This window comes from Miscanthus floridulus, chromosome 8 (assembly GCF_019320115.1).
Source record: "Miscanthus floridulus cultivar M001 chromosome 8, ASM1932011v1, whole genome shotgun sequence".
NCBI lineage: Eukaryota > Viridiplantae > Streptophyta > Magnoliopsida > Poales > Poaceae > Miscanthus > Miscanthus floridulus.
Window position 1 is genome coordinate 6,539,014 of NC_089587.1, and position 69,628 is coordinate 6,608,641.

The following is a 69,628-nucleotide window of genomic DNA, read 5'->3' on the forward strand; positions in this document are numbered from 1 at the left end:
AATCGTAGTGTGCCATTAACGCCATTATAATTCTTAAAGAATCGTTGCATTCTCATTATAATCTATTCCTTCTCTTTGTGTAAATCATTTCACCACAAGTGGTGCCTTTATAGCTTTCATATTCCCTTTGGAGTCACATTTGTCTTGCAGACCCATTACAGCTCTACTGTTTTGGCTCCATTGGGAATTTCTACTAAGTCCTAAACATCGTTGGTATTTATCGATTTCATTTCATCTTTCCTTTGCTTCTTGCCATTTAGACGAGTGAATGCCTCTCATGGCTTTTTCAAATGAGGTAGAATTACCCTTCATTTGAATTTCTTTCTTAATATTGACTCCTTAGTCACCAGAAATATCTGATTTTCTTATTCTTTGAGACCTTTTGGGGCCTCGTGGCACTTCTTTCATATGGGGCTATTGTTACTCTTCATTGCCAAAAGGCAATTGTTCTATAGCCTCCTGTATCACAAGATCCTTATTTACTTATTCATCTTCTTTAAGAGCTAACATCAGGTGTTGTATATGTCATACAACATCAACATGTATTAAGCAATTTGTTGCTCTAAAACACTGTAGTGGATATGTATTCCCACTTCTATTCAAGCCTTATGTATCTACATACCATGCTCCCCCAGATTACTCTATCTTCTGTAAAGATGGTGTATCTTCAAATTTCTAATTTTGGGTTTAATCTGCTAAAAACTCATATGGCGCGTTTAGCACTGCCTTGATAACTCTGAAACTTGTCCAGTATGAATACTAGCTGACTATGTTATATTCCTATCGGAACTGTAAAAGATCTAGAATTTAGCTATTTCTTTACTTTAGGGGTATCGTTATTATGACCGTCTTACTCCCTCAATGATCACATTCATCTTTTATAGATCACTTTTACCTTCAATGCATAGTATGCATTGCATTATCTGAAGTATGGGGAAGTATCTTTCTTAATTGTCTTTCTTAATTAATCTCACATTTCTCCCCCTCGAAATGTGGTATGAACTTTTCTACCATAATTTCGAAAAACATTCAGAACTCTTGTGAATGAGGAAACTTTAATTACTTACTTCATCCACATGATTACATCATGCAAACAAAGTTATTTCTTAATTCGTATGGGAGTACATTTTCCTCATTTCACTTCAAAACTCAATATAGTCTATTATTATCAATACTTCTGCAAGGCACGCTTGCATATCATTCTTATCTTTTGGTTCACATGCAACTTTCTTTTGTTCTTAAACTCATTGAGTACTTAATGACCATGACATAATTAGAGTGTACGGTCAATACTAGGATAGCATAAGAGCTACCCCAAACTTCTCTTCATGTGTGGGATACACTTAGAGCACATGAGTCATCACATCCTTCTTTCGCCATGCGGGATAAGTACTATGCCTAAACTCTCCCGCCATGCAGGATTCGTTAACATAAGTACTATGCCAACTTTACCCCGCCATGCGGGTATTTTCTCAAACTTTTCCCTCTATGCGGGTACTATCACAAACTTTTTCCACCATGCGAGATAATTCCCTTGAACGGACATAAATGCCAGGATTGGCTCATGTTCAATCATCAAATTCAGAAATAAATCCGAATATTCTTTTAACACACATGTTTAATCATGTATATGACTTTTACAACTCTCATAAGTGAAACTAAAAATAAATTCTTCTTCACAGAAAGTACATAAAAGACATTTATCAATGAAGACTCTCATTGATCTATCTCTTTTCTTGGATCAATATCCTAGAATTCTTTTCTTTTCAAGCCATTCTTTAAAGAGAACACAGTCCCTTAAGCAATGGCATTCTTTCATACATAACTTGCCCTTAGGTATTTTATCATCTGAGTCACAAGTACCCAGCTCATTTCTCTTACTGCCTTCAAGAATGAAAGCATGGAGGTCTTTGTTTGAAAAAAAATTCAACAATAATGCTCATTAAACTTTGAAATCTTTATGTTCTATTCTATATCACCGTTGGGCAGAAATAGAATAAAACATCATTCTTCTATATTAATTCCACATCACCGTTGGGCAGAAATGGAATTAATTATAGAGCCTCAATAATCTTGAAAACATAGAACTGCTTCTCAGAATTAAATTCTCCCGTTAATTCGAATTTAATTAGAAGACAATCAACTTTATTGCAGCGGAAACATGAAAAATACATTTCTCTAGTTTAAGAGCATTCCTTGATCTTTATCTTTTCTTTGAAAAATTGGTCACTTTGATGCAAAATTCATCAGAGATTTAAACTTTAAACATAGAACTCATAGAATTATAATATTGTTATCATCAATGTTGGTCAGAAAATAACAATACCATAATTTAACTTTAACGATCAACCGAGTATTCCTCCAATTAAAATTTTCCCGTTGGTTCCAATTTTAACTGGAGAATTAACTTTTCATCATTTACTAAATAACTACAACTGCTCTTCAAATTAAATTCTCCCGTTGGTTCGAATTTAATGAGAAGATAATAAACTTTAACTTTGCAGAAGAAACATGTAAATCTTAAACTAGTGAATTTTGCCCACAGGAAAATTCTCTTTTCTAATTTTTTTTTTGAGTCATTAATCATTTTCCTGGAAATAACATTTTACTAGAAAAAGAAAAAAAGAAAAATGGACTCATTTGTTCACTGTCTGCTCCCAGTTAGGGTTAGGGTTAAGGAACCCCTTCTGTCTGCTCAGATCCGAAGGATCTAATCCGTTCTTTTCTTTTCTGTTCTTTTGATTCTCTTCCCGCACGTCAGCAAGCCGGCGGTGGGTGCTCCATCCCGCGTGTGGCGGTAGTGACAGCGACGGGGAAGCCCTGGTAAGACTTCCCCCGGATCGTCCAATTTCTTTAGGGTTAGAGTTTGCTTTTCCGAATCGAATTCGATTCTTCTTTGTCTTTGCTTTTCCCTACTTGATCTACATGGAACCCGCTCTGGTACCATTGTTAGAATCTTAGGACCATCCGTGGTGTAGATCAGTGGGGTTTTATTTGGGCTTCACGTAGAAATGGTGTGTACGGAGAGGGACAGAGAGGGAGAGAGAGAGAGAGTTAGGGTTAGTACGAGACCATCGGTAGGTATTGAGGAGGCGGATCCGGCCATCACAGGTTCGCCGGTGAAGATCTACGCTAGAGCAGCGACGGGTGATGAAGAAGGAGTGGTGCAGTGAAGTAGTGTTGGCATAGTGCCGTGGCGATGGCGGTGCTTGCCGTCACTGGCCGCGCCCCTCTGTTAGATCGGAGTAGGGTTTGCCGGTGGGGCGTATGGCTCAGGTCAACCTCGTACTAAGAGTCGCCGGCCCCCCACCTCTATTTATTACGCAGTGTGATGGGGCTCACTAGCCATAGATGGACGGGACGCCCCCCGATCAGGACGCGAGGTCAAGGCCAAGTGGCCGTTGGACCACTGTGGTTGGGAGATCAAACCAACAGTAAGATGACGCCGCGCGCACGGCAGCTGTTTTACGGATAACGCCACGCCAGCCTGTCGCCCTGTCCTGGCCTGCCTGCGCGGGGATTGTTTCCATCTTCCTTTTCTTTGCGCGGTAATGGAGGCGTCGATCTCCGACTCCGATCATATCCTTTCCCCCACCCACCCACTGATCGTCTGATCCACCCCATCCCATATATAGCGCACGCGACGCGGCGGCCATTTTCCTAAGCTGGAGCTCTCCTCATTTGCATCACCACCTCAAAATAAGGCAACGCGCAATAATAATCAGCGATTCACCATCCCGGTCCCCGGCCCCCGGCCCCCGGCTCCGGCCGAATAACAATTCCAGCCGTCAGCATTGTCGCCTGACGCCGCTGCGATCGACAGCCCAAGCGTGCGTGCGCGGCCGGCCGGCCGGCGAGCAGAGCATACGTACGTACATGGGCCGCCTGACGCCGGCGGTGGCGCTGCTCGTCGTCGTCCTCTTCGCGGCCGCCGCGGCCGTGTCCGCGCTCCCGGCGATCAACGTGATGACGATGGCGTTCGAGGACGGGTACGCGCCGCTGTTCGGGCACGGCAACATCCTCCGCTCCGCCGACCACCGCACCGTCAGCCTCCTCCTCGACCGCTCCACCGGTCATTATTACATACTCTGCATGCTTATTCTTGTTTGTTTCCATTCCATGCATGCACGCCTTGTCCATCGCATTCGTCAACGAGCAGCCTGATTGTTGGATTGCTGGTCCATCGATTATATTCGGAAACATCTATACAATGAGCGAGCAATCCGATTGATGAATGAATTGGGGTGGATTGGATTTGCTGCAGGGTCAGGTTTCATCTCCTCGTCCATGTACCAGCACGGCTTCTTCAGCGCGTCCATCAAGCTCCCCTCCGACTACACCGCCGGCGTCGTCGTCGCCTTCTACGTGAGTCGTCTCTGCAGCGCCGTGCCGGCATGTCCATATATTAATTTGCATATATACACATATGCTTACTGCCTTCTCCTGCATATGCTCCCCACAGGCGTCGAACGGCGACGTGTTCGAGAAGCGGCACGACGAGCTGGACTTCGAGTTCCTAGGCAACATCCGGGGGAAGCCATGGCGAGTACAGACGAACGTGTACGGCAACGGCAGCGTGGGGCGGGGCCGCGAGGAGCGGTACGTGCTCCCGTTCGACCCGACCACGGAGTTCCACCGCTACTCCATCCTGTGGACGCCCGCCGCCGTGGCGTTCTACGTGGACGACGTTCCGGTGCGCGAGGTCCGGCGGTCGGACGCCATGGGCGGGGACTTCCCCACCAAACCCATGTCGGTCTACGCCACCGTCTGGGACGCCTCCACCTGGGCCACCGCGGGGGGCCGGTACCGCGTCAACTACCGGTACGGGCCCTTCGTCGCGTCCTTCACCGACCTCGCCCTCCTCGGCTGCCGCGTCGACGGGCCCATCCAGCAGGTGCCGGCGGCGGGGCGGTGCGCTGCCGCCGAGGAGAAGCTCAGGGCGTCGGACGTGGCCGTCATGACCGTGGAGAAGCAGCAGGCCATGCGCCGGTTCCGGGAGCGCAACATGGTCTACTCCTACTGCTACGACACGCTGCGCTACCCCGCCGCGTTCCCCGAGTGCGACATCGTCGAGTCGGAGCGCCGCCGGTTCAAGGACACCGGACACCTCCGCTTCGCGCTCCGGCGGCGGATGGGCCCGCGACGCTCCGGCGGCAGGGCGGCCAGCAGAGCCGCCGCCGCCGCTGCCGCCAGGGACAGGGACAGGGACCTCAAGAAGCGCGCGGCGGACATGTAGCATTCGATTCGTGTAGTAGCGGCCGGTGATGGTAATGGTGACGGATGGATATTAGCGTGTGCCAGTCCCACTAATCCACTATATTAATCAATTGGATACGATACGATCACAGGAGTGGCTGGATAGCGAGCAAAAAAAAAAAATCCCTTTTACTGCCATGATCCTTTATTTCTTCGGCATATCTCCTAGAGTTCAGTTGCCTGAGCTCTCAGGCAACGAGTTCAGGGCACGACCTACTGCTTTGCTGCTGAGCTGAGAGAAGGAAGAAGAAAGCCTATGACCGTTGGCCAGCACACGTCGCCTGATCTTCTGAAAGAAATCAGACGCCTGTTTAATAGCAATTCCCTTTCTTCGGTAAATGATAGGACGCGGACTTCCGTCCCATTCAGACGCCGCGCGCCCACTCCGCCTCGGAGTCGTGCGCGCCCACGCCGCCCGCTCAGCCGAGCCAAAGCAGTGGTGCTGGTGGTACGCGCTCCACCCATCGTGTGTGCCGCCCGCTCCCTCCCGTGTCGTGTTTTGCCCGTCCGATCGAGCCAAGCCCGGCGCTACCGGTGGTGCTGCTCGCAGTCGCCGCTCATCACCGGCTCCACCCCAGCGGCTAGAATCGACCAGCCATGGCCATATGTTGCAAAACACATAAGTGTTTCAGATATTTCACAGGTATGTTGCAAGTATTTTATATAGATGTTGCAAAAGTAGATCGGGATGTTGCATATGTTATATACGTATGTTGCAAGCTTCTGTTTTAATGTTTCTTCTATTTTTTTTCAGACGTATGCTTGCAAGTGTGTTTATCTGCATATTGCATATGTTTCATACATACGTTGTGAGTGTGTTTATCTGGACGTTGCGTATGTTTACAATGGTTTCAAGTGTTTTTGAGATGTTTTTGCAAGTGTGTTTAAACACATGTTTCAAGTGTTTCATGTCTTCGGACGTATGTTGCAAGTGCTTGCATCTGAATATTTCAAAAGTAATTGGTTGTTGCACCTCCCTCCTCGTCTTCTGCTACCTCGTATCGGTGTCTCCTCCTCCCAACACCGACTGAGCATCCGATATGACGCCACGGCCGGGGCACACCGCAGGTCCTTCCGAACCTGAAATGCAGGCGGGTGATGCCCCTCCCCCTTTTCTCGAAGCTGGTGACGTTCGGGCGATGTGAGCCCTCGCGTGGGATGTGGGAAACAGAGTGCAGGCGTAGGCGTCCGGACGTGTCAGAAACGTCCGAGCGCTAACATTGTCGTTCTCTTTAAAAAAAACTCCAAAACCAAATATCTTACCTCTAGCTAGTTCTCAAAAACATTTAAGCTATCTTGCTTCTCCGGATAGAAGTGACTTTCAATGTGGTTTTACCTTCCTTTAGTTAAAATTCAGGACACCACAAATCCAGATAAATTATTTATAGCTCTTGAAAGTATTTCTAAAACTAAAAGCTTCCAACCAAAAGTTTTCATTTATATCTAAGAAAATAGAAAGAATATCAAGAAAATTCTCAAAACATTATAACAGAGGTATGTTGCATTCTTATTCTTTGCATCTTATATTTTTGTCGCAGAAAGTTTTTAAATGTATTTAGATGTCAATTCAAATGATTTTAAAATTTTATTTTAGCGGTCTTTTCACTTTTCTAGAGCTAAATCTATTTTTTTCTAAGCTTCTAAAGATATTTTTCACGAGCTCTAAATGTTTTATTTGGTTTCATGTGTCCCAAGTTATCTTTTGATTTTTTTTGAAGTTTATAGACTTTTTTATTCATATTATAATGTAGATTGTCCAACAGGTTGTTTTCCAGACTTAGGGCGCGTTTGGTGCAGCTCATGATAGCTCCGGCTCTGCCTGGTGGGACATTGTAGGATCCTGTAGACCACTATGGCACGGGAGGAAATGGCTCTGGCTCCGCCTGGGCTCAGAGAGGAGCCGCCGGAGCTGCCTAATTGTGGATCTACTCGGCTCTGCCACAGTACTTGCACGGGGCGGGAGCCGGAGCCGGATAGAGCCCCTCCAAATGGGCTCTTCCTTGACCAAGAGAAGTAGAGAACCTAGGAGTCTAGAAAACAATGAATCACATGGGAGAACATTGGATTTCATAGCCCACAACTTGAGCAATATTGCCCAGTGGTAGAACTTATTTCGTCCAAGCAATGAACCGCGTCATCCTTGAAAATTGTGGTCATCATTTGTCAAGTGGAGTCCATGTAATATAGCAGAAAAGAAATAGAAGTTGGAAAATCGACAAAATAACAAATCAAAGTTTCTCCTAACATAGCGTGCTTTTATACAGCTTCTTTGTAAGCTGAGGAAAGTAGCCGTGCTTAGCTGCCAGGATTCGCTGTGCAGCGGGTCAGCGCCGACGCTGGAGCTGACGAACAGGAGAGGAGACGGACGGGCTGAACGGACAGCGATTCTCTATTGGGCTGGACTGCCGACTCTGCTCAACACATCATTTTGGGCCGGCCCATCTTCCCCTTTGCAGGGGGTGTCGTCGTCTACCTCCGTCAGTCTATCAGACGCAAGAAGCAGTTGCAGCGAAGCCGCGCCACCCGACCAAAATCCGCCGCCGGTGCCCAGAAGGCCATAACCCGACGGGAAACTCGGGGCTTTAGCTGCCGGCTGCCTCGAGATGCTCCCATGGGCGGCCACCGCGTCACCACCCAGCACTCCAGCCGCCGTCTCGTTTGCTCCTCCCCTCCGCGCCGCCGCTCCCCGCCCTCCACCGCCACTCTGGCGCCCGCTTCCGCGGATTCTCTGCGCGGGCCTCAAGCCCCCGCCGCGTGCCGCAGCTTCTGACGGCGATATCTTCTGGGAGGAGCCAGACGACGGCTCTGGGAGCGACTACGAGGACGACGGCCCGGAGCAAAGGAGGGCCTCGCGTTTCCCGTCTTCCTCGCCGTCCTCCAGGCTCGAGGCGGCGGCGCAGCAAGAACAGGACCTCCGGAGAGGTGTTAGTTGATTTAGGATTTATACCCACACAAATTCACTTCTTTGCTGCGTCTCGATCTACTATTTGAGAGACCATCCGCTCTACTTCTCTGTGTTCTACTACACTTGAATCTGCCACTAATTTTTTGTTTGGTTTGCCTAGAAATCGAGCTTCTCCTAACGCCTGAAGAAAAGGCTATCTTGGATCAGCACGAGACCCCTGACGTCACTATAATATCATCAGTTGAGCTCCTCCAGCTGTCTTAATTTCTAGGAACCATCTTTCTTTTGTGTATGATGATGCATTTCTCGATTTGCTGCTGAGAATTTGAGATATCTTACTCTGTAGGGCATCAAATGGATGCATTGATTTAACTGATGCTCTGAAATATTAGATGCTGAATCTAACTCTTGAATTGTTTGGTGCAGCCGAAGTGGCATCCACTTCACAGCTACGCGTTGGCACTGCAGATACCCCTCATGGACAAGCTTCTGGACAGTGGTGTTGACATCAACTTACTTGATAGAGTAAGTTACTCTTATGATTTTCATTTTTCTTTCGTATCCGAGAAACCCCACCTGGTAAAGCGGAGTTAACTACGCAAGTGTTGCTGATACATACAGGATGGCTTCACCTCTCTTCACAAGGCAGTCATAGGAAAAAAAGAGGCTGTCATTAGCCACCTCCTAAGAAAAGGGGCAAATCCCCATGTTAGAGATAGGGTAAGAGGGTACCTGGAATGATCCCTTCTTGTCAATTGTTGTCCATGATTTCAAAAGGGGTTCAGTTGAGTTCAAGAAACTTCTTGAAGTAAAGTTAGCTGTTGTCATGTTGGTTTTGGTCCGTCGGGAACAAGAATGTGTTTCCTATATTGCTAGCCCTTGAATTAAGTCTGCTGATATGCAGGATGGAGCCACACCATTACATTATGCTGTTCAAGCTGGTGCCCTGCAAACCGTGAAGTTACTGATTAAGTACAAGGTTGATGTCAATGTTGCTGATAATGTAAGTCAAATGTGTACTGATTTTCATGTCATCTCAAGCCTGTTCAAGGACAGTGAATGTTCTCTTAAATAATATTCCCTTTCATGCAGGATGGATGGACACCACTTCATTTAGCCATACAGAGTAGAAATAGAGATATAGCAAAGGTCTTGCTTGTCAATGGCGTGGATAAGACAAGAAGAACCAAGGTATTGTTTCATATCTTTGCTGATGAGCAGTATACACCAAAAAATATTTTACTATGATCATTGCTGCCTTACATTTTCTGATGTTTCACAAAATAAGTAATAAGTTGCATGGCTTCCGTCTTCTGATATGATGATGTCAATAGGATAACTCTTCGCTCTTCCTTCTACAACTTGTTCTTCGAGCTATTTGAATGAATACTTTATGTTATCGTTATGTCTGAAATATTGTTTGGTTTCTTTGTGAACACATTACAGGATGGGAGGACTGCACTGGATCTAAGCTTATGCTTTGGAAGGGATTTCAAGTCATATGATCTTGCAAAGCTTGTCAAGCTTATTCCAGCAAATAGAGGAGTGTGATTTTGCTCTGCAACAAATTTCAGGGAAACAAAAGCCAAAAGTTAGCGAATGCAGCCTCGTATGAGCCATGCATAGCTTATGAAGAAGGGTACAGATGCAGCTTAAAGAAACAAGAAAGGAATTATCAGTGCTGGTCATCAGACAGTTTTTCTTGACCGTCAACTCCAAGCGATCTGACAGATTGCTCTATGATTGTGCCATTAGAATTCTGTCAATGGTCTGTAGTCTGTTTGACATGACCCAAAAAATGAACCTTGTGGATATACATGCAGCAGTCTTCCAGTTGTAGCAGTTCAGTTGTTTTGTTCAATATGATCACATCTCATTATACATATACATACAGAGATATAACTGACATTAATACCCTAACAGTGGTCATCAGACAACTAGACTGAGCCCTAAATCATCTGAAGAGAGGGAAGCAACGAACGACTGACGCCTAAGGAAGTCCTGCATGTTGCTGGGCCTCTCCCTTGTACGATGGGATGCATCTTTCGCTGCTTTTGCTCAAACATCTTTGCCGCATCCTTGTCGTTGATCTTCTGAATGGTGTGCTCACGCTTGATCCTCTCCGCTTCTTGGTAACCCTCACGTAGCTTTCGTTTAGTAGTCTCCATCTTCTCGCTTTGAGCGACGATCAGCTTGTTGGCCTCACTCTTCTTGCTTTGAGCGACGATCGGCTTCTTAGCCTCCATCTTCTCGCTTTGAGCAACGACCGACTTCTTGGCCTCACTCGTGTTCTGTCGTCCCGACACAGTTGCTGTAGTCGGAATCATCTTCGCTGGTGGTACATACAACTTCTTCTTGTGTTCCTCGGTGACGATGGCGGTGGCAGTGGGAAGCATCTTCTTCGCTGGCGGTATGTACAGCTTCTTCGTGTGTACCTCGACGGCGGCGGCGGCGGTAGGAAGCATCTTCGGTGGTGATATGTGCAGCTTCTTCTTGTGTACCTCGACGGCAAGCATCTTCGCTGGTGGTGGTTTGTGCAGCAGCTTCTTGTGTACCAAGGCGGCGGCGGGAACACCAGATTCACGCGCGTTGCCATCAGCGACCACTGTAGAGATGCCCTGGCGTGGGATCCGATCACCGGAGACAAAGAGCTTGTCGGGCCGCTCCTTGACTGCCGTAGCTGTGGCGACGTCGTCATCGATGGCGGCGCTCCACCGGTGCACGACGTCGTTCGCGAGGCTGCGGATCCTGGCCGACCCGTGGTTCCCGAGGGCGCCGATGGCCCTTGCGAGGTCGGTGGACGCCAGCGCGCTGTGCGGGACGGGCGCCACCCGCGCAGTCTCGAGCGCTTCCACCATAGTGTCGTCGAGCGCGGCGCAGAGCTGCTCGGCCACGCCGTCGTCCGCTGCGCTACGGAGCAGCACGACGATCCGGCTCCTCACTTCCCTAAACGCGGAGCGCGGGTGACCGCCTGCCTCGATCGCACCGTCAATGGCGCCGTAGCCTCAGCGTTTTTTTAGTAGCAACAAATCAGCCAAGAGTACTATTCGCTTCGCTGAAAAGCCACTGAAAAGTAGAATCGGACTCATCTCAAAAGACTTCCAGTCGGGTTCATCTCAAAAGACTTCTAGTCACCCGAGTCGGTTTCAGAGAGCTGAGCTGCCGTAAATTTTGCATAGCAACTGGATCTGGAGCTCAGTACAATACAACTTTTGATTCGTATAAGAAATTCCCATAGTAAAAACAGTTATCTTGTACTTGTAGTTTTATACAATTTTATGTTTATACGAGCGAAGATGGCAACTTATAACGAGTTTCTATTGGTGTATTTAGAGTTCAGACTGAGCTGCATACACAGTGAGGGAAATGATCCTGGTGTCTGGCTCTATGCAATTAGGAACAGGTTTGCACATCAGTGTCAGTTTTCTGCAACCATCCATACGGGTAGCTAAAACAAAGGAATATTGTTTTGGTAAACTCTCTTAAAGCTGAACAAAATAATTGAGTCTGTAGAACCTTGCAAAGCAATATTGCAATATTTAGTATCAAGTACTCCATCAACAACAATTGCTAAAAAATGTATAAAAATGACAAAGACATGTAACACAATCTCAGGAAATACACTAGGAGCTAATAACCTAAGCGACTTATTCTTCTTGTAAGGAGATCCGCCTGAAGATGGCATGGAAAGTTTGTCCTCCATTTCTGGCGACCTTCTGGCTTTCTTCAGTGGCAGTAGACAGCAATTTGAAAACTGGGTCAGCTTTAATCTCTTCTTCAGGGACAGTTTCAAATAATGGGTGTTTCTCTAGACACGACCGCATCCACTCTCCAAGTTCCTCGACGTCAGTGATGGTATATATGAATCCGCCCACTTTCATCACATAAGCATACTCATCTAACAACTGCATGCTGATAACCCTCCTTCGGTGGTTCTTCTCCTTGAAGTGAGGATCAGGGAACAGGAAGAACATCTTGATGAGCTGAGCCTTCCTGAAGTAATTTGGAATATATTTCATAGAGTTCGTGCGGACAACAGATATGTTGTCATACTGCCCTGGGTTTGCCGCTCTTAGAGCTAAAATCCTCTCTTTCACATATTCAGTTACCTGTACCAGAATAAGTGGCAGGCAAAATAAGTGAATTCAGATATTTCACAATGAATCCTAAACTAGGCTATTTGAAATTTTGAATAAAATAACTTTCTGAAACCACATAATTTTCTAAGCAGAAATCCAAGCCTGTTACACTAGACTAAATTTTAAGCATGCATTTACAGCGAAGCTGAAGCAAATACTAATTCCGTAAGAAAGAAAGTTGGTGTAGCACAATAGTACTAATTTCATATCAGAAACCTAACTGGGATGTTTTACAGATTATTGGCACATACACTCACAATGTTACATGATAAGCACATGGTCAAATTTGATTTTTCTTCTTAATGCAGTGCCGGAGTCTTTGAAGGGCGGGCCTGGTGCAAGCGGTAGAGTCACCGTCTGTGACCGGAAGGTCCCGGGTTCGAGTCGCGGTCTCCTCGCATTGCACAGGCGAGGGTAAGACTTGCCACTAACACCCTTCCCCAGACCCCGCACAGAGCGGGAGCTCTCTGCACTGGGTACGCCCTTTTAATGCAATGCCGGAGTCTTTCCCCTGTAGGTCGAATTTTTTTGGTCAATTTGATTTTTCCCAAAAATTTAACAACAACAAAGCCTTTAAGTCCCAAACAAGTTGGGATAGACTAGAGTTGAAACCCAGCAGAAGCAATCAAGGTTCAAGCACGTGAATAGCTATCTTCCAAGCACTCCTATCTAAGGCTAAGTCTTTGGGTATATTCCATCCTTTCAAGTCTCCTTTTATTGCCTCTACCCAAGTCAACTTCGGCCTTCCTCCGCCTCTCTTCACGTTACTATCCTGGCTTAGGATTCCACTACGCACCGGTGCCTCTGGAGGTCTCCGTTGGACATGTCCAAACCATCTCAACCGGTGTTGGACAAGCTTTTCTTCAATTGGTGCTACCCCTAATCTATCACATATATCATCGTTCCGAACTCGATCCCTTCTTGTATGACCGCAAATCCAACGCAACATACGCTTTTCCGCGACACTTATCTGTTGAACATGTCGTATTTTCGTAGGCCAACACTCTGCACCATACAACATAGCAGATCTAATCGCCGTCCTATAAAACTTGCCTTTTAGCTTCTGTGGTACCCTTTTGTCACATAGGACACCTGATGCTTGCCGCCACTTCATCCACCCTGCTTTGATTCTATGGCTAACATCTTCATCAATATCCACGTCTCTCTGTAGCATTGATCCTAAAAATCGAAAGGTATCCTTCCTAGACACTACTTGACCTTCCAAACTAATATCTTTCTCCTCCCGAGTAGTAGTGCCGAAGTCACTTCCCAAAAATTTAACATTGTTTTATTTACAAACCATGCCAAATGCATTGTTTATCTTCATACTACCAGAACAGTCTACAGGGCGTCCAGGCAAATCAAGGAAAAAATAAAAGGCAAAATAATGAGAGTAATTACCTTGTCCCTCAGCTCCATGCCAATCATGAGCGTGTCCGGGAAGAGAGGTGAGAGCCCTACGAGCAACCCACCAAATCCGCACCCCACATCTGCGAAGCGGATCTGTTGTGGTGCTGCAGCCGCCTCGCCGTCATTGCCCTTGTCGGCAGGGAAGTACCGCGGGTAGTGCTGTGAGAGGTCGATCTCTTCAGGCGATATCGGGACCGGGAAGTGCGAATCGCTGAGTGGGTTGCTGTGCGCCCGGGCACGGTAGAAGCGCTTCCGGGGAAGCTTCCCACCACCGCTAGTGCTGTTTGTCGTCATCAGGCTAACAAGCAAGGGAGTTAAATAATTAAAGGCTAGAAAAATAATGCTACAATTAACTAATGATATAATATATGTAATAATGAAATCAACTATATATCAGATTAAATGCTCAAGGAACATCCGAACAGCTTTGTGGGTAGAAAATACCAAATAAAGTTGATAATCAACAGATCATACATGTCATCACAGTTACTGCCACTTTGGCCACTATATAAGATTCTACATTAAAATTTTAAAAGTGTAATAGCATTTGACATAAACAAGATTATTTCAAACAACAGACATTGTTCTAGTGGCAAGTCATTTTCAGATACAATTCAGGAAAAATACATGGCTCAAAACCTAGGTAAATTCCTGTTACCAAAACATTTCAGTAAAAGATGCATATGCCCCATTGGTAAATTTCTGGTCGGTACTGTTTTCTCGTTGAATTAGTTGGTGCCATGTGGACCCATTGAAACAACCATGAGTTAGACAAGCAATTCTCCATGCAGAGCAAAGTTAATCTCATGTTATCCACAAGTACCATTCGAAATTAAAAGGGCTCAAGGAGCACCAAGCCACCAATGAGGTTTTCTTGCAGCACTTTCATCTGTGTTGGATAGCCCTGTTAATGGGGTCAAACCTTGGCCCACCCCAACCCACCGCTCGTGAACATCTTCTGCCAACCCAACCCCACCCAATAATTTAATTAGCGAACCCACCCCAACCTGCCCCACCAATTTTGGGTTAAATACGACCATAACCAAAGCCTATTGGTAGATGAATTCTGGCCGAGAATAGCACTCATGTCCAGATGATACATGAATACATTTGTCAGAACCCAATACTATCACTCAGCAAGGACAAATTACATGTCAGAATAAACTATGCATGTGTATACATATATCTAGGCAGGATTGTCAGTCTGTCAATAATTACTGAACAAAAGATAAATTGATAAGATGAACAGAGATACAAGTCATAGCATAATGACAATACAGATTGAGAAATTTTGAACAAAAATAAGGAGTTCCCTTGGGAGATCAGACAGTGCAAAGAAAAAATAAAGGAGACGCACAGTTACCAAATGGAGGGAAAGATAATACATTAGTAAGCGTCACGACAATAACATATTAGTTCAGACCTTGTATGGTAAAAAATGAAGGTACCCAATACAGACACATTTGGTACATGTACAATGCACACAACACCAAGTGTGGCACTGAACTGGACTCATATCACCATTTCAGGTTTACAGTTCTTGTTGGATAAGTGACTCAAAATATCATGCAGTTGTATTATCACAACAAATGCCCCATCTTAGTGAACCACGCATTGACTGAAAACATTATGTTTTGGGTCAAAACATGGATAAAAACATACGGTGAAGTGAAACCACAAAATTAAGGATGCTAGGCATCTAAAATTCTAACAGTGTTATGTTTCTAAACAGGGAGAGTAGCAAAAACCAGTACAATGTTTTCAGTTCAAACTAGTAACTGAAAAAAAGAGTCGTCAAGTAAATTGCACAGAACGCTACTCCTGTTCGGTTCAAGCTGGAGGCATGATTGGCACGAGGAAAATGACCCACAGCGGCACAGCCAACAACCAACAGTTTTGCACTAAAGAGTTTGGCAAAATCAATGAAAAATTGCTACAGAACATACTTTCAGAAGCACAGGAAAACAATGTAATGGGAGGAAAACTATCCAATCCAACCAATTAAAAGTGTAATCGAAGTACTCTTAAAACGGCTAGGAACTGACTTTCTCCGGGATGACCCTCCTCTCGGCCTTCCCAACAATGGCCTGTAGTACAATAAAGGCCCTAATGAGAACAGCAGCAGCAGCAGCGGACCCAGTACTATGCTACACTTGTAATTGGCAGATCAGATCCGAATACAAATAGCTTGGGCTTGGGTGGTCGGTTTCGCAAAACAGGAACGGAAGAGAAGGGATGGGCGTACCTGGTGGGTGCTCGTCGCCGGCGAAGGTCCCGAAGATGGAGAGACCTGGGAAACTAGCTGGTGGTGTAGGGTGCCGGCGGCCGCCCACACGGGAGAAGCAATGCCCGAGGGTTTGGGCGTGGCCGGGTGGGCTGGGTGAGGCGGGCCGGAGGGTTGGGGTGGGAATGGGCCGGCGGATTGTTGGCCTAGCTCAACAAATCAAGGCGGACGCAGGTGGTCTCCAAAATGACAATGGACCGAACAAAGTTACTGTACAGCCGCAGCCGCAGCTGCTGAAATAACGCCAGCCGAACAAACATAATTTGATAGTGATATGTGTATATGCTTGGAAGTAAATCGAGTATCATATTATTTTAGAGGTGAAAATAGGTAAAACTAGAATTATGGTTCACTTCTTAACTTATTTTATCTGATGCACTCTGCACTCCATAATATTCTTAATGCATTATCATGATACTTTTAATCTTGTACTCCCTCCATCAACAAAAGAATGCAATTATGAGAACTGTGCCGATCAAACTCGCTTAAATTTGACCAAGTTTATAGTAAACAATATTAGCATTTATGCCTTCAAATAAATTTATTATAAAAATATATTCTATAACTAATCTAATGGTACTTATTTTGTTTCATGAGTGTTAGCACTTTTCATATAATTTTAGTTAAATTTTAAGCTGTTTGACTCCTCAAAATACGAGAAATGCATTCTTTCATGGACGAAGGTAGTACTTTATATTTCTATGCAGTGATACCATAGCCTTCTAATTTAAATGGGGTCGAGCCTTGCCCTTTGAAATTTGCCTTGAGGCTACAGAGCCAGGACCAGGCCGGTCCGTTCACATTCCTACCATAGGGTAAAGGTTCGAGCCACCTCAATACCTAATCAAGTGTTAGGTCGGTTAAAAACAACCCCTCAATGTTCATCAACGGTCTGGATTCAATCTGAACTTGATGCCGAGTTAGTCTTTTTTTGTGCACATTTATCCGACGGACGTGTCAGCTCAATTCGAGCTCTACCTTAGGTTAGGTCTAGGTTTTCCACGTTGGATCGGAAAATTTTCGGATTGGATTAGGTTCTAGACCAAAACTCACACACACCCTGCGTGGTTGTCGTGGTCCAAAAAAATAATGGCTCACATGATACGCTAGGATCATGTAGACATTTTCTCCCATTTTCTACACCGATTGTTATTCGTTGGCCTGGTCTATCTGCAACCTGCTGCTGACATAGAGGGTGAGGTGAGGCCCTGTCCCGGCAACTCGGCAAGGCATCGGGCCATCGCGGCATCGCCTCTCTCTAACACATGTAGGGATGGCAACGGGTGAGAAACTCGGTGGGGGAGCAGAAGAACACACCCGCCCCCACCAGGGTTAGAACACCCTGTCACCCGCACCTATCACCCGTGTCGGGCCTCAAATTCGCCCAGACCCGCCACCCACGTAGGTAACGGGTACCCATCGGGTGACCCATCTCCACTTAACAATAGAATTACACACCATGATTCAACAAGACAACAACACAAGTTCACAAAGCTAACATCATTAGAAATTCAGAATGATCATGCAAGTATGCAAGCAAGCGTTACAACTTACATGTCCTCGACCGCAGCTAATGATCAACTAAGAGTTCATGACACAATAATTAACTAAGAGTTCATGACACTAAATTAATTGAAATGCTAGAATTGCAAGCCGTTGGACACATTTGGAGCTCATGATGCATCCTTCACTTCCTTGCTCATAACAGGGCCATGTCAAAGTAGAAGTTTCTGCATAAGATGTGATAGTTAGTATACAATGTAATTGAATATCTGACATTGAAAAGGTTAACACATTACACATCACCTACATCCCTTCCTGCATCTCTTGAAGATAACTCCAAAAGGTCTCAGACTCGTCAACATTGGGTAGCATATGAAAGTATATTTACAACAATTGTTAGAAAACAAGATTAGAAAATATTGAATTGAAATGTACATAACAGAATATATACCTATATACTTGTGACGCATCCCATCTTGTGAACACATAAGTGCCTCCAAGATCTCTGGAGTAAGGGGGTGTTTGGATCCAGCTACTAAAATTTAGGAGGTGTGTCGGGAGGATGTTGTATGGAGTGTTCGGATACTAATAAAAAAATAAATTACATAATCCGTCAATACTCCACGAGACGAATTTTTTAAACCTAATTAATCCGTCATTAGCACATATTTACTGTAGCAAAACATTGTCAAATCATGGACTAATTAGGCTCAAAAGATTCGTCAAGCAAATTAGTCACAAACTATATAATTAGTTTCGTAATTAGTCTATATTTAATACTTCATGTATGTGTCCAAATATCCGATGAGACAGCGACTAAAATTTAGGAGTGGCAACATACACCCCTTAAGCCAGCTAAGGTGCTCATTGAGAACCTGTCCACTGGTGCTAAGAGCAGACACTGATGTAACTATGTTGACTAGAATAGCAAATATGTCAGTGGTATCTTAGTCAATACCGCGTCCCAGCCAGCTTCCACCCATCTAGAACGTTGCCAAACCCCTCTTGCAAGAAAGAAGCGAAGCGGAAGACGCACGGACACACGCCACGGCATCTTCTTGTTCTCGAGCGCCCCCTCCCCCTCCCCCTCCCTCTCCTCTTCAACAAGTCTGGCCCCCCGCCCCCTTGTTCCAGCGACTCCGCCGCCGCCGTCGTAAAGCCCTCTCCGGCTCTCCCCCGTCCGCCGCCGCCACTGGTGGGCCAGGCCGCCCCAGAGAAGAGGATCAACAGGCCAGAGGAGACGCCGGCGAGGCCGCGGGGGTCGACATGGTGCTGTGGGAGCTCACGGCCATCACCGCCTACTTTCTCGGGCTCAGGCGCACCTACCGCCTCGCGCTCCGCATCCAGCGCCGCCTCATCCCGCCCAACCACCCCAGGATCCGGGACTTCGTTTACAGGTACCGCCTTCCCTTTCCCCCATTCGCCTCGCCGAGCTGCCCTGCTGCCGTGCGCTTGCAGGAAATCGGTTTCGATTCGATTCGTGTTTGGGGGTTGAGACCGCCTCGATTCGATGCAAAATAGTACAACCTAGGGGAGAAGAAGGGGAGGTAGAGAGCTGATCCCGTGCTTCCAAAAACCAGGCCTATCTGCATTGATTCGGGATCAATCCTCGCGGCCTGCTTATCGGCACGAACATTTGCCGCTGCCCGCCCTCGCTACCGGTGCCAATGTGGGTGCCGCCATACAATCGCTTAGGCAACATCATTTTGCCTTTACCTTAGCATAGCAGCTTCGGTTTTAGGCAACATCATTTACCTTAGCACAAGCTGCTATATTGGTGACTTGGTGTTATGCGTTCCTAATTGCATAATTAAGCGGTGTCTATAGGAAGGGATTGCTGGAAGCGTTCATGCCCTTCACATTCACTTCCCCTTGTTTCTGAATAGTATATGATATACACCAAGCTCATTTTGTTGGGGGGTTTGCTGGTATCCTGGTACATGGTATATTGGGACGTTTGAGCTTCACTTCATCCAGAAATTCAAATGTTTGGTTGTACTGGCATTTAACTGTGTACACATTACATTTTGACGGCTAGGAGTACTCATTACTCAATCAACCAAACCTGTACTTTAGATGAAACATGTGATTTTCGATTAACCCTGCAAAGCTCATTTTGTTGATGATTGAATACTAATTGTCTTAATTCATTGGTAAACTGTACATCACCATGATATTTATTCACCATCCGGATTTTGCTACTAGTATGCGATATCGATATCAGGCACTGGTGGCTTGTAAATAGCAATATACCCATTTCATGAACCTTTCACTTAAGTTAGGAGAAGTCCTACTAGCATTTGTGTTGAAACCAGTTATACTGACCATTGTAAAAAGACTAAGTATTAACAAATTCCAATTGGCCGCCCCTATATTTTTCCTTTGGAGATCCCAGGGAGGAATTAGCCAAACTAGGCACTCAACAGATTTACTCGATGATTTCTATGCATTTTACATGACCAATCAAAGCCTGCATCATTTTTTCCCCATGCTACCGAGATTGATTCCTTTTTTCCGGCTCCTCTATGTTCTGCAGGCGCACACGGGATGTCTTCAATATTGCAGTGTCAGTGCACAAGAACATTCAGCAGAGAGACATAGAGGTTGGTCGTAACCTCGGAAATGCAATCCTTCGCTGGCTTGATCGCATGAAGCCATCAGCAGAGATCCGCCCCCGTCTTCCAGGCCCACCAAACGGCAGCTCTGAGCAGTACAGACATGTTTCGAGCGCAAGCAGGAGCACGGGGGCACAGAAGACCGCCTCAAAAGCTTCACCCCACGATTCGAGCAGAAAGATGCTGTTCTCGCGCCTGAACATTCGACCCAAGTCCTTCCCCGTCCTGCCCACGATGACACAGCCCAACAGAATCAGCGCGAGCAGCCAGTGCAGGCGCTTCTCCTACACCCCGTTCCCGTCGGTCACCGCAAAGAGGAAGAGTCTGATGGAGGGCGTCTTCCGCAAGGACATTGCGCAGCTGATGGTGTAAGGATCTATTTCTTGCAACCATCTGTTTTTTGGAACATGAAGATTGTCACACCGATTTGCCCAGAGCAGATGTCTAATGTGTCTTCGTGTAATAATAATGAAGCAAGCGTAGTGGGAAATTGTCACTGCTGCGCCGGTTTAGGCCATTAGATTTCTAACCGATGCTCAGATGAACAGTATTTCAGATTTGGTGATGAACATGTTTTTGAGTTGCTGTCTGGGAATTGGGAATCAGACACCGCCCTGTTTCGCTCTGCTGCTTTGGCATTACAGATGATTAATTGATTTTCATGCTTGGCTCGTTGCGGGTCCATGACCGTTTTGGGCTATACGCCTACGAGAGTGGGCTAGCGCAGGTCCATCAAGTTTTTATTTTTGGCTTTCTGGCTCAACCATCTTGATTAAGGGGCCCTTTGAAACAAAAGAAAAATATAGGAATTTCGGAGGATTTCAATTCTATAGGGAAATTACCTATGTCGCTTTGGAAGAAAGGATTTAAATCCTATGAATCTCCTTTGGATTAATTTGATAAATACGTACAAAGTCATTGGAATTTTGGAGGAAAACTAGTGTGTATGAGGCTGATACCTCATGGAAACTTTTGAAATTTCTATATTTTTCTTATATTGGCCCCGTTCGTTTGTCTTAAAAATGGCTTGTTCGGCTTTTTTTTTTCAGCCGGAACAATGTTTTTCTCTCACAACAATTCAGCCGGAACAGTGTTTTTCAGCTAGTTTCAGCCAAGTTTCAGACCAGCGAACGGGGCCATTGTATCCAAATGCTACAATGTAGGATGGTAAGTTTTTCGTACAATTTTAATCCTATATTTTTTTCTATTCATGAATTTTGAGAATGGATAATGCTCTCTACCGAGCGTCCATCCGGCCGGCCGGGACGGACCCGCTTGCCCCCATGGCTTGTGCCTTGCGCGGTCACACTGTGCGCTGCGCTTCACCGCACCTTGCGCCTCCTGCTCGGACTCGTGCTGCGGTCCGACCTCCACGCCGTGGCATCGAGCTCCGTGTCTGCAAAGCTCCACGTAAACGAGCGTCCATTGGGGGACAACAAGTAGATGAGCACATGTTGTAACCGTATGTTTCATGCGTTTTAAATGTATGTTCATATGTTTCATCTGGATGTTGCAAAAGTAGATATGGTGTTACATATGTTGCAATGACTATACGCATATGTTGCAAGTGTATGTTTCAAATATTTCAGCTGTTTCAAACGTATGTTGCAAGTGTTTTATCTAGATGTTGCATATGTTGCACTGGCTATACATGTACGTTGCAAGCGTATGTTTCAAATGCTTTAGCTCTTTCAAACATATGTTGCAAGTGTTTTATCTAGATGTTGCATATGTTGCAGTGCCCATATACATATGTTGCAAGCGTATGTTGTAAATGTTTTATCTGTTTGGGACGTATGTTGCAGCAAATGTTTTATGTTACAAGTGTTTCATGAGCAGACGCGGCAAGGGGGTGTAGGCAAAAGTGGTCCCCTTGGGCGCAACGATCTCCCGTGCGTGCGGGAAGCGAAGTGGGCCCGACAGTAGGTGCGAAGCACAAAGTTATATCCATGGGCGTAGCAGTAGGCGCGGAGCACGAAATTGCATCCATGGGCGAGCAGCAGGCGCAGAGCACAAGGCAAAGCGGAGCACGAAGCTGCATCCATGAGCAGGCAGTAGACGCGGAGCACGAGGCGAAACGGAGCACGAAGCTACATCCATGGGCGCCATGAGGGTATCATTATTGAAAACGGGCGGACAGCAGGCGCGTCGGACGCTAATCTCTCCATTTGAGGATCCCACGTTACTCATGTATTCCGAGAATCCCACGTTCTAGAGAGGCCATAAAAACCGAGGTTGGTTGGAGGTTTGTAGAACATGAGAGAACGTAGATCAAAAGAAGTAGGCAGATGTGCATGTGACTTTGGTCTGATACGATAGGATACGCAATCTATTCGCTTGTGGGAGTGAGGGCAACCACGCTTCCCACATTGGTGCGGCCTCTTGTGAAAATTCCATGGCACCAGTGCATGTAGCAATCGAACAACGAATCCTCCATTCCCTCCTCATTATTCCCATGTATGATGTACAGACAATGAGACAACCACACACATATCTTCTTGGGGAAATCAAATTTGCACCTGGGGTCGAATGGTTGATGATACATGATACATGTCCATATACACTATACATGGTTCCTTCGCTGAGTACTCAACAAGGGGAAATTCATGTGAAAAAAATACGTGAGTACACAGATTATGCTGTCGAGAACATAACAAGAGATATATATGTATGTTATATCAGCCACTCTGCATCAAACAAGAAAAATAAGAGATACGTATGTTATTCTCAACTGAGCTAGTTGTTGGGCAAAGTTGGTAATAACAGCGAGAAAATTTATTATGGTTGAAAAACATGAGGATGGTTGTGAGAAGAATTCTAATGGCTACATAATTACAGTTACCAAAGGAAAGGTATTGAAAGGTACCAAATGCGTACTAAATTGGTGGGTTTGTAAAAAAATGTGGGACCATTATCAGCATTTTTTATAGTTTTATTGGTCATGTTCGCTTCTCTTATAATCCGTACTTTTCGGCTTGTCTTTTCAGCCAGAACAATATTTTTCACTCACAATAAATCAGCCGGAATAGTGTTTCAGCTTGTTTTTTTAGCGAAGCGAACGGAGCCATTATTTGATTGACTATGGGTAATCTAGTAATTTTATATTGCAGGAAAAATGGATGAGTAGCACAATGTTCTTCTGATCCATAATCCATCGTATGTCTGTTCATCTTTGTTCCCCTTCTCCATTTCGCCCACCCCTATCTCCACAACGCCACACATAACATCACGTCGGCTCGGTCATCATTGCCCAGAGACGAGATCTGCCACCAAAGAGATTTCACAGAGATTCGGCGCCACCGATGTCCGGTGGCACGTGGATGGACCCTAGCAAGAAGGAGGAAGTGATGAAAGCGGCGGAGGAGTCAAGTTCCACGATGGCGCCGCTCTGGTTCTGGTGTTGCGTGGCTCCAATTCTGGCGTGGGGATAGAGTAGGACGACAAAGCGACCGACCGAATTTTTTATTATTTGACTCTTTTTTCGAAAGTTTCTCTCAAATAGACTCTTGGCGGAAAGAATTCCAGAAATGGACCCTTGGCTCGGCGTCAGAGTGAATGGCGCCGAGCTCGGCGCCAGCGTCCCTGGCGCCGAGCCCCTGGACTAGGTCGAACTTACATGGAATGAAGCTCGGCGCCAGTCACTCTAGCGTCGAGCTCGGCGCCATAGATGCTGACGCCGAGCTCGGCGCCGTTGACGCTGGCGCCGAGCATGAGGATATATAAAATTTGTGGATATATAAAATTTTGGCTTGTTTTACCGTGAGATGGATATATAAAATTTTAGCTAAGTCCCTAAATTTACTATAAGATGGGCAACTTAGAATTTGGCTAAGTCTTTAAATTTACCATGAGATGGACATGCTGAAATTTGTGGGACAGACATATGCAAAAATAGCTAAGTCTGAATTTTTGCTATGACTTGGAGACTAGAATTTTACCATGACTTGGACATTGACAAATTTAAAATTTTACCATAACTTGGATATTGAGAAATGTGGCTAACTCTAGAGTTTTACACTGACTCGATATTTGAGCACTTAAAACAACATAGAAATACTTAGGATAAAAAATGATCTAGGGTTCATGTTGATGAACGAGCCTAAAAATGTTTCTAAGTGTTGGATCAATAGTTAACACCCTTTTTCATGATGTAGTTTTGACCACAGTAAAACTATAGTTTCTTTTCTAGATATAAAATTTGACCTTTAATAGAAGTTGTAGTTTGAGTTGAGTACAACAAACTTTGTTTTTGGACCTAAACCTAAATCAGTTTGCGATATTTTATCTTCCAAATTTGTATAGCAACTCAATTTAATACCTTACTACGAGTTTGAGTACTCTCTGAGGATATGACAACAAAACAAGTATCGTCAAGTTTGGACTTAGCCACGGTAAAAAATCAGACCATCTCGTGGTAAATATACATATGTCCATCTCATGATAAAATCACAGATTTAGACAGATTATAACATATCCAAGTCACAATAAAATTCAATATGGCATTGCCATGGTAAAAATTCAAATTACATATCCATGGTAATTCTAGTCTCTAAGTCATGGCAAAAATTCAGACTTAGCCATTTGTGCATATGTCTGTCCCACGGTAAAAATCAAATTTGACAATGTCCAAGTCATGGTAAAAATCCAGGCTTAACAAATTTCAGCATGTCCATCTCATGGTAAATTTTATATATCCATCTCACGGTAAAACTAGGGTGTTAGGTTAAATTTAGGGTGTTTGATGTGCTTGCTAACCATCGGCCTCACCAAACGTAAGCCTCCAAAGGGTAAGGTCAACCCTTCTGTTCTGCTCGCGCATCAATCGACCCATCGACAGACTGGTCTAGTATTCAGCCTTGCCCGTCTGGGACGGCACACGAACGGCAAGACATGGCCCTGCCCGCTCGGCTACATAATACATATATTGAGGGATACAATGAACCCCTAAGTGATGACGATTCTTAGGTTCAAAAATCCGACTAATATGTACCGAATCGATGCGAGAAAAATAAGGAGGTGAGCGAGTATATCTTGCTCTCGAAGATCTACGGATCAAATCAAGGTTTTCAAGGTCCAATATGTCGATTCGTGAGGTAGGGTGAAGTGGCGAGAAAAAAACCCGAGACGGAGGAGAAATAAGAGGAAGAACGCTCGGGGAAGAAGTGCAGGCTGGGTTAAATGCAGGCCATTTCCCCGTGCCCAAGACCTCGGCGCCATTCACTCTGGCGCCGAGCCAAGGGTCCATTTCCGGAATTCTTTCCGCCAGGGGTCTATTTGAGAGAAACTTTCGAAAATATGGTCAAATAGTAAAAAATTCGGCGCGACCGACTAGTCTTCCGGTGAGGGTGTGGAGGAGCAAAGCAAGTGAGCGCTACTCTGGCATCGGACGGGACCGTAAAGCGCATAGCCACGGCCCACGGGCTCATTCGATGGGCTGGATGCTGGATAGATGACGAGGAGGTGGTGGCGAGGTTTGACGAGCATGAGCTCCCGCCCGTGGGGAGGTTATCTATCACATGCGGTTTATAAAGCTCATCACTAACGCTTTTCATTTCTCGACAGTAAGTTATCGGTGGTGATGACATTCTCATCACAGGCGGTTTGCAACCGACGATGATAATAGTTTATCACAGTCGATTCGTATTACCATCCGGCGGTGATTTAAATTTTCAAAATTCCCAAAAACGGACCAAAAAAATAGCAAAAATTTTTGTTTCAATCATGTAATGCCCCCCACTAGCCCTAGCTTCGTGGTACCGGGAAGCTGCTCCTGCTTTAACTCCACGCTATTTTTCATGGTACGCGGTGCTGTGATTCAAACCTGATACATTTGTCCTTTGCTCCTCTAACCACTCCACCTCTAAGTCACGTGGTGCTAGGATTCAACCTGAGACCTTTGTCCTTTGCTCCTTTAGCCACTCCCCTCTACACTCCACCCCTAAGTCACTTGTGTCTATGTAGCATACCCATTAATCCATTCCATTCCTTAGTATTAGCTTTTCAGGATTTAAAATGAACATTTAGAACCCTAAACGACTTTAAATAAAAAACTCATAAACTATAAATTTGTTGTTCTAATCGAGATCTACAATTTTGATTTTAGTTGTTTCACCATCCGAGGTCGTTTAACAAATTTGAATTTCAAAACGTCAAAACTTTCGGTCAGACTTTTGTGACCTCAAATGATTTCAAATAAAAAACTCATCAACTACAGAGTTGTTGTTCTCATCGAGATCTACGACTTTGGTTTTGGTCGATTTTTCATCCAAGGTTGTTTGAAAAAAAAATGGTTTTTAAAATTTTAAAACTTCGTATACAAATTTGAGACTATAAATGATTTCTAATGAAATAGTTGTCAACTACAAGTTGTAAATCTCAACTTTGGTTTTGGTCATTTTTCCATCTAATGTCGTTTGTACAATTCGAAAAATTTGAATTTCAAAATTTGAGTGCTTCAAACAGAATTCTGGGACCGTAAATGATTTAAAATGAAAAAGTCATCAACCATAAAGTTGTCGATCTCGTCGAGGTCTATAATTTTTATATAAAGTTTGTTTTCATCTGACTTTATTTAAAAAAGTTATGAATTTATTTATACTGCAGCATGGTTATCACCGCCGTATCATACAACAAGCTGGCGGTGAAAATGTCTTCACCGCTAGTTCATATGGCGAGGCGGTAGTGACGAGGAGCACACTATCACCGTCGGTTGGTGGTGCAAAGCAGTTGTGATGATGAACTATTACCGCCGGTTGATAAGACGAAGCTACGGTGATAGTTATTAACCCGTACGTTCTTACGAACCGACGGTGATAGCAATCACCAACGGTTTTAATGATACCGACGGTGATAAAGATATTGGTGATAGGTCAGTCTATCGTAGTGTTAGATGTGATGGATGCTGGATGGACGATGAGGAGGAAGAGGAGGTGGTGGCGTGGTCGACGAGTGTGAGCTCCCGGCCGGCTGAAGGTTGGGCAGTGAGATTCGCGGGCCACTGCTTGGCCGCAGCATGTGGCTCGGCACTTTGATACCAGCGGGCGGTGTGGGAGAACCATGGAGGGGGTTGTTCCTAACGGAGAGCAACAATTACTCCATTACCCTTAAGTAAATAGAATTTCAAAATGTTTTACTTACATCAGATGATCAGAACAAATTAGAAGTGAAATTACTTGAAAGTGTCGGCTTTAATCCGGAAACCACTATAGAAGAGCTCAATTAACATCTCTATGAAGCATATTGCGGTAGAACAAATGGACAATAATCGCCTTTTCTTTGCTAAAAAACACCTGAGACCTAACCATAATCATCTTTTCTTTTCATGAAAAAACATCTTTTATCCGCCACGGCCGCAGCAGCAGCAACGAATAGAGGAGGAGGACCCGCCTCTTTGTAGATTTAATTTTATGTTGGTCAAGGTGGTGGTGATGACTGATGATGTGTATTGGAATAAGGTCTGCAAAGGGTCTATAAGAGCACGTTATGTTAGATTTGTTGGTTCTCATCACATCTCGGCAGGAAGAAGTTGGTTAGCTTTCGGTGCAGTGATTTAGGCTATTCTTTTGGACTTCTTTCAACAAGTCGGTTAATTTAAAGGAAAACGTTTTATCTCACTAAAAATCAAACTTAAGTTTTCAAGTCATTCAAAAACTTAAGCTCGGGCCTCGGGGGGAGAGAGAGAGGCTCTTTCGTGAGAATCTCTCATCGTCATCACACAAGAGGTATACAAGCTCCTAGAAGCTAGATCATATACATGCATATATGCATGCTGTATGCGATGGCATATACACCAAGTCATCACCAACCAAGAAGTATTCCTTTGCCTTTGCTCGTCTATAAATAGACAAAGATGGCATGGACGTACTGGACCACCAATAAGTGAGCACTAATACACAGACTACACTACACAGCGACTGATCAAGATCGAGGCATCATCATGTCGATGATCACCAGCATACTGGGCCGCAAGCAGCAGCAGCAGGGGCAGCAGCAGAAGGGCGGCGGCGCGCGCGCCGGCAACGGCGGCGGCGGCGGCACAGAGGCAGCGGCGGCACAGAGGCAGCGGCAGTGGAGCCGGTGAGCATCGACATCATGGAGCAGCCGCTGGTGGACGCGATCACGCTGGCGGCGTTCGCGGCGCCGGCGCTGGGCCTGCCTCCCTTCTCGGCGGCGAGCATGGACTGGAAGGAGACGCCGACGGCGCACGTGTTCATGGCGGACCTCCCGGGCTGCGCCGCGACGAGGTGAAGGTGGAGGTGGAGGAGGAGAAGGTGCTCAAGATCAGCGGGCAGCGGCAGCGCGCCGCCGAGGAGAAGGGCGACCGCTGGCACCGCGTGGAGCGGAGCAACGAGCGGTTCGTGCGCACCGTGCGCCTGCCGCCCAACGCCAACACCGACAACGTGCAGGCGGCGCTCCAGGACGGCGTGCTCACCGTCACCGTGCCCAAGGACAACGATCGCAAGGCCTACGGCAGGCTCATCCCTATCACCAATTAATTACTCTATCTAGTTCCATTCTATAATACTCTATGATCATCACTTCCACTCCAAATAGTATATGATTATCAATCACAGTAGTATCTCTTCCACACCATTACGAACTTCACTTACCATGATACATGTATAGCGTGTGATCGGAACGTATCATTATCACTGATGTCATCTAGCAAGGGACTTATCTGTATGCACTCTAATTCACTCCAATCCATATAGGTCGGAAGAAATCGAGGTGAAAAAATAACTAATTTTTCGCCTAATCCCTTCCGTCCTACATAGATTGTGGTGGACTGAAGTACAATCAAACAAACAAGCCCTTAAAAGTATCCAGATGTGTGTCGATATTTATACATAGGGAGAGTGGAGGAGAGGGATGAATAAGTGAGTGATTTGCATTACTGCAAGGTACATAGATGCATGCATATGGTGCTTGTCACCACTTGCACCAACTTGTTTGGTGAAAGTCATTGTACGTAGCATAACTTTGAGAATAAAGTCGAGTCTTTTGTGTGTGCCTCTACATTTATTTGTCCTTGATTATTCTTGTTCTTAGATTCCTGGAGGGAGGCTATCCGAAACGTTGCCAAACGGCCATCCAAGAAATGGCGACGAAAATATGGCTTCTCCCAGCTCATCCTCACGAATTTGACACAAATTATAACAAAACTGTCATTAGAACCGTTAAGCTGTTCTACAAGAGGAGACAGAGAAAGAGCCCTATTAAACTGGCCTTTAATGTGATAGGCTATTTGGGTTTCAATTTAGGATTATTGAGAATTGTATTGGTTTGCACCGTAGATGAGAGAACTTAGATCGAGTTGAAGATGACACTTCGATGTATTAATTTACAATTATATCTGTATGGAGAACTTGGATATTCTCCTGAGTCTGCCACATAGATAACTTGGAGTTACACAAAATAGCTTTAAATCATGGGCAAGGGGAACCCCATCCCACTACCTATACTAGTACAATGTCCGTGCTAACGCTACAGCAGCACGTAATCAAATAAATAAAAAAACTAAAAGGCAGCACATAGATTTCAGATTTGGAACTGAACTGCAATCTCAACATTTCTTCAACGTTGTTATTTCTCACTTCAGTTCACCAGATGAATAGTTTGTTCGCACTTCAGTTCATCTGATGAATATGAGTATTCTGCAATCAGGTTGAGTTCTGCTAACAAAAGCATGCAATATTTGGATTTCTCAAGGTGAAGAAGAGAGAGTAACATGTTTACAGCAGCTTTATCAGAATCGAGCTGAATTATCACCTCGCGGCTTCCATAGAATATGACTAACAGGTTTACAACAGCTTCATACACACACCAGATAGTTCCAAGAAATTCGAAATTCATCTTTAGTCAAAATTCAGCATTGTCTTCCTTCATTGCCTGCATCATTTTTTGTTTTAAAAAAAATCAGGAAACAACCACATTATGAAGAATCACTAAACAGGAGCAAATAGTCTTTTAGGGAGGCTGCTGGTGGCTTGACAGAGTCACAGGACAGAACAACATCATACAAAAATGGCAATCCTTAGTTGAAGATAATGGAAATATCTCTCCCTCTTTAGGTAGCGCAGTTGAATGCCAACCTCCAAAGTACGTACAGTCAATCTAGAATTATAAGCTACAGAAATTTATGGAACAAGTGAGAAATCAGGAAACCATTGTGATGATAAAATCATCAATTTATCAGCAAGCAGTGGCGCCCTGATGTTCATAGACACAGTGAATGCCACATGTTGATCATCTAGTGACCTGGAATTCAGGATAGAGAATGAACGTGAATAGGAAAAAAAGAACAACATGCCATAATTCGTTATCATACTAAAACAAAGGATTGTTGAAGAATAATGGGAAAATTACCATCCTACAAAATTAACCTTCACATTATCCTTGTATCCATTCACCACTTCAGAAAATAGATACCGATCCCAGTATATAATAAGGACCTAAAGAGAAGAACGGAAATGAACTGCATGAAAATTACAAGCACGCCTTCTCATATACAAAATCATACAAATTCCATTATTTACATTCGACTCCTTGTGTTAGAACTTGGATCAATCCATATACCAGCAAGTATATTATCAGGTTTAGCAAGCTCTGAGGATTTTTTTTAGCTTCAACTGTAAACCAAATAATATATGACAAAATAGAATTATGGACCATTTGTTGCTTTTACCGGATTCCACATGCATAGCATCCAACTCAAACTAACAGAGTCTCCATCAATGCCAAATTTTGCAAGACAGGCCAGGTAAGCTAAGTGCGGAGCTGAGGCACGGCGATGAAGGGAACCCATACAAATTACTTTCATAACAATTTATAAATGTCTCTAATTAAAATACAATACTTTTACAAAAAAATTATGTCCAAGTGTTATTTTGGAGATTGTGTCAATGTCCTAAATGACTTACAGAATCAGAAGGATGAATTGATCATTTCCCAACACATGAGTGGGGCTACATTAGAAATAAACTATTGAAGCTGTGGGAAGGGAAAAATCATAGCATAAGAAAGATAGAAAACTGTTCCACCTTCATGTCTACTTCTAGTTTTTCATAAAGCCACTGAGTATGTCGCAAGTACTACAAAGTACAAACCTGTCAAAAGTTAAACTCTTCTCAACAATAGCCAGCTTTCTCTTGACGTTCCCATCAGTGGGTTTGTAGCGCAAATGGATGAAGTGACTTGGGTTAGCAGAAGCTGCAACAACTCCCAAGTAGGAACCCATCTTCGACTCTTTGCATTTCTCTACATCTAGTATTGTGGCAGTGAACACATCACTGAAAGTAGAGGCGATCTTTGACGCCTCCTCCGCAAGCACAGCTGAAAGGACAAAGGATGACTGCAATAAGTATACTGACAATAAATCTATGAAGAACAATCAAGAAAGATCCACGGACCAGGGGTAAGGACATTTGCAGGAGAGTGAAGAGTTCACAAGCTCTCTTCCGAATATCACACCCGACGAAAGATCATTAGCCTACTTAAGTTTCTGATCCACCTCGGCACCATAACCCAGTCCAATAATATCAACCTGTTTCGGGTGCACCTTTTTTGATTCATACTTGTATCTGCTGTCCTCATACAACCCCAGCACGGTTCCTGTGATTCAGACTGGCAGAAAATTCAGCAACAATCCACTGCACTCCATAACCATCACAACAGAAAAGAAAAAGAAGCATGTGCAGGAGAATCAACTTACAAGAATAAATCAACAAGAATTAGCAGTACAAAAAGCTAAAGTAATCTGAATGGTCACTATTTCTCGACAACAGGGCATGTTGCCTGCAAAGAATTTTTTGTTTGTTATTAGCATGTATGTATGGGAAGGGCGGGCCTGGTGCAAGCGGTAGAGTCTTACCGCCTGTGACCGGAAGGTCTCGGGTTCGAGTCGCGGTCTCCTCGCATTGCACAGGCGAGGGTAAGGCTTGCCACTAACACCCTTCCCCAGACCCCGCACAGAGCGGGAGCTCTCTGCACTGGGTACGCCCTTTTTATTAGCATGTATGGCCATGGAAGGCATTATCCGTTTATATGTACATCGTCTAGTTACACATGAACACATAAATGAAAATCCTAACAGATAAACATTTTCAACGCCACTACCAAGCTATCACAATAGTACTACTATACTTCTACTATCGAACAAAGGACCATGTTTGCATCGTGAACCTAATAGATTCTTTTCATGCCACCATTGAACTATCATTTGTGGCAACTCACAAAGTACCAAGAGATTTACCTGTTCCAAAAAAAAACAGCAACATTCTTGCTCCTGAGACCCCCCATCTACACCTAACGTAACCATCCAATGATCCAAGAAAGAAATTAATATATATATCCTGAAGAATCCAAACCGTCGAACCACTATGACCTCAAACAAAAAAAAAAACCAAAAGGAATTAGCACAAATAAGAACTCACAGCTGCTTCTCCTCGGCGAGGATTTGCTCAGTGAAGGACCCCAGGCACGGCGGGCCGTACTGCGTTGACCACGCCACGCCAGAGTAGTCGGATCCAGGCACGAACGGGAGCGGGGGCCGCTCCTGGTACTTGGCCTGCACCTGGAGGAACGTGGCGAAGTTGAGGCTGGTCGCCGCGAGTCGCACTCGGACAGCCGTCGGCGACGAGATCTCTGGCACCGGGTGGTCTTAGACCGTGGCGAACGGGGAGGCTTGGGCCGAACAACGCGGCGGGGGCGGCCCGCGCTGCCCAAGAAGCCGCACGCGTAGGCGGCGGCGAGGGCGGCCAGTGATGCCCAGGAAGCGGCACGCGGAGGCGGCGGCGCGTGCAGCCCTTGTAGGCGCGCGCAGAGGCAGCATCAACAGGCGCGCGCGGCATGGGGCGGGCCGACGAACGTGGCTCCGCTTGACCTGGCTAGGGCCAGTGCCGTGCGGCCCGGGCCGGGGCTGCGAGCACGACTGGTGAGGGCCGCCGCGTGGCCTGGAGATGGGCGGCGAGCGGCACCGGCGGGGAATCCTAGCCACGGCACTGGGAAGGGAGGGGAGAGGTTGATGTTTCATTTTTTTCGGGGGAAAAAAGAAAGACAACCGACGAATTAAGAACCATGGCCGATGGGCGGAGGCTGGAGGCGGAGGCAGGCTTCAACGCGGACGATACAAAGAGTCCTAACCGTCAGATCGTGGTGAAGCCTCCACAGATGGCCTAGCAGCCATTGATTTCTTAGTTGTCGTAATTTTGGGTGCACGTTTTAGGGTGCATGGAGAAAAAGCCATGAATGTGGAGACATAAATTGTGGGTGGATCTAGTATAATTTCAATCGGTCCCTTATACTATAGATGTGTCCTAGGTTATGTATTCAAAGATGGCTTAATCAAACCACACAATTATAGAAAATATCCATCCAATTTATGTTTGTCTCATGGCCATTATTTTTCAATCAAAAAGCTAACAATCGTAAAAAAAAATAAAAATAAAATAATAATCCAACCTTTAACCCACCATTACTTATCTTGCCCCACTACTCAACCCACTAAGAGAGAATTTCTTATTTGACACTGGAAAAAATGAGTCGTTTCTTTCTTAGCTCTGAAATTTTCTTCGTTTCCTATTTGACATTTACTTCAACTTTCATCCCTAATTTGACACTACCGTCAAATCCGTTAGCTAACGGTGTTAACTGGCTGTTAAAAAGACGTTTTTGCCCCTAGAAAAAAGCGGCGAAGCAAATTTGAGAGGAAAAAAACATGCACCTTTTTTGCAGCTGGGCGCATGCATCGAGGCGGGCGCAGGTTTTTTTTCCTCTCAAATTTGCTTCGCCGTTTTTTTCTAGGGGCAAGCTAACGGATTTGACGGTAGTGTCAAATTAGGGACGAAAGTTGAAGTGAGTGTCAAATAGAGAACGAAGAAAATTTCAGAATCAAGAAAGAAACGACTCATTTTTCCCAGTGTCAAATAAGGAATTCTCTCAACCACTAATCTCCATGAAGAGTCATCATGCTGTCCATGCACTTGCATGTCTCGTTCGTTCCGTTAAGTAATAATCACCATCCCTTCTTCATAATTTGCTCATTCATGCATCATCGTCTCAATCTCAAAGTTCTCAGCCACGCCCGACCCAAACTATAATATCCTCTCTCATCATAATTCATATGATGCTCTTTTTTACATACATCTAAAAGTAGACCAAACAAAAATCATAACTTGATGAAGAAAAAAAATAAGGATAAAAATAAGAGAGTTGTTAGAGCATCTCCAATAGTTCCCAAAATTTAGTTGGTAAACCAATGAGTTTTGTAAGTGGCTAAAAAAAGTTGAGAGTATATTTGTTGGCTTCCTCCAACAGTTTCCAAAACCTCGCTCAAGACAATTTTACATTAGAAATCTTGAACTATTTCTTAATCTCCCCAACCACTTTTATACTTTGTTTCTCTCTTACATTTGTATCAGGGTTCATGTCTTACTCTTTATTCTTCGTGTATCCTTCCACCTCCAGATTGGCACGTCGATCCGCATGATTGAATTGATTTTCCCAAATGTGGAGAGACAGGGAGTTCTTGGAGAGCAAATTTTTTCAACCTTGCTAAAAAATCTATATTGCGAGTGGGTTTTAGAAACTCTTGCGGATGCTTTCATATGCCTAAATTGTTGGAAAGTTTTAGGCAACTCAAAAAAAGACAACTAGTACAGTTTGAAAGGGCAACTCACAAAAAACAATAATTAATTTTTTCTATAGCCAAACAGTGATGAAATTACATGTTACCTGAATAACAACAACAAAAAATCAAACACTTGATATAGAAAAGTGTAAAAATAAATAAAATAAGAAATTGGAAAAAGATGTATTTTGCCCTTTCCACTTGTCCTCCTCCTTTCACCACCACCACTACTACTACGCAATAAAAACTATTTTTCCATACCAACTAAATACACATCTCGTACTGAGAGAAGTTAAACAAACTTAAATTCGACCAAATATATATAAATAAATACAAAAAAATATAATATCAAATAATCATTATTAGATTAATTACATTATATATTTTTATGTTGATCCTATCTATCTAGATATATACAAGTTAATAAAATTTTCTATAAATCTAAATTTAAGATTAGACGGAGAGAGTATATATAAAACTCAAGACTAAAAAATCGACCCCCCACCACCACCACCCCCCCCCCCCCCCCCCCCCACCCCCCCCCCCCCCCCCACACACACAGCCCAACTCTTCACATAATCACATCGCGTCGGCGGGCCATTGCCATTCCCACCTCGCCGCCGTCGGATCGACTGGGGGCCTCGCCGTCGATGGGCTTCTTACGCAAGATCGGCAGCTTCTTCGGCATCTCGCGGGACGACGCCGACCACCCGGACTCCCCGTCCTCCGCCGCCGCCGCCGCGGAACTCCCGCATGACAGGGCTGCTGCGGCCGCGGCGGCGCACGGGGCGAGGCGGGGCTTCAGCGTCCAGGTTCCCGTCCCCGTCGAGCGGCAGGGGCCCGGGCCCGTGCTGGTGCCCTGCCCGCAGGGGGACGGCGGCGTGCAGGTACCCCCGGGAGATTCCTTTCCCCTCTGCGATGATGGCGTCGGTTGTACTTGTGCTCCGGAGTCAACGGGATCTGGTTTCATGGAAAGGGCCCCTTTCTTTTTCTTCTTTCTATGGTGCTTGTGGTGTGCTGTTGCGCTAGTATCTGGTAGCTCCGAGGCCTGCACTTGGACTTGCTGGGATGGCTCCCTGAATTGCGGTGGGAGTTCGAGCCGTTCTGAGTTGTTGATTGCTGGGCTTCAAGATTTCTCTTAGATAACCACATTAACTACTTGTAGATGGTTCCGTGTTAAATAAACTGGTTTTGTGGCATGGATTACTGGACTTGCGTATGCGAAAGTTATTGGTACCCACTGCCCCAATTCAGTGCAAATGTGTAGAATGTAACAAGTGTGGGTAGTGGGTAGCACTATGAGCTTCTCGTCCTTAGCCCAGCATCAAATTAGGTTACTTCCATGTTAGTTATGTGACAATCATTGTATGTCCAAGAGAAGTAGTTGAACACAATGGTGCATTTTATGACAGCTTGTTGTCATGCAGTTTAGAAAACAATGGTACACTTCATTTTAGTGTCAGGGCCTCAGAGCTGCAAACTCACGCTGCTGAACTTTGTGTGTACCATTTGTGGTCGATTTGTTGAGAGAAAGATAGGCAAGGCAAATTGCCATAGATAAATTTTGAGTAGGAACAGCCTAATGCAAGCAATAACCAATGTGGATCACCTTTGTTACACCTTACAGTCTTCAGCTAGTGTTATGTAGTGCATTAAAAGTTGATGTAACAATTTGAGCCCAAGTTTCTTTCACTCTGAAGTCTAAGGTTACATGTGCTACTGTTGTGCTATATCTGTGGGTTGCATGAGAAGGTATACGAAGGGCGGGCTTGGTGCAAGCGGTAGAGTCTTACCGCCTGTGACCGGAAGGTCCCGGGTTCGAGTCGCGGTCTCCTCGCATTGCACAGGCGAGGGTAAGGCTTGCCACTAACACCCTTCCCCAGACCCCGCACAGAGCGGGAGCTCTCTGCACTGGGTACGCATGAGAAGGTATACATGCCATGTCTTACTTTAAATTACATGGATGTTCAAATATCAGTAGTTCAGAGCGTAGGAGGTCCTAAGGTTGTGTGACTGTGTATTTGTCCTAAAAATCCATTTGATTTATAAAGTACATCATCAAACAGTCTATGCTTGATAATTTATCTTGTTTAATCTGCTTGCCTCGTTGTTGGACTCTGGTTATCTCAAAACTGATAACACCAAAGCAATGACCATATCTGATTAAAGTAACTAACATGCTACCTAGTTACCTTTGCTACTAGGCATGTCTAGAGTTTAACTATAGTTGTGCTCTGTTGTGTTATTTTCATCATCTCGGTCTAATCAAGTAGTCACTATGCCTTGGTCCTTTCTCTGAATTGTTTGTTTTTGACCAATTATGGTTATCTGAATTACTTTCGTTTGATGGGGTTATTGTGCTTTTGTTGCTATCAATGATTCATTGGCTGATTTATGCGTATTACTAACTTGTAAAGTGTTTACAAAAGGATTGTTTGAGATAATTCATAGTTGGTTAGTTGTCTGGGCTTTGACATTATGATTTGTAAATTTGTTTTAAAAAAACTCTTTAAAGCTTGCAGTTGTGTATTCCGTTCTTCGGGCATGAGTTATTTGTGAATTCCAGCTTGGTTACAAAAATGAGTGGTGTTTGGTGGAATCAGTCCTTTTGATTTGGCATTATGAGACATTGTGTCTTTTGCTATCTGTTTCACAACAAGTTCTTGATAGCGTTTTTCAATCTGTATGAGTCTCCTGTAGATTCCACAATGAATTTCCATAATGTATGCGTATTTCTCTATTATCAACCTGTTGCGAAGCGCTGTTGAGCTGTTCTATTCTTGTAGGACATAAAACTAGCAAATGTGCATCTGTACCTACCACACATTCATCCATCATTCAAGTAGACTCTGTAGTTCCTGCTGTAGGGCATGACACTTGCAAACTTATATTCGACATCAGAATTTAACTATATTAACTGATTTTCTTGGGTTTATATTACGTGTTCCGTGAATATTTTTGGCCCTTACAGAACAAGGGGATATCTTGTATAAAAGGAGTCGATGTAGCACATTTTATTGTTATGTGGAAGAACATCTGTGTATCTGTTTACCTAACAAATTTTGTGTTACATGTCTTTTTTTTTAAGTGTCACTATCATAGTAGGTTTTCCCCCCTGCTGTCGTATTTCTTTATGTAATGGTGTGCCTTTATTTCCAATCACGTGCATAGATTGCATCAAACTAAAATGGTCTTACCAAACACATGCCTTTTGGATGTTTATGCTTTCAGTATGTAATTTGTATTTTGAGGAAAACGAGTAATTCCTTCAGTGTTGTCAGCTGTCTTAAATTTTACTGCTTGTAACCCTTTTTACCCTGTATTTCAAAACAGCCATTATAATATGATCTGTTTCGTGTATTTATCCAACCAGGGTTTTAGGTGGTATACAAGGAGGCTTAGGATCGATGAAGACGGCGACGTGGCTGATGAGTTTTTGGATGAAATTATCCCAAAAGGCTCAGTCAACAACAACGCGAGCCCAGTCGGAAGGTTCCAAGTGAAATATAACACAAAACCAACTGCTCTAGCGCTGAGGAAGCATGTCATTGCTGTCGACGGCGACATCCGCCATAGCTTGGAACACCAAGGACAACTGCAGTGGGTGTGACCGAGTCTCAGCCCATATGCAATCCTGAGCTCTGCTCCATCAGTGCGCGTTGGGCAGAGGAGACCCAGGTTCTTCATCTTTGAAGTGAACCTAGAGGTAGTTCATTGCTGATGTGTGTATCCATCATTCTTCGTTCAGTGTGTTGGTATGCCTGATCTCGAGGCGATTCAGACCCCTTTGTACCACTACTAGTAGCTGTACATTATTGAAAACCGAACGTTGACAGAAGTGAACGAGCTGCCGCTGGACATGTTGAATGTGCTTCTATAACACCCTAGGTGTTAAGCATGCATTTAGCCTTGCATTGCATGAGCACAAGCATCATTGATCATTCATGAGCATGAGTATTTCAAATCTTATCTCTATGTTTGCTTATATTGCATGTATTGCTACTAAAATGCTTTACATATGCTAGGGTTTATATGTAACCAATGTATAAAATGATTGTGGAACCCTAGGAGTACCTTAAACATGTTTAGAATATCACATGGAACAACTTTGGTATTCATGACTAAGGCTAGTTTGGTCTCTGAGTCATGGTGGTGGTGTAAATCATCATTTTCAAGTTGTATGTTTGACCTAAATTGAACCATGTCATAGAGTGTTTGCATGGTAGTGCACCCTTAAGTAAAGTTGTAGTACTTATTAGAGTAACAACTTTTATTTTTGGGTTATAAGCCAATTCAGTGCCTAGCTTGGTCATTTAGGGCTCACATAAATCAACAATGTACTGTTTTTGGAACTTTGAAATTTGTCTAAATCAAATTTGGTTTTACAGTTTCATGTGTCTAACTTTGTGATGATGTATCTTCCTAACCTTTGCGAATTAGACCTAGATCACTTAAGCAAAGTTGGAGCTGGTATGTAGCTCTACGAATTTTGTTTTAGCGTCGTGCACTAATTCGCCGTGGTTTAGGAGCATGGAAGGGTTGAAATGGCGCTGTCAGTCAAATGTTCGGCGCTCTGATGGCCGTGGCGTCACGCCATCGTGGCTGACCGTTGGCAGAGCTTGGCCGTCGCGTGGCCGCCGCTGGCCGGCATCGGGCCCCCGTCGCAGCAGGTTGGCGTGCGATAAGGGCGACGTCGCGCTGCTCAATCCGCTTTCTCATTCACGCTCTCTCCCTCTCTGCTGCTCTCTCGCGCACGCACAGCAGAACCACCGAGCTCGCTACGCCACCGCACGGCTCCATCGTTGCCTAGCGCAGTCACCACCGCACCATTGTTACCTCCATCTTGCAGTCAGCTTCGCCGTCTTCCCCTCTACCTCCTCGACGCAGTATCAGGGCTAGGCAAGCCACGGTCTAGCCACGGTGAGGGTGAATTCGCCGTTCTTGCCCTCGCTGGAATCTCGGCTTTCCATGGCCGCCTTCACGGCGAGCTCGCCGTTGCTCGGCTCACTTGCCCTTTCTTCCATCTTCTTCGCGTTAGAGCTTGGTTAGGCTGTGTCCTAGCTTCTGGCGTGACCCTACGGCGAATCGTACCTTCACCGGCGCGGAACACAACAGCAAGCGTCGCCGCGCTCTCTCCGCCGCGCCACCGCGCATGTGGACGGACCTCATCGGCGTTTCCCACTTCACCTAGGTAGCTCCGGTAGGTTAGCGTGGTCACCGCGGAGCCCGTGCGCTTCTCATGAGGCATTGACATGGCCAGTAGCGGCCGACGCACCTCCGCGCAGCGCCGTCGTGCCGCCATGGCCAGCGACGAGCATGCTCCGGTGCGTCCGCGCTGCCACCACCGATACTAGTCGACGCGGGTGAGTGAGGAGAGCATGATGGTGGGGTCAGTTTCGCCAGAAAGCTCGCCGTCGGTGAGCTAGCGCCGGTCAAACTCGCTCCCCTGTTTTGGTTAACTGACATGTGGGTCCGCTGACTCGTGGATCCCATGCGTCAGCGAGTACAGCTTAGGGTTTTGTTATTTATTTTCCAGATTTTGTGTTAAATTTGGGAAATCATATCTAGAGCTAGGAGAGTCCAATTTTGGTGAACCAAATTTTTTTGGATTCCTCATGAAGTGTAGTATTTTATAAAAATATGAAATGTGTTGTTTCTAGTATTTTTCTAGGTGAATAAAATATAGCTAGATAAGTGCTTTTTGAATATTTACAATCTTGTAAAATGTGTAACTTGAGCTAGGAAAGTGATAAAATTGTGATTCCAATTTTGCTGGTCTTGTGTTGACATGCTCTAGCTAGGAAAAATAATAAACTTGTAGTAGACTTGATGGAAATAGGGTCTTTCTATTTATCTATTAATAAATGGTGTTTTTCTAAGGGAATTTATAGGGATAAAAATAAGTAACATGTGGCCATGCAAATTTTTGTACAATATTAGGGCAATAGGATGAAGCTAAGAAAAATATAAAATCTATTGTTTGACACTTTTCTATAGGGTTAACTATTTTCACTAAAATAAATCTTGCTAGCTTATCATTTTTGTAGATGATGTTATACATATTCAAATGGTATGAAATTTTTACAGTAGTCTATTGGAGCACTTGGAAGCTACTGTAATGTTATGAGAATTTATTATGCACATTTGATATATGTTTGTTATTTCACCTAATTATCTAATTAAATTAATAAAGGCATTTAAATAAATAAATTGTGCTTAACCATGATATTTTATATGGTGCTTGTGATACCTATGAACTCTTGATATTAGTAGTAAGGCTTAAAAGCAATTGGTTGTATGCAACTAATTAATTATTGCTTTATAATTCAACTAGATGGATGTATGTATAGTTTCGGTTGAGTTGATAATTTTATAGTGATAATGGTCTTTTCTATAAAACTTGTTTATAACAAAGTTGTAGACAACTTACTGATCTACCTTGTGTTAAATTTTGATAGTCATAGGCCTTATGGTTTAAGAATTATGGCTGTCAAAAGTTTGCTGTCCGAAATGCTTGCTCTCTGGACATATTTGACTGACTGAATTATTTGACCTAGATAACTGTTGAATCACATTAAGGGTATTAAAAGAAAGTTGTAGATAATTTCATAAGCTTTCCATAATGTCCACGGCCATATTATTTTGATGTATATAACTCCAGTTATGGTCAAAATAAGTAGTTGTTGTCTTGTAGTCCAGAGAATAATTTATAAAGTGTTTGCTTAAGTAATAGAGAAGAGATATACGTCTACTCAATAGAATAAGATGCACTTGTTTTTACTTTAATACCATGCTTTTGAAAACACTTATGAAGATGCATTCCTCATGTCATATCGTATTATACGTGTCATCGTGTATGCATTCGTGATGTCTTATTTCATGCTCATGCATATAGGATCGTCCGTAGAGATAATGCTGTTGGAATTCAACGAAGAAGAGGAAGGGGATCAGCAGGAGATGCCCTAAGCCGTAGCTCCAGGAGAAGAGGAGCAAACTCCCGAAGATCTCCCTGAGTGCCTGGATCATCGGCCAACCTCTTTCCTCAAAGGCAAGCCTCGAAGCATTCTAAGACTCCCATGTTTTACAAAATATTACTTGAGTCCTTTATGTTTGATGCATTACGTTATAAGAGTTGATTGGAAACACTTGATGTATAGAACTACCTTATCTAGTTACATATACCTTTAACCCTGTGTCGGTCTAGGATCGAATATATGCTTAGTCATGCTTAGACCGGTAGAAGTCGGGTGATTTCCTATCACCTGCGAGATATAGGTGGATACTGAAGCACGGTTGGCTATATTTGCTATCGTAGAAAAGAACCATGGGGTAATGTAAATAGAGGCCGGGCGGAGTCTATGTGTAGGTTGACTCATGTGATTCCGTCTGTGATGATTAAGGACCGTACCATTGTTGGCATTTCTAACAAGATTGAACGCATGTCTATCACTTAGCTGACCGGATAACTCGTTCTGACCGCGAAGCTGAGTAGCTCAACTCAAGCCAGGCCCTGTTCTATAAAAGTGTGCACTCTGAATGTTAGTAAGGATGTGCGGGGAGCCAGCCATGAGCCCAAGGCCAGGGTAGTCCTGATCGTCCTGGCAGCTGGTAGTCCCTGATTGTGCGGCGCTGGTCGAACCCGCGAAATGTGTACCTGAGTTGTACCAAAGGCGACCTAAGGTGACCGTTGATCTGGTCTGCCTAGTTTTGTGTTAGGAATAAATTTTTAGCTGGTTGAAATCGATTCGAATCGCTGTCTCTCCTGGATAGTGAGAAACTTGGCTAGCTCCAACATCGTAGTAATTGTATTATGGAATGTGATGGTTCGAATAAACATGGAATTACTACACTGGCTATGGTTACTATTGTATGCTAGTACTTGATATACCACATGTTTGGCACAGGTTAGTTGTTAATCTAGAGATGAATAGCTATAATTAACTTGATGACCAAAGTATAATTGTATAACTGAGTTGATTACTTTTATGCATAATGTTGTCAAGCTACCTCCACTTATAAAGCCTTGCATAATCCTTGGAGTCAATTTATTTCTAGTTTATGATTGGTAAGTCTAGCTAAGTACCTTCTCGTACTCAGGGTTTTATTTCCATTGTTACAGATGGTACAGTTTATCACGGCTATTGCAAGAACTGCTTCTGTCCCGCCGTGGATGAGGTGTGAGCCCTGGGCAGGCATCCTTAATAATCCTTCTTATATGCTTTTGTGGATTGTGATCATGAGTTGGCATTGTATTTAACCATGTTGGCAAATACTAGTTTCAAACTTTAATTTGCTTCCGCTACTATCTACCAAATTTGGTTTGTAATAACCCTATTTCGCACTCTAATGAATGAACTATATCTGTGAACTTTATGTAACATGTGACATGTATGTTGAATCATGTACGATCTTGGTTGTATGTGGATCGTTAATCGAGACCCGTTGTGGTACTCGACGGACTACCAGGTTTATATAGGCTCAAGTATGATAGTGCGGCCGCTCGCGGGCTGCCATTGTACTTGTGCTCTTATAAATTGGTCAGTTCTGTGACAGCTGGCATCAGAGCAAGATTCAACATTAATTGCTATATGTGTATTTAAAACAAAGGTTTTTATTTTCCAAAACCAGTTTCTAGCAACTAATAGCTATATATATAGGTGTTTAAAACTTAGAGTTGAAATCTAAAGTGTGCCAGTGATCACTTCCTTTATGCCCAATTAAGGACTTTAGGTGGCTAATTAAGTACTAACTTGGGGGTTTTCATTTTCGTCGTCCATACGGCGTGCTATTGTATGGATGCCATTCACTTGAGTGGTAATATATGGATCAAATGCCTCTACGCCCAAGGTAAGATGCCAATCATCATTACAGTGGCATGACCGCAAGTTGTGAGTGTGCGGTTTATGGGGAGAGTTAGCTTTGATACTAAAGTATATATATGTCTCATATATATATATATATATATATATATATATATATATATATATATATATATATATATATATATATATATATATATATATGCGGAGGTATTTAATTATGGGTTAGCTTTGATACGACTGTGTATGCATATTTATATGTATATAGAGGACGTATTTACTTTCAGGTAGCTTTGATAGGGAAGTATATATATGGGTATATATATATAGAAGTATTTAGATTACAACCTAGATCCCAGATTTACATTCTGCATATATAATTGTGGGGTTGGGCTGAAATGAAATTCTTGTGCAGGTACACTAACAGCGAAACGTGTAGCCCGACTAGCTACGTTATATATGAGAGAACATATGTATGCTACCGTGTATGTCGTTAGAAAGATTTTTCCTAAGTTTGTAAGGACATACGGAACATGCATGCATCATGATAAATCATTATTCCATACTTGCATTGTTTCTCCCCTTATAAATCTCTTACTCGGTTATGTAACTCTTATCCATTATGACTTTGTCTCACGAAAGTTGCACATATTGTTGGTATAGATGGCAGCATCGGCTGAAAGTGTGAGTTTCCTGTTGATGTTTGGAACTTCTGCCCTGCTTTGGACTCTTGCACTATGCGGGGTATTACGAACCGCCCTCTATTACTAGAATAAAGTATACCAAGAGGGACAACCATGGTATGAAGTATGGCTGACCATACCAGCTCGTACCCAAGCACCCTTCTGGCATGAATGGAAGGCGAAATCTGAAGAAAGAACTCCTTGGGACACTGAGATCAAGCCTGAAGATAAGGAATGGATGCAAAAACTGTTGTGGTGGGAGGCAGAGGATAAGGAGATGATGGAGAAGAGACGCGGAGAGGAAGCTACAAAAAAGGAGCACAAGGAGGAGGAGGAAAGGAGGCATTTTGCTGTGTACAGGGAGGAGAGGGAGAAGAAGCTTGAGCGTGCACGCCGAGCGAAAGCAGTGATGGAGGAGAATCCCGATGCCCTAAGGAAGGGAAAGTGGCCTCGTTGTACTCAGTAGTCTCTATTACTTGCTAGTTCTATAGTTTATTTATGAACAATGTTGTCTACTATCGGCACGTACTTCTAGTATTATTATGTTGTTTAATGTGGCATAGTATTGGACTTTTCATTATGTAGTTATTTTCATTATTTGTGGTCATAATATTCAGTATAATATTGCAGACGTAGCAAAATGTGATCACGTGCTACAAACAAAACCTAACGAACTAGGGCATTATATAATTTAACATACAAAACACATGAAATGGCATGTGAGAACATGTACCAAACTAGGGTACAGAGTTCATTCGACTAAACCTAACATGTCTTAGGTAATTAAACCAAACAACAAAGACATGGACGTGCCATGTGAATAAGATAGGGCCGTCCTAGTAGTGTGGCCACATAGCAAATTATGTTGCACCTTCTCCACAGTAGCCTCCCATTGTTGGTGGTGGTGGTGGCGGGGGTGACGGCAAAGGCCCCTTGTTCTTGTGGTTAGGGCAGGTGCAATATGGATCATTACAGAGTGCCTCATGTGAATCGGCACCATTGTTGTTGTCATCCTATTCGTAGTCCTTGTAACCACTGCTAACTTTCCTTTCTAAATTGAAGATACGGTCCTACAGGTAGTAGATATACTCCGCATGCAGATAAATAGGTCAAGGATTGACCCACCTAGTGAACCCATAGTTTTCTTCGGCCAAGGAAGACTGCAATAAGTATGTCATGTAAGTTGTATAGAAGAGAAACATATTGAAGAAACAAATAGTAATAGCAATTACCCATGCTCGTGGGCATTTGAAGAAATTACTACCTCCATCTATTCTCTCGGTGAACATCTGCACTAGGCAGTCCTCACCATGCATGCATTTTGGCCACTCTTCTTTTTGTTCATTGTATCCTCTCAGTGGTGCCTCTTTGGTAAAATCACTTTTGCTCTCAACTGAGAACCTCTCATAAAGAGCTTCCTCAGAGAAATTGGGACCAAGAGAACCCTCCCACATAATGGTAGTTCCCTTCCCCTTTCCTCTCCCTCTAAATGACCCTCCAGACATTGGTACTGCAACGAAAGAAAATCCTAGTTGGGTAGTAAGTAGCAATGCATCCAGCATTGCGTATATATAGGCAGAGATAGGTTTAGTTGTCGTTTCAATGTGTTATAACTAGTCACAAGAAGCCTAATTAATTTAACTGAAAAGCCTATTTCAATGGACACTGAAAAGCCTAGATTCATTACCTGAAAAGTCTATTCATCGTTGACATGATAAATCACTGGAAAGCCTAGATGCTATAGGTGTACTATGTAAGTGAAGTGATAAATCGCTGCTGTCATCGTACTCCTCGTCCTTGTAACTGAAAAGTCTATTTTTATTATCTAAAAAGCATAGATTCATTCACTGTTATTGAAAAGTCTAGATGCTATAGGTGTACTATGTAAGTGAAGTGATAAATCGCTACTGTCATCGTACTCCTCATCCTTGTAACTGAAAAGTCTATTTTTATTGTCTGAAAAGTCTAGATTTATTCACTGTTACTAAAAAGCCTAGATGCTATAGGTGTACTATGTAAGTGAAGTGATAAATCGCTGCTGTCATCGTACTCCTCGTCCTTGTAACTAAAAAGTCTATTTTCATTGTCTGAAAAGCCTAGATTCGTTCACTGTTACTAAAAAGCCTAGATTCATCTGCAAAGCGTCTCTATGATACGATTAGACTATACGCGTTCTAATGAATTTACATTTAATCTGTATACTATATTTGTGTCTTTTTAGCAGTGTAGTATAGTTAATGATTCACGGAAAAAATTCACAAGAGTTTTCCATGTTTTAGGAGCATCCATAGTGTCGGTGCAGAAAGTGACCAACAAGTGAATATTTGTAGTTTTACCGTACGTTCTGATCGGAGGTGGCCTAGCACTCAATGACACAGGGTTTATACTGGTTCAGGCAACATGCCCTACGTCTAGTTTGAGTCGGTCGATGACTTTATTCCTGAGCCCAGGTGCTCGAAGTTTGCAATGGGGTTACAAACGAGAAGGAGGAAGATGGGGGGTACAAGAGGTCCGGTCGGAAAGGCCGAGAGTGACGGGAGCCCCGCTATGAGCTAAGTGTTCAAGCATGTGCTTATGGTTCGAACCTGGCGGTTCTATGGCTGTATACTAGTGAACTTGATCGATCTGAATGAATCGACTTAATGAACTTGGATGAACTTAGTTTTTTGGGAGAGAGCGCATCCCCTTTTATAGATGAAGGGGATGACCTTACAAGTGAGAGGGAGAGAGTACATATGCTTCTAAGCCTTGTTGCCCATGTCAATGGGTACAGGATGATGGTAGGCGCCCATAACACTATTGGATGTCAGATGCACATGAGAGGTTGGGTTGTCTTCTTTGGGTATGGCAGACGTCGGCGCCTACCACATTGTTGATACCTGGAGGCATGCAAGGGGTTTTACCATGTTCGTCTAGTACGGTAAATGTCGGCGCACACAACACTATCGATGTCCAGAGGCGTGTGGGAGGAGCCTTACCGTATGGGAGTTAATGGCGCCCACAATACTATAGGGGAAAATATAGGCACCTACAACACTGCTTGGGCTCTGTTGTGCCAGAGAAGTTGTAGAGTATTGCCTGGTAGGTGCACAGGGTACGGTCCTCGGTATTATGGTTTGACTTGTGCGCCCCACATTACTTTCCTCGTCCGTTCCCTAGTCCTTACCGAGTAGGCGTTCCCGGTCGGTTAGTCCTAGTCGGCTCTGATTGCGCCAGTCGGAGAAGAGCAGTGAGTAGGGGTTTGGCGCATCCCTGGTCAGAGATGCGGGTCGGAGCCAGGAGTAGTGCTTTGGCTAGGCCTTCCGATCAGAGAGGCCGTCCGGAGGCGGGCTTGAGACCGAAGCGAGCGCTCCAGTCGGAGAGGTGGGCCAGAGTCGGAAAATGGGCACCATTTCTCCTCGGCCAGACCTTCGGTCGATGATTGGATCATCCTTCTGGCCTATCATTTTAGATACCTGGGCCGGCCCAAGAGTTGCGCGTTGTTTGCTTGGGCCGAGTTTTTATTGGGAAGCCGGTCCCCGAGGGACCCTAGGTTTATGAACTCGACACATAGTTACAAACAGAGACATCATTATATAATCTAAACATTTAATCATCCAAAGAGCACAATACAACCACATCGAACATCACAATCAACATAACATGTCGTGCATGATTTAAATAGTCCACAATGTTCATACAGTCCCAAATAGTTATAGGAAAGTAACTATAAAATTCATAATAGTACATACTAACATCTACCACAAACCCTCACAACCTCCTAGTCTTACCCTTACCCTTGTGACCAAGAGCGCTGGTACCTGGAGTGTAAGGGTCATGTGGATGGCATCGCCTAGTACCTGAAGGCTGTGTAGGCTGAGTCGAGGGAGCGTCCTAGAGCTAAAACGGGCCAAGCTCCTCGTGCCTCTGGTCCACGTCGTCGTCATCCTTGTCCTCGTCCTCATCCTCGTCCCTTGTAGGTGCTTGGCTAGAGGAACCTAAGCCTCCTCTGCCTACGGAAGGAAAGTCTATGTCTTGCGTCGTGGCTGTCCCGCAACCACAACGAGCAGCTGCGTGACGTAGCCGACGTGATAGCCTCTGTTGTACAAAATTATATTAACTAAAAAAATCTAACATATTAATAATATGTTTGAAAGAATATTTTGAATCTTATGTCTAGGAAGCTACACATGTTGTCGTCCCTAACTCTCGGACGAAAGCGCTCAATCTCTTCAATGGAGCATTTGAGGGTATTGCCCTGCAACAAAGTTCTTAGTAATAATACTTCTCAACAGATAGCAACAGGTTTTGTTTTCTTTTGTACAAGAATCTAACATATTATAAGGATGCTACGGCTCGAATGTGCTACTAACTAAAATAGATACCTCGAACGCATAATGTATTGGTATGTAACTTAACGTAGAAAAATAAGGCAATTGACTTACCACTCTATCCAAGATTGTCCTGCCTCCACCTGCCTGTTGGACCTCGCCACATGCATCCTTGACTCTCGAACCTCGCCGTCGGACTTTGCCGTGGTCAAAGCTATGCTCAACCTAATAAATCCCTATGCCGTGGTCAAAGCATGTAACCTCATGTGTGCCGGCCCTTTCATTTGCCTTCTCTAGGTGTGCCTTTGGTTTCGGAGCCCATATCTCTCAATCACTCCGCAACTTCAATGCATGGGTGTGTCTATCGTTGAACCAGGCAACAAGCTTGTAGAAGGTGAATTGAACGATTACATTCACGGACATATCACGTATCCCCAATAGCAACTTATTGAATGACTCCGCCATATTGCTGTACTGAAACTCATACCTTCACCCACCGGCGTCGTGAGCTCTTGTCCATTTCTCCAAATCCCTCATCAAACATGCGAGCCATTGTCTACCTTCTGCATTTGATGCGGTTCTGACCTACTCCAACTTTTTCTAAAAGTACTTGTCCTCAAGCTGTCGAGCAACCTCCTAGAATAGATCAAAGTTATCCTTCACACCATCCTTTTGGAGTAGATTCTCGGTAAGGTGCCGAGTACACCAATGATGGTGTAAAGGTGCATACCCCTCTATTTGCTCTCGCATGACATTAAGTATGCCCTGGCGCCTATCAGATATGACGCCAACCTCCCTGCCTGGCCCAACCACATATATCCGAACTAGCCTAAGAACCATCCCCAACTGTCATTGTTCTCCTTCTCAACCAAAGCAAATACCAAAGGAACCAACTTATTGTTCACGTCATAGGATATGGCTATAAGAAGTGTGCCCTGGTATTTGCTAATAAAAAATGTACCATCAATGGAGAAGACGGGACGACAGTGCCTAAAGGCCTCAACACACTGAGGGAAGCACTAGAAAGCATGAAAGAATATCTGCCTCCCATCCTTCCATGCATTTGGTTTTTGGGATGTACTCATAATATATGCCTGGATTCACCACTTTGATTGCATTGAAAAGAACTGACAACTACTCATACCCATCCTCCTAGTCCCCATATATCATCTTCCACGCTCGCTGCTTAGCCCTCCAAGCTTTACCATAAGTTATCACATAACCTCCATATAATGTCTCAATGGTCCTGATAATTGTCCTAACTTTCATGTCGGGTTCTCCCTGTAATATTCTCATCAACCACTTGGCAATAAGGGTAGATGTTAACTAACGATGCTTTAGTATTAACACATGGCCAGCACAATTGTGTGGCCCGACAACTTTTGTGATCTTCCACTTTTTGGTGGCCTTTTGCTTCCTTGCACAAACCCTCCATGGGCATCGTTCCTTATCACACACAACTATGTAACGACGCTTCACATATGAATGCAAGACCTTGTAAGGTCTCTTTCGTATCACTGCAAACGCCTGCAACCACCTCTTCAATACAGGGAGATCCTTGAATACCCTCTCATTCTCAATTACCATGTTAGGGCCGACCTCAGGAGCTTCTAGGAGCTCATCATCACGTCCTTCTGCACACGCCTGATCAGAATGAGCAAGATCGCTGAACTCATGAACTCTTGGATCATGGCGACCGAGAAAGATACGCCTCAGCATCTCAACATCACTCTCTGTCAACTCTCCAATAGGACGATCATCATCAAAATCAAGAGCCCTTGCCATCTCATATGACTTTGAATCATTCATAATTTCAACACTATTGGAGCCATGGAATCCATCTCCATAGAGCACTTGCACAGCAACAGTGGGCACATCCACATTGTTAGGAATGTCTACTACAACATAAGTAAAAACATGAGGATAGAATGAAAAATTGGATGTAAGGAATGGGGTAAGCTCCCAATAACCATGCGGATAAGACACTTACTCGGATGATTCTATGTCAAAGGGATCTTATGAGGAGGATCTGCCATAACATCATGAGTCTGACAAGCATCTCCAACTAGTATATTGGGGGTGGATTGAGCATCGGGAACCATAGGTGCAACCTCCGCATCCATATCAGGTTCCGAGACGGAAGGGTCAAAGTGTGCCTGCTGACCCATTGGTGGGGAAATCCTATGAGGGATGGGATCAACTAACACTCGACGTACAACCACGTCCAAACTTTAGAACTGACACTTCATAGCCGATCTCACATAGTTCTCCCACTGGTCTGCATACCCAATTAGGATAATCTTCCTAAGGATGTTGGGAGGGGAACCTAGGTGAAGTACACCCTCCACTGCGATGCCATCATCATCATCAGCTCCATGGCAATGTAGCTCCCCCTGAGCCCTTGCAACCAACTCACTAAACGATGGCTTCTCATTGAATAACATAGGCACGCTTTGTATCTCAACAAACTCAATATATCCATAGCGATCTCTTTCCATGGTGCCTCCATCATATATGCTCACTAGATTATCCATCTAGTTCAAACACGTAACGAAACACATGTCCTTTAGTCCAAATTAGACGATAGATAGTATCTAATAAGTACTTTCTAACTATAAACTAAGTAAATAAGATAATAACTATGTACATAGATACAATATACTCACTAAATAGCTAGATCCTATTTAGTTAACTAAATATATAACTACCTATCTAAGTAGCTATCTAACTATATCTATGTATCTATCTATCTACATATCTATCTCACTAGATCACTAACTAAATCAACTGTCTAAGTCATCATATTAACTAGTAAATAACAAATACCAAAACTACTACACTACAATCAAACCTACCTAAGTACGTACATGGCATATTCACAATTTTTACCTATCCGACGACGGAGTCGCGGACGTCGACGGAGTCACAGTGGACGCTGGGATCAATGGCCCTAGGATGGAGTCATAGCGGACGTCGGGCGTGGGTGAGGCCGACGAGCCGGGTCGGCGGTGGCACGACTGGGCGCTGCAGGGGTCAGGGCCGATGGTGGCGCGCGACGGGTGTGGGATGGTCAGCGCTCCACGTGGCGAGGCTGGCACGGCGGGCGTGGCCGGCACGGTGAGCGAGGCCGGGCACGGGCGGCACGACACGGCGACCGTGGGCGGCACGACGTGGGCGAGGCACGGTGAAAGGTCCTAATGGCTAGAGGGGGGGGGTGAATAGCCTAATAAAAATTTCTACAACAACACTTAACCAAATGGTTAGACAATTATGAGGCGAAGCGAGTGTTGCGCTAGCCTACTCAAAATGCAAGCCACCTACCACAATTCTTGTTTAGATAGTGTCAATTCACACAAGAGCAATGACACTACCCTATGTTAGTGTGCTCTCAAAAGCTAACTAAAGAGCCACACCAACCAAGCATGCAAGCTCTCACAACTAGCTACACTAAAGAGCTTGTCAACTAGTTTGCGGTAAAGTAAAGAGAGTGATCAAGAGGGTTATACCGCCGTGTAGTGGTAGGAACCAATCAATCACAATAATGAATACCAATGTAGACCAATCACCTCGGAATCAAATGATGAACACAATGATTTTTACTAAGGTTTACTTGCTTACCGGCAAGCTAGTCCTCGTTGTGGTGATTCACTCACTTGGAGGTTCACGCGCTGATTGGCATCACTTGCCAAACCCTCAATAGGGTGCCGCACAACCAACACAAGATGAGGATCACACAAGCCACGAGCAATTCACTAAAGTACCTTTTGGCGCTCCGCCGGGGAAAGGTCAAGAACCCCTCATAATCACCACGATCGGAGCCGGAGACAATCACCACCTCCGCTCGACGATCCTCGCTGCTCCAAGCCGTCTAGGTGGCGGCAACCACCAAGAGTAACAAGTGAAATCCGTAGCGAAACACGATCACTAAGTGCCTCTAGATGCAATCACTCAAGCAATGCACTTGGATCACTCCCAATCTCACTATGATGATGAATCAATGATGTAGATAAGTGGGAGTCCTTTGGCTAGGCTCACAAGGTTGCTATGTCAATGAAAATGTGCAAGAGTTGTCCCTTGAGCCGGCCATGGGGCTATAAATAGAGCTCCAATCAAATAGAGCCGTTATACCCCTTCACTGGGCAAAACGCGCTCTGACCGGACGCTCCGGTCATACTAACCGGACGCTGGCCCTCAGCGTCCGGTCGCCCGATGGACGCCACGCGTCACCAGCTTCAAACGCTGTTCGTCAGATTTCAACGGCTGCGAAGCTGACCGGACGCTCCGGTAAAACTAACCGGACGCTGAAGCCCCAGCGTCCGGTCGTTTCCAGTAAGCTCCCCGAGGCATGATTTTTTGACCGGACGCGTCCGGTCCACCTTGACCGGACACAGCCAGCGTCCGGTGCTCAACCCTGGCCACTGTGCCGTCTGACAGCTCGACCGGACGCAGCCTTTCAGCGTTCGGTCGCTGAGTGACCCAGCGTCCGGTCAGTAGACCGACGCCAGCATCATTTCGATCAACTCCATTTCAACTCTTACTTCATCACCCTTGCTCAAGTGTGCCAATCACCAAGAATTTTGCATCCGGCGTAATAGAAAATAGACATTTCATTTTCCCGAAAGCGCCGAATCCCGCCGAGCTTGCGAGGCGGGAGGGAGAGAGGGACCCAAACACATCTCAACCCTGCAAACACCTTGTGCACATGTGGTAGCATATTTTCACAAATATTATCAAGGGTGTTAGCACTCCACTAGATCCTAAATGCATATGCAATGAGTTAGAGCATCTAGTGGCACTTTGATAACCGCATTCCGATATGAGTTTCACCCCTCTTAATAGTATGGCTATCAAACCTAAATGTGATCACACTCTCTAAGTGTCTTGATCACCAAAACAAAATAGCTCCTACAAGTTATACCTTTGCTTTGAGCTTTTGTTTTTCTCTTTCTTCTCTTCAAGTGTAAGCCATTGATCATCTCCATGCTATCACCATTATCATGTTATGATCTTCATTTGCTTCTCTACTTGAAGTGTGCTACCTATCTCATGATCACTTGATGAACTAGGTTAGCACTTAGGGTTTCATCAATTCACCAAAACCAAACTAGAGCTTTCACACGGGCACGGCACGACAGGCACGGCGCAGGCGCGGCGCGGGCACGGTGGACGTGGGCGGGCGTGGGCGGCACAATGTGGACACGGTGGCCGCCGCGGTTGCCGCCGCGGGCGCTGGCGAGGGCGCGGGGAAGGGCGCGGGCGAGGACGCGTGGGCACGGGCTAGGGCGGCGGTGCGCTGGTTCGGAGCACGGAGAGAGAGGAAGAGAGAAATGAAGGAAGGGCCCATACGTAAGACAGGCTTGGCGCCCATAACCACGGCGCCAAGAGCTACGGCGCTAAGCTTGGCGCCAAGATCTATGGCGCTGAGCTCGGCGTCAAGATCTACGGCGTTGAGCTGCCTGCCAAGTCACCGTCACGTCTGTGTCGAGCCCAAGAATTCGACGCCAGAAACGATGGCGTCGAGACGTGTAATCTCGGTGCCAGCAACAATAGCGCTGAGATAAGGGTCCAGATTTTGAAATCATACATACAGGGGCATATTTGTGAATTTTTTTTAAAAAAGGGCTAAAAAGTAAAAAAAAAATCAGAGATGTATGTGAAAAAAATAGGAAAAAAAATAAAAACATATAATAATAAAAAAATTGCAGACAAATTAAAGGCTAACTATTGTATAGCTTGGCTCTTATAACTTGACTTAAAGCATCTGTAACGGTATCTAAAAAAATATTTCCCAGAAACAGGTTTTATAACCTTTGCAAAATACATTGGAAGACATAAAAAATATACAACTCCAACAGTTTCTAAAATCTCACGCCTAAAAAGCCTCGTTCGCTTGGAGGAATTTGAAGAAATTTGGAGAAATTTGTGAGAGAAAAACGTTGTTTCGGATGAAAAAGAAGCGGATCAAGCCGGGTTTAAGAGCACGCGAACAGGGCCAGAAGGTAATTTTATATCAGGAATTCTAAACTATTTATAAATCACATTAATCACTTTTATACCTTAGTTCTTCCTTGTACATTTGCATGAGAATCTTGTCCTACTTTTTTTTCTTCCACCTTCAGGTTGAGACGACTATACCTGCGCGGGGTGGTTTTTCTAAGCGCCAAAGACTAGAGGTGGATTTGTGAGTTGTTGAAAATAGTTTTTTTCTATGTTGCTAAAATTCCTAATTTTTTTAGACCGTCAAAATTCCTGAATTAGGAGACTCTTTTAGGTACTTTGAAGATGTTCTTATATCCAAGATTATTGATCTAGTATTTCAACTGATCAAACAAATGATATAACTAGAGGGAAACCCTGCGCTTTGCGCGGGAAGGGGAAAAGTGGAGGTAGGCACCACACACGCAAAAAAAAAAAGATGAACGAAAAAAAAAGAAAACAGAAGGCGAAACAGTGACGGGTGTCGTTACTACCGTAATGGGCAGGAGGTACAGTAACGGGTATTTCCGTAGGTGAACAGGAAGATATAGTTGGCTGGTTTATATCGTTGCTGGTTCGTGAAGAAGTACCGTTGGCTGGTTTGTGTGAGATAAAAATACTATTCTAACTGAAAATTTACGATAGTTAACGACAAGTCACAGCCAAACGAACATGTTATATATATATATATATATATACCCAATCTTTTATTTTTAAGAAATCAACTCTTATTTCCCCAATCAAACGCCGACCTACTAGAAAACAGAATATCTCCACCTGGCCCCACGGGTGGTAGTCCCCTTCTTCCAACTCCCCACATCTAGGTCAAGTCCAATAGCCGCCGCCCAGTGGCCAGCCACTACGAATCGCCCGAAGACACTGAAGCGGTGGATATGCAAATCGTCCCACGATCTATTCTTGGGGTCGGCAGAGTTGGCTCCGATCTGCTTCGCTTGTGCCGGTGGCGGTGTCCTCCAGAGTTTGCGCGACGAGATGCTCCAATCATGGCGTCTGCATCAGCTCATCTAAATCTGGATCGTCTTTCTAGGTCTGTTCATGCCTCCTTTCGTTTGTCTTCCCAACCTGTATCGTTATAGTCACGCGCGTTGCAATGAATTTTTGGATCTAGATTCTGACGAACTCCGTCCATCCATCTATTAAATACATATACATATATAAGGTTTTATCCGCAATGTCGGCAGTTTCGATGTTGATTTTTGATAGAGAAAGGAAATCTCTTTTACCTCTTTACTCCGAGCGAAGCTCACCCACCTAGGAAAAAAATGAACTGATATCATTGTACTCCCTCCATTCACAGAAGAATGCAATTCTGGAACAGTGTCGTGTTTTAGTATATCAAGTTTGACCAATTATTAATAAAATAGTATAAATATTTATCATATCAAATAAACACCATTAGATTAGTTACGAAATGTATTTTCATAATAAATTAATTTGGAGCCATAAATGTGAATACTATTTATTAGAAACTTAGTCAAACGTGAAGCACTTTAACTGACACGCTACCCATAGGTGCATCCTTTTAGGGACGGATGTAGTATTAGAGTTGCTACGGATTGAAAATTATAGAAACTATTTTCAATCTTGGTTACCATTTTAATACCGACAGGTTATACTGTGGTATTGACCCTTTATGTTCTTTTGTGTTAGGTCTATTTACAAACCTTGGAGTCTTATCCCATTCGCCTGTAACACTACCAAATGCATGGACACAGACAATCTGAGGACAAAGGCAACCGATGAGTCACATATATATTTCACAAGTGTCCTAACAAATAGCAGCCACCGTGATGGCACTATATACAAGAATAAGCTTATACAGAAAGAATTTGAAGGTGATATTGCTGACCGTGCTGAGAGTAAGTCAGTAAGTGGTCCAAATGACCACATCTCTTTTGCCATTTTTTGTGGATTCTCGAATGAGTATTTTTTGGCAATTATTTTCGAATGAGTATTTTTTGGCAATTATATATTGATGAATATATGCGCAGACTTATTTAGCTTTGTGGGGGTGGGAGAGCCCCGTGATCACAGTCCTTTTGCCAATTTAGATTGGAACCTTAGTCAGCCCAGGTTGCGTTAGACTTGGGCAGTCCAAATTGGATTCAAATGGCAAGATTTTGTGCATATATTCACAATATTGGCTTGTGGTCATTGTTAGACTAGATGCTAAACACTAGTTAGTCGGCACCTGCTAGTGTCTAAAATGGTTTAACTGTGGTTTGGCCATTTTATCATTTACCCCCTAAATTAGACTCGGATCTGCCTACTAGCATTTGAGTGTTGTTTAGACGGCCTAAACGCTTGTTCAGCAAACATTGCTTGTACTATATGCTTCCCCTTTGTTCCTAGGACATCTAGATTAAATGATATATTCCTAGTAAAGTCTTGAAGTTATTTCTGCACCATTTCTTTATTTTTTTTGTAAGAGCATGAACTTGGACTTAGCTATTTTTGTCCAGCTTTCAGAATACCATGCTGATTGGTCACGGTTGAAGTAATCAGAAAACTGACAAGAGCATTAACCTGTTCAGTGTCACGGTTGGCATACAGTATAAGAGAAGGGTCACAAGTATACCATGCTGATTGGTCACACGGCCAACTGAGGCCATGTTATTTGTGATTCTTTTAATTTCTTGAAGAGTTTTGATAAGTTGTGATCATATATAATTCAATCTGATTACGCGCAAGCCCTAGAGCCCTGGTATTCTGAAATATTCAACCTCAGGTTTTGTGAAACAGTTTAAATTTTTCCATGCATACATTGAGTTAATTGACAATATTCTTTAGATGGTTCTCTGCAACTCAGCACAATATGTATGACAAAGAATGGTTGCTCTTTGTAATGTGCTCATTTCTCTACAGTATGAAGTAGCAATTGTTATATAATATGTCATCTTTGGTGAAGCTCGGTTGGAGCCAATGATGTTCCCGAAGGCCACGGAAAGGTGCTTACCCAATGCGGAAAATTGTATGTACCATTTTCCACAGCAGATATTCCAATTTTTCTCGGTGCGGCTGTCGAAAAGTCCTATTGGCAATGGCCCAATACAATTATATGGATACATAGCAGCACGGGATGAGAGGGATGGCATGCTTAACTATGTTGTAAATTATAGCAGGGATGATCCCATCGTCGTGCACCAGGTAAACTTTTATACTTATATGCGATTATCATAAGTTTTTGTTTTTGGGAAAACACAGGTGAGCTGCATATCATTATATTAAGAAGAAAAAGGGTAAGAAACCCTTACAAACACACACACCAACGCCCACTCACAAGTCACACCAATGTCAGAATACAGGCTTGCCTTGGTTCCAAAACAAAAAATGATCTCAACCTAGGAACAAAGACTCACTGGGCACCAGGGCAGCCAGGTAGGATATACCTCTGGCCTTAAACCCTACAGTCTCATTTCCTCATTGGCTAGCAACAAAGCTCCAAGCTGATTTGATGAGGCCCCATAAAAACACAACGATTTTGATGGTTCCAGAGTGCCCAAGCCCCCAAGATGATAATGGAATTCAAGCCTGGCTGCTTGACGAACCCGAAGCCTCCCCCTTCTTCCGCTCTCTCTGGCAGGCGAGCCACTGCTCCTCGGTGAAGAGAAGCTTGCCACCGATGGTGACTGGCTCGGTGGGTGGTGGCTGGCCGCGGTTGTCGACAGCCTTGAGGCGACCCGTCACCTCCTTGATCGTCAGCTTGGTGAAGTCCAGCAGCGTCTTGATCGCCAAGGCGACCTGCGTGTAATTGCTGGGGACAATGCGAAGAAACTTCTCGACGGCTTTCTCCTCGTCGATGTCGTCATTGCCGTACCGCGTCAGCTGCTGCATCAGGCCGGAGAGGCGGAGAGCGAAGTCGTCGACGTCCTTGCCCAGCTGGAACGCGAGGCGGTCCCACTCCTGGTGTAGCTTCTGCAGCGTGCCTCTGCGGTCGCGGGCGCGGCCAATGCATGCCGCGTCTTAGGCGTCCTTGGCAGTCTCCTTGTCTGTGAGGATGGGTGCCATCTCCGACGGAACAACAGCAAGAAGGGCCTCTAGCGCCCGCTGATCCTCGGTGAAGTCGGTGTCGACGTACCGGTCGCGCCCGCATCTTCACCTTCATCACCATGGACCACTCGTTGTAGTTGGTCTTGGTGAGCATCGGCCACCGGCGCCGGAGTCCTTGAAGACGGTCTGGATGACGGGAGGTAAACTTCGCCGGCCATGGCGGCCGCGGTGCCGGTCCAAGGAAGGGGCGGCACGTTGCCTGTGAGGGCTGCGTGCGCCATCGTCCCGTCCCAAGTCCCGTTCAGCCCCCAGTCCAACCGGGCGCCATGCAGGTCCAGCTCGTGGTCCCAGTCGAACTCTCGTGCCGCCTGCTCCCGCGTGACGCTCTTGCTCCTCCTGGGCCTGCAGCTCGCACTGGACCCGCGGATCACGCGCGCCGGCGTCCGCGCGCGCATCCCGCGCTTGCGTGTGCTACTGGTCCGAACGTGTGGCCCACGCGTGCCACGGCTCGCGCGCCTGCTCATCTGCCGGGTCATCCCGCTGCTCGGCGCGCAGGTGCAACAGCAGCGGCACCCGCGGCGGCCGCAGCCTGCGCTCCTGTCTCGGCCGCACGTGCAGCCGCGACCTGAACCGCGAGCGCAGACGGCCAGCTGCCTCCTGCTCTCGCCTCTCCGCCTCCTCCAGTGCTATGCTCCGCGCGCTGTGCCCGTCAGTGCCGGGGGAAGTGGTGGGAGCCATGGGAGGAGTGGGTACGGGAGTGGTGGCTCATGGCGCCACACAAGGCAGAGGAACCAAAGAAGAACTCTAAGCTCTATGCCATCTGATGGAACCAAAACACAGGTTTGGGGATAAGCACAAGAGTTATAGAGGTCTATCAGCCTAGGCTTTGGAGGTCTGAAATACCAAGTCTACCAAGTTCTGGAGGGCGGCAAACTTTTGTCCAAGCCACCAGACCTGTCCTTCACATCCTTCTTTCCACTCCAAAGAAAGCCTCTTGGAATTTTATCAATTTCCTTGATTGTCAATGGTGGAAGATCCATGGCCATGGCAAAGATAAATTAGCATGGAAGTGAGCACAAATTGCCCCAAAATTCTTCGGCCAACCCTTGTTAAGAGATCAGCTTTCCAGTTTCCAGCCTAGGAGCTGATCAGCAACCCGATCAATAACAGGCTGGATATGGGCCTTGTTAATTTCCAGAAGGATAGGGGCAAACCATGATACTTGCAAAGGGAACTCAAGCAGCTAACATGAGAGATGCTCTTGCACTACTGCAAGAGATCCATCTCAGTGCATTGAATAAGGAAGACATTACTCTTTGCATTTTTGCTTTGAGACCCGGTGCCTGACCAATAAGATGTAGAATATCAAGTATTAAATCAATTGGCCGATAGTCGGAGGAATATGACAACACCATCTGCATGTAAAGAAATCCGATGTTACAATGCTCGGGAAGAGAGTCTGCAAGATGCATTCCTCCGAAGCCCTTTCCACTATGTAAGTCAATATGTCCATAACAAGGTGAAGAGCATCAGAGACAACGGGTCTCCATGTCGTAAGACAAGTCGGTGCATGATGACTTCACCAGGGATCAAATAAGGAGGAAATGCATTGATGACGTAGCCAAGAGAACTGTTAATGAAACAAACACAAGGTCTTCATATCAGTATATAAAAAAAGGCCAGAAGACCAATGTAACAAATACAACAACAACAAAGCATTTAAGTCCCAAACAAGTTGGGGTAGGCTAGAGTTGAAACCCAGCAGAAGCAATCAAGGTTCAGGCACATGAATAACTGTTTTCCAAGCACTTCTATCTAAGGCTAAGTCTTTGGGTATATTCCATCCTTTCAAGTCTCATTTTATTGCCTCTACCCAAGTCAACTTCGGCCTTCCTGTGCCTCTCTTCACGTTACTATCCTGGCTTAAGATTTCACTAAGCACCGGTGCCTCTGGAGGTCTCCGTTGGACATGTCCAAACCATCTCAACCAGTGTTTGACAAGCAACCAATGTAACAAATAAGCAAACATATCCCACGATCTTTACATTCATGGTACAAACTGTCAGAGCTAGAGAATTTGCATAGAACGTGTGGCACATGGTCAAAACTAACAGCAACCACGATAGTGAGGTAACATATGCTTTCTATTTTGTGTATGTGTGCTGCTACAGTCCGATTGATATTTTCCCATTCAAGTTGGCCTTGTGTCTTAGTGTGCCACCTTTCACTTGCCCCCATGACCCTCTTATGATGGACCAACATGGATTTTGATAGTATCTGATCTATCTAAGACGTGTGCTAGTGTAAGTATATGCAGTGCGCTTTATTAGTTGAACATATTCAAGCAGGACATTTTCACATTCTTATTTGTTACTAGACAACAACTTAATAAAGATCCAGTGCTGAAAGCTCCCACACAAAATGAGGTCTGAGGAAGAAAAATTTCTTGACAACCTTAATCTAGCATAATTCAGGCCACAAGTTGAGACTCTACCACTGTGGCAGGCCCACCCTTCTATTACTATTAGACAACAGCTTAAAAAAAAGGGGCGTACCCAGTGCAGAGAGCTCCTGCTCTGTGCGGGGTCTGGGGAAGGGTGTCAGTGGCAAGCCTTACCCTCTCCTGTGCAATGCGAGAAGACCGCGACTTGAACCCGGGACCTTCTGGTCACAGGCGGTAAGACTCTGCCGCTTGCACCAGGCCCGCCCTTCATTAGACAACAGCTTAATAGAACAAATAATTTTTTCTTTCTTTTTTATGCTTATGAAGATGCTAATGCCATGAGACTAGCCTTTGTAAGTATACCTATTTTCTGCTTATTTTTATAACTGAAATTTCACATTTACTCCTATAATTAGTTTGAGTTGGTGTCATTGGTGGCTCTACCTTGAGGATCTTATGTTGGTGGATATGGATGTATCTGTGTATGAAAATTCATTTGCCTGCTGAGTATCTCTATCTCTATCCCTTCTCTACATCTAAAACATACGGATTGTCAACATCTACCCGGCAGGACCAAAACACTCATGCGATTCATATTCGGCAGGCAAATAATCACCGCATGGAGACACTGGAAGGCAAGTAAATAAAATGGAATAAAACTCACGGAATCACTGGCAGGCGAATAATCACCGCATGGAGACACTGGAAGGCAAGTAAATAAAATGGAATAAAACGGAAAGAGAATTATGGGAAGAGAAATGAATTTATTGGAATATCACCACGCAATGATGATCGTGATCCAAATCTCGTTCGTCGTCCTTCGCGTTGCGTGTCGACAACAAATACTTTTTTTTTCCCAAAAAATGAATTGTTGCCATGCGTCATGCGGGCTAGGATATTGTAAGTCAGAGTATACATGTTTTGGGCAAGGCAGAGCATGGATAAATTCAATTCGATGTCTAGCAATAAATTTTCAGCCTTTGAGGCAACTGATGTTTGTCGTAACTTCCAGACAATAAGCTCCAAGCCTAGCTTTTATTTCAGATTCATTACGATAATGAATGTGTTTCTAGACATTATCATGGTATAATACACTTGAAAAATTGAATTGATATATTCTTGATTTTGACTTTGGCTAACAAACATCTCATTCAATTTATGTTGCACCCGTTGCAACGCACGGGCACTCATCTAGCCTTATACAAAATGTATAGCTGCTGATACGATGTAAATATCACGTGCAGTATTCATATTTATTGTTGTTAATGCATTATAGTATCGTAACAATTGTGTTACTATGTTTCATTTTAACATAATAATTTCTGTGTGCAATGTATGTTTCTGGAACTTGAATGGTTTTGTTTCCTAAAACTTCAGAATTTATGCTATTGTTTATTTGAAACTGTTGGCACATGGTTTGTAAACATAGTATCTAGCTGTAGACATCTCTTATTTTGGTATGTAAAGCTAATAACAGCAATTTTTTTTGCAGGGTGATCTCATTGAAATGACTGGCCCCAAAAGATGTATCGCAATGGATTACATTGTTCTAATAGAGTTTGACATGAGGATTAAGAATGAAGCGATGGAGGACGATGATCAGCAACTGATTGATGGAGCCATATCATGTTCATGCTACAATTATAGAGCAGCATGGAAACCAGTAGTAAATCGCATTACTGGCAGTTCTGGAGCTGTCGACGTATCTTTAGCTGTTGTTGACCAAGCAGTGGAAGCCACAATAGAAGTTGTTATATCACAAGTACTGAGTGGTTTAAATTTATCTTTAAGTTCCTTTGTTGAAGTTATGGATGTCTATGAAGAAATCAAGCTTTTTAATGGCAAGATTAGTCAGTCAGGGTCTCTCAGAAGGTTTGTTGTTTCTGTTTCGCATGGTACTACGATGCTCTTGATGTTCAAGGTAGGTAACAATGTGCAAGGCAGTCTACATGGATGTGCCAGTCGACAGATGAAGTTTCAAGCTAAGCTACATGGACGTGCCAGTCGACAGATAAAGCTTAAATTCGCTACTATTTCGGTGAAGGTGACTTGGTCCACTATTTGACTAGTGTGTCATCAATAAGTATTGTTTAGCTGTGGTGTTAATCTTGTGCTAGACTAGATGGATCTGTTCGTACGTTTTTTTTTTTGGAAAAGGCTGCACTTCTATGCCTATTATATGTATATTAGCAAAATTGCTCGTGTGTTGTAGCGGGTTAATTAAAAACATATACTAATTTTTATTCGATTAAAGATTTAGGTGTAAAAGAAATGATTGCTTATGTCAAAAGATCGCATTTTATAAACATATACAAATTTTTATTCGATTGAAGATTTAGGTGTAAAAGAAATGATTGCTTATGTCAAAAGATCGAATTTTATTTAGTGTGCGGCGACGGTGGTCGGGCGGTCGGTCTAGCGGCCCGGGAGAAGAGCTCCGCCACTGATGGCCGCTGGACGTCCACCGCTGCTCCGACTCCGATGCAGTGCGGGAGAGACGGCATTCAACTTCCAAATCTTTTTCCAATCGAAATTGCATGAATCTTTAGTCGATGAAGAAGCATCCACCCCATTATTGTTGTCTCAGATTTTAATTCCCAGGACATATGCTGACTTTACAGAAAATAGACCCTTTGGATCCGGATGCCAAGCAGGGAAATCTTCCATATTTTCTAACAATGGTATAGATAAAATAATCTTAGCATTCTCTTCCCGAAAAGTATTCCTTTTTTTAGAATCCCGTAAAGTATTCCCATCAAGCTGCTCGTCCCATGACCCTGATGTGGGTTTAAATCAGCAACCTTCTGAAGGATGGAACCACGCCGTGGAATGTGAACTTTTCTTTTTATTAGAGTTCAAGGGCGGCCCTCGGCCTTTATATTACAAAGACCAAACTGTTAAGCTCCTTACAATATTCAAAAAAACTTCAACCGAAACTCAGTAGGCCTCAACAGGCAAACAACCGCCTAGAAACCAGAACTACTACTAGCATCATTACATCCCCCCGGCTTCCAAAACACCCACAACACTAAACCAGTTTCTTTCACGAGCCAACTTTTCCAGATCAACTTCACTTATCAGCAGAGCATCGGCTGTACTGAGCTTCCAGCCTCTCCCAGATTGGTACAAGATGCGATCCCATTCATCATTCACCCGACCAAGCCAGGTAGACGGTGAGGACTTGAGGCGAAAGTTTCCAGTTTGTCCAGGTGATCCAGGAATTCTGGGACTTTCTCCTTCGGACACAGAGAACTCCAATTTTGCAGCATTGCTGTTACCTTCATAATCAGCACCCTCACATCTACCCAGAGAGTCCCCTGAAAACACAAGTTATTCCTCAGTTTCCAAAGCCCCCACAGGACAGCAGCACAAAAAATATTTTCCACTATAAATTTCCTATTACTAATCCACATAGTGCCAACAGAAATAAAATATGTACCAACTTGTCTATTTAAGATCTCAGAAAGAATAGACCAAAGCTGTTTAGCTACTACACAGTCAAAAAATAAGTGATTGACAGTTTCAACCTCCGAACAAAACAAACAAGTAGGATCCTTGATTTTCTTCCTAATACTCAAATTATCTCTAGTCAAAACCTTATTTTTAGATAACAGCCACAGGAAGAAATGAACTCTAGGTGGGACTTTCAGTGCCCAAACAGCAGGAACAAACACAGGAAAAATACCCCTAAAATTAATAACTTTATATAAGGACTGAGAAGAGTATACACCATGAGAATTAAACTGCCATATTAGTGAATCTTCCTCATCAGTAAAGCTAATAGTAGAAGCTAACTGGACCACTTCTAACCAAAGATTATATAATCTACCATCAACACATCTTCTAAAAGTGCATTTCAAATCAATCCCATCCCACAGGGATGCAACCGTAGCATCCTTCTCATTAACTAACACGTAGATCTCCCAAAATTGAATAGCTAGACTAGAAGTACCTAACCAATTATCTTCCCAAAACTTGCACTTCTTACCATTTCCTATATGCCATCTATATCCCATTTTTGCTACAGAAGCAGCTCTCATCAAACCTTTAAAGAACTCAGAGGCTCCAGATGAGGAACTATAAAAGATGTTAGGTCTATCAGTATTGTACTTAAAGTCTAAAAACTGTCTCCACATCTTATCACCATCTAGATTATACCTTTTAACCCAAGAAGCTAAGAGACACAAATTTAAATCTCTCAAGTTAGGAATACCTAGGCCTCCATACTCTTTCATCATACTGACACTCTCCCAGTTGGCCAAATGAAATTTACGGGTTATGGGGCTATCATCCCATAAGCAATTACCAAGATGAGAGTGTATAACTCTAATGGCCCACTTAGGAAATTTAATAAACGAGAGCAAGTATACAGGAATACTAGCCAAACAAGACTTAATGAGAACTAGTCGCCCAGCGTAGGACAGCAACCTACCCCTCCAACCAGCCATTTTCTTCAACATTTTATCAACTAAAGGTTGAATGTCCTCCCTGCTAAGCTTCTCATAATGCAAAGGGACCCCTAAATACTTGATAGGTAAGGTACCAACTGGACAGGAGAACAAATGAGCAAGATTATGAACTACTTCAGGTTCAACATTCATCGAAATTAACTCACTTTTATGAAAATTAATCCTCATACCAGACAACTGTTCAAACCAAATGAGAATACTTTTGAGGTTCCTAGTGTATTCCTCCTCAATTCTAGAAAAAATAATGGTGTCATCTGCATACTGCAGAGACACAATACCGCCTACCCTAAAGTTTTCAGCTATCCCTTTAATGATACCTTTCTCAGCACCCTTCTAGAGCATTTTAGTAAGAACATCTCCTACTAGATTGAAAAGCAAGGGAGAGATAGGACCCCCCTGCCTTAACCCTTTCCCAGGTTTGAAAAAACTACTTTCTTCACCATTAAGGTTGACTCCCACAGAGCCTCCAAAGACTAAATGCCTAATCCAAACAATCCAAGTGTTACTGAAACCTCTAGTCCTAAGGATTTCAAACAGAAAATCCCAAGAAACTCTATCATATGCCTTCTCATAGTCTAATTTCAGGATTAAACCAGGATCACCTGATTTATTAAGACTATGTACTAATTCATGAGCAATCACAACACTCTCTAAAATATATCTATCTTGAATAAAGGTACTTTGTTGAGGAGAAATTAATCTATCCATAATCTTTCCTAATCTGAGAGTTAAAACTTTAGAAAACACCTTAAAACTGCAGTTAATGAGACTGATAGGTCTGAAATTTTTCATAGATCTAGCTTTATCTACCTTAGGGATGAGGGAAATCATAGCAAAGTTAAGTCTTTTCAAATCAAGATTCCCTCTATAAAAATCATTGAACAAATCAACTAAATCAGACTTAATCAAATCCCAAAATTTATGATAAAACATAAAAGAGAGCCCATCAGGCCCAGGTGCACCATCAGCATAGCAACTCCAAACTGCTTCCTTAATTTCTTCTTCCAAGAAAGGGGCAGTTAGTAACTCATTTTCACTATTACTCACTAACTCCTCAAGTCTCCAAAAGTCTTGACCTAAAGAGATAGGGGGTCTGTCTTCACTTCTAAATAAATGTTTATAAAAATTTAAAGCAACGTCCATCATCCCCTTCTGGTCCTCAATTAAACCATTAGGGCCTTCCAGAACCTCTATCCTCTTCTTTCTACTTCTCTGATTAGCTACAGCATGAAAATATGTTGTATTCCTATCCCCTTCTAGGATATTTCTATCTCTAGATCTCTGCCTTGCCTTAATCTCTTCTAAAGCCCAAATCTTCTCTAATTCCTTAGAAACAAAGTCCATTCTAACCCTCTCCATCTCAGATAAAATCCTAGCATCTAACTTGGCTTCCAAGTCATTATACTCAAAAGCAAGCTCATTTTTATATTTATTCAGCCTAGCTACTTCATTCAAAGCCCAACCCCTAACAAACCTATGAAGAGTCCTAATTTTAAATTGCCATCTATCTAAACTATTAGACAAAAGACAAGGAGTATTCCAGGCTTTCTTGACAGTATCAAAAAAACCATCTTGGTAAAGCCACCACTTTTCGAATCTAAAACGTTTCTCGCCAAAGAAAACATTAGAACCAGTATCCAAGACCAGCAGGTTATGATCACTAGGAAATCTATCTAGGCATTTAACAGATGCTAAAGGAAAGCCACTATCCCATTCAGTCGAGACAAAAATTCTATCTATTTTGGCCATAACCAAATTATCTTGGTTATTAGACCAAGTGTATTTTCTATTAGATGCACTAAGTTCCAACAGAGCCCACTTATGCACCCAAGCATTAAAAGCATCAGCCCATCTATAATTAATCCTAGCATTATTTTTGTCAGAAGCGAATCTAATCAGATTAAAATCACCACCTAGGATAACAGGTCCCTGCGAGGACTCCATAATAGAATGTAATTCCTTTAAGAAGGACTCCTTCCCCTCATCATAAGGAGAACCATAAACTATTACTAATTTCTAGCTAAAACCTGTCTTTTTATCCTGCAACATAATGCTAATAGAGAAATCTAAAGTAGAAATTAAAGTAGCCGAAAACTTATCACTATTACTTCCAACCAGGATGCCACCAGCAGACTTATTAGCAGGAAGATAAAACCACTCAAAAGGCATATTACTAGAAAGAGATCTAAGATAACCAGGAGTAAAAGACTCCTTAGTTTCCATGATACCTACAAAATCAGCTCTTGTGCTCCTAATCTTATTAACTAAAGCAGGTAATCTTCCTATTTTGCCCAAACCTCGTATATTCCAGAAGAGACCTATCATTTGTTCTTCTTGCTTTTCTTCCTATGAACTACTTTAGACCAGGCTTTTTCAATCTGAGCCTCTAAAATATTCAAGTCTTTATCTACATAAAACTCCCCATCAGGAGTTGTGGGATCTAAATCCCTATCATCTTTTCCAGAAGAACTGTAACAACTAGAACCAACAGTCCTACTGTCAACAGAATTTTTTCCATTTCCTACAGAATGACTACAACCTACATGATCATAATCATTTCTCTGTTGACTTCCATCAGAAGTCATCATACCTTTTGAATATACTTTAACATGGCAATCTACCTTGCTACAAGCTGCATTAAAACTATTATTCCTTTCTATCTCTAATTCCAGAACTTGATCAACTACTTTTTGCTTAGACAGTTCCTCAACTGAAACATTCAGATCAAGACTAGCAGCTATATCTAACAGAGAATAAGAAGAAATTTGTTTTGGCACTTTTTTACCTTTCTCAAATTCCAGGTTGTTCTTCTTTTTTAAAGCTTGAGCTTTTTCCAGCATATTCATCCCATTCAGAGGAACTCGTTTACTCTTCCTTTCTAGTTGCACAGGACCCCATCCCCTCTTCCTTGGTTTTGACTTAGCCATCACACCATCTCTTCCTTGATTCACAGCTCCCAAGACAATATCAATATGTGGAACATCAGAACTATCAGCATTACCCTCCGTACCCATTTGATTCAATAAAGACTGATCTGGCTGATCCCTACTATCAGCGTACCCATAGAGCCACTCAGCAGGCAAATTCAGACTCTCTTCTTCTGGTTCAATAGTTTCACCACCATCCTCTACCCAAGCTTCCTCTCTATCCCCAATTTCCATAGCCTTAAGGAGACGGATGCATAAAGATTCCATCACCTCTCTATTAACATCATTATCTAGCATCTCCATAGCAAAGAGCTGGCTGAGATCCCTTACTGTCTTACTTCCACTCGGCATAGACTTCTTAGGTTGCTTATCCCGAGACTCATCTACTTCCTTCCCTTGGTTAGTAGAATCAGAAGCCTTGTTATATTTAGGACTGGTAGGACCACCCTCCTTCTCTTCATCTGATAGCAGGTCATCCTCGTCCAGATCAGTATCACCGTCACCTCCATCTCCACCATCATCTCCATCTTTCCCAAACTTGTTAGATAACTGCTCAAAGCCTTCTGTCTTAAAACTGATCACAAAGAGCTCATCCTGCATTTCCATGACTCTCTTCTGGGGAATCTTGACTGGATTCCTGCATTTTACTTTAACCCTCACCATGGCAAAGAAACTAGCAAATAGAGATTGCCAGTCTACCTCCACTAATTTCCCAATAGTAGAAGCCACTTGCCTAAAGGTGACCCAATCACACCATTTAGGAGGTACACCCCTGACTTGCACCCAAACCTCAGTCAAGCTACTCACTGGCTCAATATTTCCATTCCACACCTTTAAAGAAGCCATCACTGTACCCTTCTCCAAGTAGAAATATGAAATCTTATTGATCACAATCCTGTCAACTCTCTGTCCAGGAGGAAATCTCACCAGATAACTGAACTCATCCATACTCCTTAACTGCCAAGACCAGTCTGCATCAAATAAATCCCTAAGATTCCTCAGAATAGTCTCCTGATCCATCTCACCTTCTTCTATTGTGAAAACTCCGCAGTTCTCAAAACCATCCCATAGCTTAAACCTATCAACATCTGGAGAAACATCCACATGGAAGAAACTCAGGCCCTTGCAAGAGCTTCCCATAAACTGCACCACTTGTTCAGGCTCACTCCACCTGGGGCACTTTTCAGCAATGTGATCTTGGCAAAAACACACAAAACAAACTTTGGGTTTGGAACAAGTGGAAACAAAGTGT

General features: G+C 43.9%; 7 protein-coding genes, 1 long non-coding RNA gene and 1 pseudogene across 21 annotated transcripts; 6 read left to right on the top strand and 3 right to left on the bottom strand.

The window, feature by feature from the left end:
• The first annotated feature begins 3,682 nt into the window (after window positions 1–3,682).
• LOC136470997 (probable xyloglucan endotransglucosylase/hydrolase protein 30) lies at window positions 3,683–5,527 on the top strand. Its single transcript, XM_066468725.1, has 3 exons — window positions 3,683–4,072; window positions 4,265–4,365; window positions 4,463–5,527. Exons 1-3 carry the CDS (start codon window positions 3,877–3,879, stop codon window positions 5,234–5,236), a joined length of 1,071 nt encoding a protein of 356 aa, XP_066324822.1. The 5' UTR covers window positions 3,683–3,876; the 3' UTR covers window positions 5,237–5,527.
• A 2,195-nt stretch (window positions 5,528–7,722) lies between these two features.
• LOC136470999 (ankyrin repeat domain-containing protein EMB506, chloroplastic-like) lies at window positions 7,723–10,010 on the top strand. Of its 2 annotated transcripts, XM_066468727.1 has the most exons (7): window positions 7,723–8,178; window positions 8,322–8,401; window positions 8,588–8,686; window positions 8,783–8,881; window positions 9,066–9,164; window positions 9,254–9,352; window positions 9,608–10,010. In XM_066468727.1, the coding sequence occupies exons 1-7, from the start codon at window positions 7,860–7,862 to the stop codon at window positions 9,710–9,712; spliced, it is 900 nt and encodes a 299-aa protein (XP_066324824.1). In that variant the 5' UTR covers window positions 7,723–7,859; the 3' UTR covers window positions 9,713–10,010. The 2 variants fall into 2 exon arrangements, with proteins under 2 accessions (XP_066324824.1, XP_066324825.1); XM_066468728.1 differs by lacking the exon at window positions 8,783–8,881.
• A 100-nt stretch (window positions 10,011–10,110) lies between these two features.
• On the bottom strand, window positions 10,111–11,133 carry LOC136470998 (uncharacterized). The gene has a single exon (XM_066468726.1). It carries the CDS (start codon window positions 11,017–11,019, stop codon window positions 10,111–10,113), a length of 909 nt encoding a protein of 302 aa, XP_066324823.1. The 5' UTR covers window positions 11,020–11,133.
• A 485-nt stretch (window positions 11,134–11,618) lies between these two features.
• On the bottom strand, window positions 11,619–16,082 carry LOC136471001 (tRNA (guanine-N(7)-)-methyltransferase). 3 transcript variants are annotated; one of them, XM_066468731.1, is made up of 4 exons: window positions 15,956–16,046; window positions 15,756–15,857; window positions 13,702–14,008; window positions 11,619–12,270 (listed from the first exon to the last, which is right to left on the bottom strand). In XM_066468731.1, exons 3-4 carry the CDS (start codon window positions 14,002–14,004, stop codon window positions 11,809–11,811), a joined length of 765 nt encoding a protein of 254 aa, XP_066324828.1. In that variant the 5' UTR covers window positions 14,005–14,008; window positions 15,756–15,857; window positions 15,956–16,046; the 3' UTR covers window positions 11,619–11,808. The 3 variants fall into 3 exon arrangements, with proteins under 3 accessions (XP_066324828.1, XP_066324827.1, XP_066324826.1); XM_066468729.1 differs by having other exon boundaries at window positions 11,620–12,270; window positions 15,756–15,797; window positions 15,956–16,073; XM_066468730.1 differs by lacking the exon at window positions 15,756–15,857 and having other exon boundaries at window positions 15,956–16,082.
• A 2,476-nt stretch (window positions 16,083–18,558) lies between these two features.
• LOC136471002 (uncharacterized) lies at window positions 18,559–20,774 on the top strand. Its single transcript, XM_066468732.1, has 2 exons — window positions 18,559–18,894; window positions 20,034–20,774. Exons 1-2 carry the CDS (start codon window positions 18,764–18,766, stop codon window positions 20,482–20,484), a joined length of 582 nt encoding a protein of 193 aa, XP_066324829.1. The 5' UTR covers window positions 18,559–18,763; the 3' UTR covers window positions 20,485–20,774.
• Window positions 20,775–27,651: 6,877 nt separating this feature from the next.
• LOC136471003 (18.9 kDa heat shock protein-like) lies at window positions 27,652–29,119 on the top strand (annotated as a pseudogene).
• A 376-nt stretch (window positions 29,120–29,495) lies between these two features.
• Window positions 29,496–33,166, bottom strand: LOC136471004 (uncharacterized). Of its 11 annotated transcripts, XR_010761896.1 has the most exons (6): window positions 32,544–33,159; window positions 32,363–32,415; window positions 31,521–31,722; window positions 31,218–31,443; window positions 30,478–30,563; window positions 29,496–30,369 (listed from the first exon to the last, which is right to left on the bottom strand). It is a non-coding gene; the product is annotated as an uncharacterized lncRNA (long non-coding RNA). The 11 variants fall into 11 exon arrangements; XR_010761897.1 differs by having other exon boundaries at window positions 29,496–29,747; window positions 29,881–31,443; window positions 32,544–33,166; XR_010761899.1 differs by having other exon boundaries at window positions 29,496–31,101.
• A 2,132-nt stretch (window positions 33,167–35,298) lies between these two features.
• On the top strand, window positions 35,299–38,618 carry LOC136471005 (uncharacterized). The gene is made up of 2 exons (XM_066468734.1): window positions 35,299–35,625; window positions 38,112–38,618. Exons 1-2 carry the CDS (start codon window positions 35,389–35,391, stop codon window positions 38,346–38,348), a joined length of 474 nt encoding a protein of 157 aa, XP_066324831.1. The 5' UTR covers window positions 35,299–35,388; the 3' UTR covers window positions 38,349–38,618.
• A 16,711-nt stretch (window positions 38,619–55,329) lies between these two features.
• On the top strand, window positions 55,330–63,277 carry LOC136471006 (uncharacterized). Its single transcript, XM_066468735.1, has 4 exons — window positions 55,330–55,574; window positions 56,198–56,406; window positions 57,456–57,694; window positions 62,473–63,277. The coding sequence occupies exons 1-4, from the start codon at window positions 55,420–55,422 to the stop codon at window positions 63,043–63,045; spliced, it is 1,176 nt and encodes a 391-aa protein (XP_066324832.1). The 5' UTR covers window positions 55,330–55,419; the 3' UTR covers window positions 63,046–63,277.
• Window positions 63,278–69,628: the final 6,351 nt, after the last annotated feature.

Excerpts from the sequence above, each read along its gene's own strand:
- LOC136470997 (XM_066468725.1), top strand. The coding sequence starts at position 3,877 with ATGGGCCGCCTGACGCCGGCGGTGGCGCTGCTCGTCGTCGTCCTCTTC. Across the intron at positions 4,073-4,264 it reads CCTCCTCGACCGCTCCACCG|GGTCAGGTTTCATCTCCTCG; the intron begins GTCATTATTACA and ends GATTTGCTGCAG. Across the intron at positions 4,366-4,462 it reads GCGTCGTCGTCGCCTTCTAC|GCGTCGAACGGCGACGTGTT; the intron begins GTGAGTCGTCTC and ends TGCTCCCCACAG.
- LOC136471001 (XM_066468730.1), bottom strand. The coding sequence starts at position 14,004 with ATGACGACAAACAGCACTAGCGGTGGTGGGAAGCTTCCCCGGAAGCGC. Across the intron at positions 12,271-13,701 it reads GCATGGAGCTGAGGGACAAG|GTAACTGAATATGTGAAAGA; the intron begins GTAATTACTCTC and ends ATTCTGGTACAG.
- LOC136470999 (XM_066468727.1), top strand. The coding sequence starts at position 7,860 with ATGCTCCCATGGGCGGCCACCGCGTCACCACCCAGCACTCCAGCCGCC. Across the intron at positions 8,179-8,321 it reads AGAACAGGACCTCCGGAGAG|AAATCGAGCTTCTCCTAACG; the intron begins GTGTTAGTTGAT and ends TGGTTTGCCTAG. Across the intron at positions 9,353-9,607 it reads ATAAGACAAGAAGAACCAAG|GATGGGAGGACTGCACTGGA; the intron begins GTATTGTTTCAT and ends AACACATTACAG.
- LOC136470998 (XM_066468726.1), bottom strand. The coding sequence starts at position 11,019 with ATGGTGGAAGCGCTCGAGACTGCGCGGGTGGCGCCCGTCCCGCACAGC.
- LOC136471006 (XM_066468735.1), top strand. The coding sequence starts at position 55,420 with ATGCAAATCGTCCCACGATCTATTCTTGGGGTCGGCAGAGTTGGCTCC. Across the intron at positions 55,575-56,197 it reads AATCTGGATCGTCTTTCTAG|GTCTATTTACAAACCTTGGA; the intron begins GTCTGTTCATGC and ends CTTTTGTGTTAG. Across the intron at positions 56,407-57,455 it reads TATTGCTGACCGTGCTGAGA|CTCGGTTGGAGCCAATGATG; the intron begins GTAAGTCAGTAA and ends TCTTTGGTGAAG.
- LOC136471005 (XM_066468734.1), top strand. The coding sequence starts at position 35,389 with ATGGGCTTCTTACGCAAGATCGGCAGCTTCTTCGGCATCTCGCGGGAC. Across the intron at positions 35,626-38,111 it reads AGGGGGACGGCGGCGTGCAG|GGTTTTAGGTGGTATACAAG; the intron begins GTACCCCCGGGA and ends TTATCCAACCAG.
- LOC136471002 (XM_066468732.1), top strand. The coding sequence starts at position 18,764 with ATGGTGCTGTGGGAGCTCACGGCCATCACCGCCTACTTTCTCGGGCTC. Across the intron at positions 18,895-20,033 it reads ATCCGGGACTTCGTTTACAG|GCGCACACGGGATGTCTTCA; the intron begins GTACCGCCTTCC and ends TATGTTCTGCAG.